We start from the raw sequence: 70,810 nt of genomic DNA, 5'->3' as shown, positions 1-70,810 counted from the left end.
GGCTTTTGATGGTAAGGTTTGGAATTCGAAGCAAATATTGGGCGTTTAATATATTCCAGATATAATATATGCCTTGATAAAGGATTTTCAATGTTAGCAGAAGCAAATCAATGTATTTTTATATACAATGGAAAGGTAGCACTGAGAGGAATCCGTAAGCAATCTAAGCTTTTCGAGTTATTAATAAAGTTGAAAATTCCAAACATTGGTCAAGCTAATGCTGGGGAAAAGATTAACAACTTGCAAGTTTGGCATGAAAGTTTGTGTCATTAAGGAAAGGATCACGTAAAGAAAATATTAAAGAAGTATGACATTGAATGTTCCGGAAATGATTTCTTTTGTGAAGGTTGTGTAATGGGTAAGCAACACCGAGAACCATTTAAAGAAAATTTTAAGAGAGCTAGTCAACCAGGTGAGCTGGTCCATACAGATATATGCGGACCAATGCAAGAACTATCTCTAGGAGGTTCACGATACATGCTATTGTTGAGAGATGATTATTCGAAATATCGTCACGTTTACTGCATCAAAGCAAAGTCTAAAGTTCCAGAAATCTTAAAAAAGTACTTGTCTAAGTGGAAGCAGAAACAGGAACAAAAGTTCGAACAATTCGTTCTGACAATGGGTGCGAATTCGTTAATAAGCAGGTATGTGAAATACTTCGTTTAAATAAAGTTAATCACCAAAGAACTATTCCATACAGTCCGGAACAAAATAGTCGGGCTGAAAGGGATATGCGAACAATTGTAGAAGCTGCTAGGTCCATGATTCATAGCAAAGGACTGTCTTTGAAATATTGGGGTGAGGCAGTTAATTACGTTGTATATACACTGAATAGAACAGGTCGTTGTCCTAATCAAAACAAGGTACCATATGAGTTATAGTTTGGCAACATCCCTAATATTAACAATCTGCACATATTTGGTTCTACTGCTTATATACATATTCCTAACGAAAAACAAAGTAAGCTTAACATGAAATCTAAAAAGGGCATTTTTGTTGGCTATGAACAAAACTGTAAAGGGTATCGCATATGGATTCCTGATGAAAAACGCATAGAAATATCAAAAAATATCATCCTTAGGGAAGAAGAAATTTATGTGCTCCCAAATCCCAACAGAAGGATGGAAGTAAAGGGCAAGTGGATCTGATTGAATTTCATGAGCATGATGAAATTGCTTCAGAGGATATTTTAGAAATTGAAACACGTTCTGAAGAAAATCGGCAACAATACCCTGACTCAAAGCGAGAAGTTTTAGAAGTACCGGAAGAACATGTCGCACTACCGGAAGAACATGTAGCAGTACCTGAAGAACATGTAGCAGTACCTGAAAGAGAAGTCGCCAAAACTAGCAAACGACATCCTTATAATCTTCGTTCAAAAATTGATGATATGTTTTACGCATTTATTGATGATAACGATGAGCCCAAAACTTATGAGGAAACAGTTTCATGTGAGCATAGTACGCAGTGGAAGCAAGCTATGGAGGAGGAATACAATTCTCTTATAAAGCCCAAAACTTGGCAGCTTCGGGAGACAGTATCAATGTTTCATAGGCCACTTGATTTTTTCTCCATCTATTCTCCAAATCTTCTAATTTTACCGCGAGGTCTATTTTTTCGAATGACTGACTGACTGTAATGAAAGGAAGGTCTATTTTTTCGAATGACTGACTGACTGTAATGATCGTATTCAAAAAGAAATGTTTCGTGAATAGGGCAGGGCCTTAGTATTCCACTGCTAGCAACTGCAGAAGAACTGCCCGGATTTGTTGGCTCTGTCATATCTCGACTTATTAGAAAAGGCTTATAAAAATTCTGTTCTGATATTAAACTATAGAACTCCCGTCTCAAAATAAAATAAACAGAGAATGGCTCGAAATCCGCCCATTTATATGGAGTTTGACAGCATTCCGCTTGAAAAGCTGAACAGAATACTCAGCTTAAGCTAGCGAATCCGCTGACTAGCTAATAAAACAACACACATTTGAACATCTCTGTCTTAAAACGCAGCAAACGATGACTTGGTTTCATAATCGATTATTCGATATTTAACACTGAAAGTCGAACAAACAATTAAAATCGACTTTTAGATCCCTATACCATGTCTGTTGGAAAGGAGAAATTTAGAGATTGAAAAGAAATATAAAACAATAAAAAGAAAAGTTTTTTTTCGGAAGCCAGGAAGCGATAGAATCATGTGAAGTGGGCACAAGTGGAAGATTTAGTTCGTATGATGTATAGTGACGTATTGATTGATGGGCGAAAGCCGTTTGCGAGCCAGACAACAGGGGGACGGAAAAGTGTAGCAACAAATTAACAAGAAAGTATAGAAACAAAGGCACAATTATAAAAAGTAAACAATTTTCCGCAGCACTCAAAAAGTAAATAAACAACTTTCGAAAGAACTGTTAAAATGTCCAACGATGTTCATTTGGCAAAAGTGAGTAAAATTCACAAAAGTATTGATACAGCACCAAACAAAAGCAAAGGTTCAATTCGGTGTCGAAACGATTTCCGTCTAAATGGCAAAGGCGGTGATGTGATGGACGATATACGCCCATCTATAGATGACGAGTACTTATTTGGCAGCATAAGTCCACGGGGAGGCGGATGTATCAACCCAATGGCACAGCTCTTTCCAGGAGATTTGGAATCTCCAGATCATACACACCGTGACACTACCACAGAAAGTGACAATAACATTAGTTCCTGTTCAACTTTGGATATTGTTAACAAGGTAAGTTGCTTCATAAATAAGAGGACACATGTGGCGGCGATTTTCGTTTGATTGCCGCTCTTAAGAGGATTGTTGGGGTCGGGACGGTTAGGTGCTGCACATTTCTTTGCGCAGCTGCGTAATGAAACGCATAATTACAACAAAAATGTACCAACAGTAGGTGCAAGCAAGTTGGAGAGAGAAGATGCCATTCAAACTACTGCGAATGTGTTTTGGCATAATCGAATAATTTTTGACATATAATAGAATCAAATGACAAAAACCCCAAATCGAAAACTCCACAACGACGTAATCAATTTGTTTTTCAATGTTCCTAAGAGGTCGGTTATCTTCTACGAAAAATGATCTCAGAACAGCTGTTGAGACGTAGTGTTAGTTGCATGTGTTGCTCGGAACAGCAACGTCAGGAGTCCATGTTCAAACGGCATGAAATACGTCGTAGTTGGGAATATACTTTAGTGGCCCAACCAATGCCTTTAAAGCCCATTAACGTAATGCGAAACTCAAACATCAATTATACCTACCAGAAAAGTTGAATTTAATCGATATTCCAGGTGGAGAATCTTTCGGTGCAGCAGTTGGAAACAAAAGTGCGTGAGCTAACGCAACGCCTTCAGCAAGCTGAGGAACAGCGATCTTCTGTACAACTGCAACTTGAAGAATGTTCTGCGGAAAAGGATTTGTGTTTGCGGAGGCTTGAAGTCCTTAGTGCAGCCCATGAATGTCGCATTACAGAAATGCACTGTGTCATAGCTGAACTAAGCAAAAAGCTACGCAACAAGCAAGAGTCAACAATATTGGAAGAACAAGAGCCCGAAGGTAGCGGTAAGTATTACAGGGATTTGCTTATGGCTTTATCTTTATTCTTCACTCGCCTTGAACGATTAATTTTTATAGAAATAAGTTACCAAGAAGCATCTGTCTACAATTCCGAACTTAACCTAACAAATCCTGATGCAGAATGTCAAACTGATCCTTTGGAAGAGGCTGATTATTCACATGCAGAAGTTGATCAAAATCTATGTAGTGAGGTTACTGATGAAATTAAAATTCCCGATATAAATTATAAGGCACAAGTTGAGGTAATCCGTCCATAGGTATGCAATTTTTAATGCTAAATACTAATTGTCAAATTCCTAGGCACTGCAAGAAGAGATTCTCCATTTGAAAGCCCAAGTAGCACTGCTACAATCCGAAGTTAATGCTAACTGTCCGGATGGTGGAATAGGTTTAGCAGTTGTAGAACCTCCTAATATTGAACTATTTGGTGCAGATGTTGGGACCCAAAGTTTAGATTCCCCCTCGCTTCAACTAACGCACAAAGACTTGGATGATCAAATGCTCAACGATTTCAATAACACATCGACGTTGACAGCAGATGACACTTATGTGACCAGTCCACACAAATCGCCTGCAATACCAAAAATGGCCGAAAGGGTACGCTTAAAATGTGCCAGCAAAACAGAGGGGGATAACATAACAGCCATTGATTTACGAAACATTGAAGTGAGTAATGATTATATTTCCTACTGACATGAATGCTTCAAATTCCATATATTAGCTCAAAAATGCAAATATTGCTGAACATTTGGTTTCTGATCTGAAGCAAAATAACAGCAGTCTTATGGAATCGTTCGATCCTTTACAATTGGACAACGAGCTGCAGCGATTACAACGTAAAGTGGACCATTTAAAAGTGCAAAACCGAGTATTGTCTCTGACATTGGACGAATCGAAAGAACATTGTGATCATCTGTATTTATTGTGTGGCAAATATGAATCGAATGCTGTAGCCCTACAGGTGGCTTTAAATTGTAGCGATCGTGCCATAGAAGCATATGATGTTATGTTGGCTTTATTAGAAAGCAAGTAAGTATTTGCCAAAAGTATAATATTCTTCTTAGGTAATAATTGAGCTCGAGGTCTTTAGTTATGTGTATATTTTATTCTTTTTTCCACATTTCGTCCTCTGGAAAAAAAGCATTTCTACATATGGCACGATGACATAGTTATTTTGTCCACAGCTTTTTTCAGAAATTCAGAGGTCTGAGCAATTACAAAAGATCAAAACCCAAAAATCGACAAAGTCGAACGCATAAATTTGTTCAAAATGATCGTCTAAATGGGTACGGATATTCGACCTTCGAATTTTCCCGCACTAGAAATAGTTGTTTACTTGAAAATAGATTTGCAGATCGTTGGCGGAATGCGCATTTAATACTATTTCCTTGCACAGAAATTGATTTTCTTTTGAACAAATAAATCAAATTCTCAATTTGTATTAGAATAAAAAGATAATTGAATCAATGAGTTTTTCAAAAAGTAAAAGCAAATTGTATTTGGGTTTGCCGAATCTTATCTACCTTTCACCAAGAATGACAGTTGTTACGTTCTTTGTACTAATATATTTCTAAGCTGAACTTAAAGCTCATTCCAAATTCTAGACAAGTCATATCTAGATATCGTTTTTTAGGCGAAGAAAGTCGTAACGGAAATTAGGGTCTTACACCTATATTTGGAGGTGTAATAAAAAAAATGCCGAAGTTCAAGCAATCCCATCCTCATCTCATGCAGGAGTTTTCAAATCCCATTGTTTAAGAATACACTTTACAAGTGTTGCTGTTGAGGCATATACAACAACACTGAAACGAAATTATCATTCCGAAAATTTGACTATCAAATCGCCCAATACAAGTAAGATTGCCAGATGGTCAGAATTTGTCGGGATTATCCCTACTTTCTGTGGGTATCCCGATACGCGACTATTCCTTATAAATATGGAAAAATATCGACGTTTGGAGCTTAATAATTATAGAACTAATCGGAAGTATAAATATAATGATACATTGCTATGAGGTGCCTTATTTTGTGCAATCATTTTTGTATTCTTGGAGCTCTTGAGTGACATTTGCAGCTGAGAGAATCGTTTGCTTTATGCAAACCACTGTTTTCACAAATAATGCTATCAGACTGAAATGTATTACAGTTAAATGCTTTCAAAGGTGCTTCATTTAGAAATACATATGAAAATACATAGGTGTTATCAGACGCCTTTATAATAGGAATAAATCTTAAATTATTCGTGAAATGTTGTCCACTTCTATTGACTATTTCTTAACAAATACAGTAGAGTCGGCATAGACTTCACTAATTATTAATTGGAGGAAAAATAGGTTTATAATGAATGAATTTTGGATCGATTCTGAAAAATTATTTTACACAAGAAGGGCCGACCAGTCATTTTGATCGGTTTTTAAATTTCATCAGAAATTTTCTTCGTAGTTAACTTCACATCGAAATATCCATTTCCGACCCTACAATGTTTATATATATATGCTTGATCGTCGTAAAATTCTAATACGATTAAACAATGTCCGTGTGCCTGTCTTATCTCTCCGTCCGTCCGGCCGTCTGCCAATTATGAACACGCCTTCAAAAATTGAAATATTAAGCTTAAATTTGGCACAGATTCGTTGTTGTTGTAGCAGTGTGTTATATAACTCCATCGGGTCAATTCGGTGCTTACAACCGGCTGCCATGGGATTTTGTTCAAACGCAGGTTAAGTTCTCAAACGGGCCAAAACAGACTATATTTGGATATACATATGTAGCTGTCATATAGGCCGATCTACCGATATAAGGTCTTATTTGCATTAGCGTCACCGATATACGCAAGATCGGTTCATTATTAAATATAGTTCCCATATATATCTATCATCCGATTTAGGGGCAAGGTCCGAAGCCCATAACAGGCATATTAAAAATCAGATTTCGCTCTCGATACCCGGAACGATACAATGTCGTATGTCTAAAAAAGGCAAATTTTTTAATCTTTTCTGCTTAAGTTTAACACAGTGACTGCATCAAGATCGTACCATATTTAAATATAGCCCTTTCATAGACCTATCTACCATTTGGGATTCTTGAACTCACAAGAGGATCATTTGAGATCAGATTTCGCTGAGATTGCGAGCAATGAGTTGTGCTCGATATCTTTTATTCTGTGCCGAGTACGGCTGGAATCAGGCATCTTTAGACACAGCTTTCTTCTTTGGGTTTATAAATGGTGCCTTTTCTCGAATTTCGACGGGTAATAGATAAGATATATATCCAAGGTTGTGGGTATCTGAAATTGGGCCCGGCCGAACTTTATGCGTTTTTACTTGTTTTTTATTTAATTTTTTATTTATTTTTACTTTTATTTGTTTTTTTGGCGGATATCGGCCAATTTTTGCTCTATATTGGTATACCTATATAGAGCAACCTGTCCCTACAAGGGGTTAAGTATAAAATAAAACCACTGTTCGCCAAATTTTGTCAAAATGTTACTAAAATCCAATTTGCAGAAGAATATCGCAACCCTGTAATTAAATGGAAGCGAATTTGTATTTCAAGTTACGGTATTTTATAAAGGAAATCAGCTTTGCTTGTAGTATTTCATTTCACCATAATAAATATGAAACCTTATGAATTCTCGTATGTATGTACTTTTACGTGATAAAATACTATTGGGTTGCCCAAAAAGTAATTGCGGATTTTTTAAAAGAAAGTAAATGCATTTTTAATAAAACTTGGAATGAACTTTAATCAAATATACTTTTTTTCTAAAGCAAGCTAAAATTAACAGCTGATAACTGACAGAAGAACGAATGTAATTACAGAGTCACAAGCTGTGAAAAAATTTGTCAACGCCGACTATATGAAAAATCCGCAATTACTTTTTGGGCAACCCAATAAAATGCCAATCCCAAGGCAGCCGGTGTACGTACCGGATTGACCCGATGGAGTTCTCCATCGGCAAGGTTTTCCGCCTCAGTGTACAGTGTACACTGCTACAACAAAAACAACTAAATGCTACGTTGTTTTCGGCAGCATAACGAAAACAGGAAACAAATAATTGTTGTAAGAATTACATATACATATCTACGGTTGGCCACCCTAGCTCAGAGGTTAGCATCAAATCGCGGGGAGAACTTTTATTTTATTTATAAATTTCAATATAATACAAAAAGCCTTACGGCGAAATAACTATATTACAAGGCAAGCTACCTGAGTAAAATTATCTATACGGTATGAAAACGGCAAACAATAATCTCTAAATAAAAAATTACAACAAAAAATGTAAAAATTTGTCTACAGTGGTTATCGTCAAGCTCCTGTAGGTGAGCAAGCTCGTTCCGGTTCAAAGGACCTATCGCTGTGGGAACAGTGTGGTCATTCAACTATCCACAACCTGCGGACGAGCCAAGTAGCTCGCAGCTTAGCTTCTCTCTTAGCAATGAACACCACGCAAATCGGACATCAATGTTCCAAACTTTGTGGTGTTCACAGCTATCCAGTGCCGGGTCTTCTTGATTCTACTGAATATTCAGATCGAGGAACTCTGCAACTAAGGTGCGTTCAGAGGGATCTGGGTCCATTAGGTCTGGCTGGGCAGTTAAACAGGTGACGTGTGTCGAGTGTTCTCTGGTCACAATCGGGGCACACATCGTGCACGTTGGCATCAATCCTAGCTCTGTGGGTGTTGAGTCGCCTCAACTGCATCTGAAGGAACGTAATTGAGCCATAACTTCTTTGGTTTGCCGAGGGAGGTCAATTTCTTCAAGGGACAATGGTTAGTGGTCGCATTCTTCGGGTAGCTATCCACCGCTACTGCTGCGTGTCTCTATGAAAGTTGTCCGTTTGATATGCGGTCGCAAATGCCATCAATGGGGTGGGGTCCGATGCCATGATCGTACAATCGTCCACATATCATATGATCTCAGTGCTGTCTGGAGGGGGTGGAATAGAGGATAGGTAGAAATTAAACAGTGCCGGAGATATCACCCCGTCTTGGGTAAGTACCTATTTGCATTCTACGAGGTATCCACTACTCATCTCTAAATTCCACAAAGGACTGGCGATCACCAAAATAATTCATGACTCAGCTTTTCAGGCCTGACTGGAGGGACATTTTGGCGATGTTCTCAAATAGTTTTGAATGACTGACCATGGTGACAAAGTGGTGTAACTCTAGGCCAAGCCGTGCTCAAACTTGTTTCGGGCAGCCTCATTGATAGAAGAGAAGTATCCCGCTGTTTCTTAATGTTATTTATTATTCAAAATTGTATTTATTCAAAATTCAAAATTGTATGTTAAAATGACGTATGGTTTTGAGGTGCATGCAAAAAATTATTATTCGCTTTACGTTAATATATATTTATATATATATATATATATATATTACAACCTTGAGTCCCGCTGACCTTCTTTGAGTCTTTAAGTTCTCAATCACGGTCATACGATTGGTGTTGGATCACTCACGAATCACGTGAGTCACGACACAACAACTTACAAACAAAGACCTAGAGCTCAACTATTACCAAAAACCCACAAATTCACATATACATACATATTTACATATATATGTTAGTCGATACAATTCCACAAAATAAATTTCGACTATAACATTACAGGCTGGGTATTATTAAGGAGAAATCTTCAGCTGCCGAAGAAAGCAGAAAAGCTGTTGAATCTGTTGCTAGACATTTATTAGATCGTTTGGAAAGTGAAAAAAATATTTGTGAAAATAGTTTAGGCCCTTGGCAAAATAGGTAAGATTTGGACAAATGACAAATTTTTTGCGCAATTTCTATTCTCAATTCAGTTTTAGCATACCCGACAAAGTGTCTTCAAAACCGTGGACATCCGAAGACGACAATCGTCTGCGTTACCATGTATCAAAATTGAAGGGAAGACGGGCTACAGTACAAAACACTATTGTACAACTCGAATCCCCATTCAGTGACTCATTTGAAAAGTCAAGAATGGCTCTTGAAAGCAAAAAGGAATTAAGTAATCACAAGGAAAAGACATCGGCCCTAGATTTAGAGGTGGCAGTGTTAATGCAAGAACTATTGAATCTACGAGAAGAGAATATCGCTTTAAAAATAAAAGCTGTACAAGCTGAACGCGATAAGCAATATGCCAATGACCGTATTGGGGTATTAAATGAAGCCCTGAAACAACTGCAGTTACAACTGCAATTTAACTCCGAATCAGCTGAGCTGTTTAATCATCCAAACCATGGGAAACCTATTGAGCAAAACCGCACTTCTTATTCGGAAGCTGAACATGCTGCATTAACAGAACAACAGTTGGTCGAGGCTCTGTCTCGGGAGACCGAACTTAAAGGGCGCATACAATGCCTAATAAATGCAATGTCTGATGAGAAATATGAACATCTACATACCAATGTGAGGGAGCTACAAAAAACGAATCAGTAAGTAAACATCAGAAGTAATCAATGCCACTATAGGTATTGATTGCTAATATTTAAGATAATGTTTGGTTTTTTTCTTGTTCTTACTTTTGAAGAGTCCGATCAGACGCCCTTTAGAGTGGTAATACATAGGTCCCCCTTTTGGTTTTTTTAATTAAGAAAAGTGTATATGCTTTTTGTTACAATATAAGAAAACCGAGATGAATGTGTGCATTTGGAACACTTGTTGGCCACGGTTTTAATTATCAAAACTTTTGATTTAACTCTTGCAAAACACCGTGTGCTTGAAATCCTTTAACTAATAATGTGTGGACTTCCATTCTCTAAATCAGTTCCCTTTTTTTCAGAAGCCTCACACAAATCATAGAACAGAACAAACGCAAATATCAGACACGAATACGAAGATTAGAACAAAAAATCATGGATATTACATTGGAAATGGGCCGTCAGCAAAATATTGCATCGAAACAACATCAACAGTTGGCGGATGATATGTCTCCTCTATCTTTCGGTGCAAACAAATACAAATACAGACAAAATGCCTCACCCCATGTCCATAGCTCGAACCTTACACCCCCACCATCATCTTCAGTTCATATGAGACATTCAGAAAATGTCCCTGAAACTACATTGTAGTAGAAGGGTCATTAAATCCCACCCGACCTATTGTTGTATGCATATCCTCATTTCATGATGTCACAAATCAACCGTATTTCTACTGCAATTACATAATATTATTTTATTGTGTTCATGTGTGTTTTCTTTTCTTACATTTCCGCTTCTCTTCCCAATCGCGGCTTTTGTTATATTAACCAATAAAAAAATACATGACCCATACTATGGTCTACTCAACTAATATTATATTACACTAATGTGCCATTTGTTATGACAACTTAGCTTTGTAAAAAATTAAAATCCAAAACGGACAGCATTGAAATTATATACGTTTTAAATATTATTTTATCACCATTATTAGAGTATTGTAATATTATTAAGAACGTGGATGTCATACACCTATTATCAATACATTCATACATAGCAAACATTCTTACAAATAAAACAGCAATGTTAGCCCTTTAGCAAAAAAAAAAAAATATGTTGAGAAATGATTGAACAAAAAATATATGTATTCAAACCGTAATTATGATGGAAAGTGCAGCTTCTTTTTGCTTTTTTGTAAAATATATACATACATATACACAAATAAATGAAAGAGAAAGTGAGTTTATTATGCTTTTGATTCTTATACGGACTTGACTTGATCCCCTTTTGTCTGGTTGTCGAAGGAGCGTCGAATTTTGACATTTTGCTTTATAGTTGTCGAAGTCGATCAATTATTTTTTTTAAAAATCCACATACATAATAAAGTCCTTTAGTTAATGGCACTCCAAAGTAAATCATTATTAATCCACCAATAAGGTAAACTCATATACCGAACTGAGTAACATTTTGTTTTTATATTGCAAAAACACTAAATGTCAACAAATTGTGAAAAGCTTAAAATGGTGACTTATTAGCTGGGAGCTGCCGGGCGCGTCCACAGGTTTAGGATGGTGGAATGCCCCATATATGGAGTAGCTGTAACTGCAAGCCGACACCGGCTGTTACTTAAATACTGAGTGATATGATAACCAATGCTCATAACGTTTACACGGCGATCGGTCTTGAGTACCGGAACATGCTTGTTCAGCTATGCCACAAAGTGTAAAATTCGAATTGAGGGTAAATATATAAGTTACTAAACTCGTTCATATATTGTTCCAGATAATAATTGTAGATTTATTGCAATACTAACTAATTTAATAATATTAGTCTTCTGAGGGTTCAAGTTGCTGTTCAATATCATCTTGTGGTTTATCCTCTGCAGTACTATTACTATTTTCGCTGTTTATTCCATTCTCTGGAAAATCTTGCTCCATTTTATCATCGTCGCCTTGCATTTCTTTGGTTTCCTGTTCGATCTTTTGTCGAATATCATATATTTGTTTCTCCAATTCGACACACTGCTGTTCGATTTCATAGTTTTTAGATACCAGCAATACCCAATTCGCCTCTAGAGACCTGAGTTTTTCTCCAGCTTTGGTTTGGGCTTGCTTCCTTTGCCAGTTAACATCCTGGATCTCTTTCTTGAGTTCTTGCAGCTGCACTTGAGCCTTTGCCTGTAGAGCGACAAATACTTCCAAATAGGCCTTCCAAGCTTCTATGCCATAGTCCAGCATAAGTTCAAGGTTCATGGCACGCACCCATTGGTGTTCCAGCTGTGCTTTAGAATTGTCAATGGATTCTTCCCAAGCAGATACTTCCGAAAGACGGCTGCCGGAGGGTGGAGGTAGTTCGTAACGTTTCATACTTAACGTCTCCATTGGTACTCTGTTTTGAATCCGTTCAAATTCCTGTGCCATTAATTTTGTCTCGAATGTTGAGGTCGAAAGTGGGGCTAAATGCTCTAGATAGTTTTTAGTGGGCCTATAGCGACGACATTCTTCTTCCACCATAGCCAGCGCCTGCACAACAAAAACAAAATAATATCAGTACGTAATATCTATACAAAAAATATCTACATACTGATTCTCGAACACCGGGATCATCATAACCTTGATCAATGTAAGGTAACGCATCCACTATAACTTCTCCGGCCATCTTCAAGTACTATATATCTCTTATATTTATTAAATCCTTGAAATCCTACGTAGATTTAATCCATTCACAGGAATTGATATCTTTGATATCAGTGTTGCCGTTTTAGCCTTTTTTCTAACAAAACTGGTCGGATTGGAAATATAGATTTTTTGATGAATATTTGCTGTTTTGCCAGTCTGGCGGATTCGGTAGCTTATTTTTTGGACTTTGAATCCACCTGATTTTTTATGCGTAATAATTGTTAAAGTTGTGGGAAAACTGCTTAACTGTCTGTGTACTTACTTTGTATAACTGAAAGTGAGCGATTTTCGTTCGCCCATCTGACAAAACCAGCTGATTACATAAAGGAAAAACAGATTTTGAAATGAGTGACTCGAATAACTTAAGTAAAAAAAAGTTAGTGAACCAGGAGAAAAACATAAATTTGTGAAAACAATTCAATTTGGAATTGCTTTCATTCGACTGACCACAAAACCAGCAGATTTCTTTATATTTTGTCAGAAAGAATAGAACATACTCTAATCGAAAAAAAATTAAGTGTGCTATATTGAAAAGTGATTTTCATATGTTAGTTTCGTTTGTATCGCAGGACATGTACAACTCAACATGTGATAAATTTGACATGTCATAAGATAGACTACATGCCGTGTAAGTTAGCTAAACGGAGATAGCATTTTTCTCCATACAAACTAAAGCCCATTACTGACTTTGACTTTTAGGCCGAACAGCCGTCAAAACGCATTATAAAAAATTATGACGAAGAAACTGCGAACACATTTCGTAGCAGTGGTATTGAGATCTATGAGTAAAATAGTAGCGACATTTCGCTTCGCCAATACAAATAATGTCCAATGTAATTAAATGCTCACGACATGGGCACCAATCAACTCTGTTTTTATAATGTTGTCTTTGTTGTATGTTGTTGTTTGTCTTAGAGCTCCTTGGATTTTGCAATAATTTAATACATGACATAATTATCAGGTAGTGTGCCATAAACAGCAGATTAAAATATTTTCTTACTAAGTGCACTATATATCAACGAGTTTTGGTTGTGTGTGTGTTTGCATTATAGCTAAGAACCATAACACAACAAACAACGAAAATGGCAGTTGCCCAACAGCAAAATATTGAGTGCACTATTTGTCAAAATCAGTGATTAGTGCAACTCTTATTTTGTGTATGTTATTCGCGACATTTTTCATTGTTTGTGTGTGTTATAGTTCTTAACTATAATACACACAGAAAACCAAAATTCGTTGACAGATAGTGCACTTTGCGAGAAAAAATTGTACTCAGCTGTTTACGTTACCTGGTAGTTATGAGTTCACTATCTCTCAAAATCATCGATTAGTGCAACTCTGATTTGTGTATGTTACTAGTTCGCGTCATTTTTCGTTGTTTGTGTTTTATAGTCCTTAAATATAATATACATACGCAACCTAGGCAAATTTATACAAGGTAAAGTCATTAGCCCAACGACAACGAAATCAACTATACATCCCTGTGGAAATGGGATGTATAAATTGACAACCTACTAGACTGTCAAATTTCTTGGCTCTCCTAATTGACATTCTAGTTTTTAATTGCATTATAATGTGTATCTCCCATTAGATCAAAAAACGTATGATTATAAACGTGTAAATTATAAATTCAAACGATAATAATGTTAAAAAGAAATTATTTATTCATTCATTCATTTTTTTATTAATCAAACATAGCCCACCCGGGCTTTACGATGATAGTAACATTAGTTGTAACATTTTCAGGTTTTTATAATACAAAAATCAATATTAAATTCTATTGGGTTGCCCAAAAAGTAATTGCGTATTTTTTAAAAGAAATTAAATGCATTTTTAATAAAACTTAGAATGAACTTTAATCAAATATACTTTTTTTACACTTTTTTTCTAAAGCAAGCTAAAAGTAACAGCTGATAACTGACAGAAGAAAGAATGTAATTACAGAGTCACAAGCTGCGAAAAAAATTGTCAACGCCGACTATATGAAAAATCCGAATTACTTTTTGGGCAACCCAATAATGTAATATATTTGATTGAAGTTCATTCTAAGTTTTATTAAAAATGCATTTACTTTCTTTTAAAAAATCCGCAATTACTTTTTGGGCAACCCAATACTATCACTAAAATAAATAACTAACAAATATATTGAATGTAAATGTAAATGTTTTTTTTTTTTTTAAATTAGTAACATAGTCTAACGCATCAAACACCAAGAAAAAGCAGCAAATGTGAGATAATATCAGTGATGAAAATGAATTCAATTGAGTTGCTTATAAGAAATATTGGATTAACTTAGACTTAAAAGTTTGTTGACATACTGAGATGTTTTTAAGACTAGTAGAAGGAGTATTCCATAACAAATGATCTTATAAATACAACATGATTAAAACTTTCAATACGAATTTGAGAGTTCCGGGTTGAATAAAAAAAATGAAAGTAAGGAAGAAGGTAATTGGGTTCACGGTACTTAAGGATATTGAAAAAAGCAGAGGCATATAATATTGAAAAAGTGCTCAAAAGAACATCCCAGTAATTGTTTCGTAAAGAATTCGTAGTCTCGTCTACAACGACGACCGTAAATAAAATGTAAAAAACTATTCAAATTCAAACGAAGCATTTGACGTTTTAGTGAGATCTGCATGCAACTCTGGAATTCGAAAATTTCATCAGCTGGGCTAATGACTTTACCTTCTATATATTTGCCTAGCACGCAACCTATGGCGAAACAATTAAATGTGGTCTCATTTGTGTTTGAATGGTTAATAAAAACAAAAAGAACGTGCAAAAGAAACAGCGTCATTTTTCTTTGGTTGTGTGTGCTGTGGTCTTAACTATAAAGCACACACAACCGATCGTTATCAGCTGTTTGATTTACGATACCTGGGTAAATTAGTCTTGATATCAACCCATGGCGAAACAATTAATGGTGGTCTCATTTGTACAACAACCACAAAAGATATTCATACGGGAGAAAAAAGATAGCAACAAAAAGAATTCAAACCAAAATCTGATATGATAATACCGTCAAACATGGCCGTATGTTTGCGTGAGACCTCCTTTTGAAATCCGCCATGGTACCAACCCTTACTTGGCACCATGCAACTCTGTTTCGTTCAGTTTCAACGCTGATTTTCTTACGGCCATGTTGTTTCGTTATTCCGCATTGTTTCCTCTTCTTCTCTTCCTTTTTCTTTTCGGTCTTCTATTGGTTAATGGAGGACGTTTCTGCTATTGCAGAATAAATATTTTCGTAATTTTGAGAAAAATTGCCAATAAAAAATGGTAAGCAGTGCGGTGAAATTTCAAGCACTAAACAGGCTTTGTACAAGACCCAAAATTTCGGAATAGTGGGCGAATATATTGACCAAAAACGAATTGAAATATTTCGAGGTGTTGTTACACGTGTTTTTCTTTTGGCCCGAAATGGCTTGTGGTCGTTTGTACATTGTAAAATTAAAAAACCTGTGGTGTGAATCTAAAGTTTTTAAATGGATAATTTCGTTTTGCTAACGCATATTCTTGCAGAGTTTAGCCAACGCAAGACCTCTGGTCTCCGTCTACTCGGAAAAAAATGAGCAAATCAAAGATAAGAACATTTGCTTACCAGCTGTATTTAAGGCACCTATTCGCCCTGATGTTGTCAACGACATCCATCAATTGATGCGTCGCAACAAGCGTCAACCTTATGCTGTTAGCGAACAGGCCGGTAAGTATGGGTGGAATAAAGGATCGTCTGCACTGTTGATAATCGTATGTGTATACGTGTGTGAATCTTGCAGGTCATCAAACCTCTGCTGAATCCTGGGGTACTGGTCGTGCTGTGGCCCGTATTCCTCGTGTCCGTGGTGGTGGTACTCACCGTTCCGGCCAGGGCGCTTTCGGTAACATGTGTCGTGGTGGCCGCATGTTCGCCCCAACCAAGACCTACCGTCGCTGGCACCGTAAGGTCAATGTAAACCAACGTCGTTATGCTTTGGTTTCCGCCATCGCTGCTTCTGGCGTACCAGCCCTTGTACAATCTAAGGGTCATATAATTGATGGTGTCTCTGAATTCCCCTTGGTCGTTTCTGACGAAGTCCAAAAGTTGCAAAAGACCAAGCAAGCTGTTGTGTTCCTTCGACGCATGAAAATTTGGGCCGACATCCAAAAGGTAAATAAATAGTAATGAGTAAATAAATGTGTCATCTTAAGTTTTGGAACGCAGGAAGAATATTTTCGGGGTTTGCACTATTTTCATTCAACAAATTTTAAATGTTGTTTATTTTTTCGGAGACTACAAAAATATTTTAATAGCCTATATAACCTATTTCGGTAGGCCACTGTAGCCCAGATGTTCGCATGTCCGCCTATGACGCCGAAGTTCTGGATCTGGAAAGAAGATTATTAAAAAAATTTCAGCGGCACCCCAAAGAGGTGTCGCACTGCGGCACGCCGTTCAGACATAGTTATTAAAACGAGGTCTCTTATAATTGAGCTTGAACTTGAATCATTGATATGTGGGAATTTTGTCCCGGATCCTTAATGGAATGTTCATGGGCAAAATTGTATTTGCATATAACCTATATCGACAATGTCTTAAAACATATTTTTTTATGGTAAATATTTTTTCATCCTTTGGAACCGTTCGCTTCAGTTAATCAATGCAAAGGGTGGTCTTTAGTATAACTTATATTTGCAGTTACAGCTTTTTGGCAGATCTAAATTTGAATGATTTTGTTTAAAAAGTGTTGATTAAAAATAACTGCTAGAAAAATTTTGGTTTCGGTAGGCGTTCCGTTTTTAAGCCATTGATGCTTTTTAAACGGGGTAACTTAAATCAACAACTTTTCTGTCTAGAATTGAAGTGATTAATCGAAATGGATTGAAGTTATGAACTTAATTTTCCACATTTACTTTCAGGTGTACAAATCGCAACGTTTCCGTGCTGGTCGTGGTACCATGCGCGACCGTCGTCGCATTGCCCGTCGTGGTCCTCTCATCGTTTACTATAAGGATGAAGGTTTGCGTCGTGCTTTCCGCAATATCCCCGGCATTGAAACCATGTCTGTCGATAAGATGAATTTGCTGAAGTTGGCTCCTGGAGGCCATGTCGGTCGCTTCGTCATATGGACTGAATCAGCCTTTGCTCGTCTCAATGAATTGTTTGGCACCTGGAAATCTGGTTCCACCTTAAAGAAGGGATACAACCTTCCCCAACCCAAGATGGCCAACACTGACTTGTCGCGCCTTCTAAAGTCTGAAGAAATCCGCAAGGTTCTTCGTGATCCACGCAAGAAGGTCTTCCGTCGTGTACGTCGTCTCAATCCATTGTCAAATGTTCGTCAGCTCATTAAGTTGAACCCATATGCTGAGGTTCTTCGTCGTCGTGCTGCTTTGGCTGCTGAACAACGTACCATTGCCAAGACCTTGGCCAAGGCAAAGAAGAACAACGTTGAATTGGCTAAGAATCACTTTGCTGTGGTTGCTACCAAAGCCGCTGCCAATCGCGCTGCTATGTTGAAGAAGGCCTTTGAAGCTAGAAAGAAGAAAGTCGCTGCTGCCCCCAAGAAGAAGTAAACTTTAAAAAAGTTTATCTTATCTAAATAAGTAGTGGGAGTGTATCTGTAAATTCTTTTAAAGCTAACAAATATATGAATTTTTCATAAAACATAAAAAAGAAACAAAATCTATAAAACCCCAACGTACAGTTTAAGTTTATTATTAATAAATTGTTTACAATTCTTTATACATAAGGACAAATTTAAATTATGTATAGGAATGATGAATAGACACCGTCTCGCGAGTAGTGCGCTTTCGCGATAGCTCTTATATCTGCATTTAGTAACCAAATTTCACTTAAGTCATACAACTCTTATAAGAAGAAATATGGAACAGTCGCACAATCCGTTTTTCACAAGGAATTATTCGTGATTGTAAATGTAAATTTTGCCCATGAACATTCCACTAAGGAACAGGGGCAAACTTCTCACATATCAATGAGTGCAGTCCGATTCAAGTTTTACATGGCATAGTACCTCACAAATGTTGCCAGCATTAGGAGGGGAAAACCACCGTTGAAAATTTTTTCTAATGGTCTCGCCAGGATTCGAACCCAGGCGTTCAGCGTCATAGGCGGACATGCTAACCTGTGCGGTGGAATTATTCGTGATTAGCACGTGATAACTAGAGAAAATACGGTAGTATCTTGCAAAGCATTTAATTTGAAAACATATAATGACTTAAAAATTTCGATTCCGCAAGTACTTATGCAATATATCAACATATTTGCCAAATAATAGATGACATAATTTCGATTTTGCATATAAATCTGGACTTAAATGACAACAAATTTGGTTTGTAATTCGCTTATATCGCCAAAGAGCTTATATCGCTGTCCCAACAACTACTGAAGCAAAGAGAAAAAGAATGCGTGTGACTTGCCATCAACGCTACCGTAAGGGGCTGGACATCGCTGCTTTAGACGTTTTATAGTATATAATCACCTTTATTCCCGTTGTCGAAGGCGAAAATATACTGCAGTCGTAGTCGAAGGCGAGTTTCAAAATTCGTGGTATACGGTAACTTATGCACCTTCGATAGGTTGATAATAGAAAAATATTGTGGTTAATAAAAAATAGTATAAGAGTAGGTCCCATACGCTTTCAACAAACATCGATAGTTTTCGTCAAATTTGGCAGTCGAATTCGATTTACGTGATACCAAAAATGTAAACGAATTTTCGTCTTCCGACAACCATAATACCATTTTGTAAAAATTTCGACATTCGACTACGCCATCGCCAACAGGAATATGGGGGTATGGGTAATAACACCTGTAACTACAATGGCTGCAGCCAGAACATCGTAGGTTATGAGAGAATAATACGAGATTTTTTGGCATTACCTATATCCAAAAGATTAGGGTCTGACGCATGTCTTACGCAATGGTGGGACACTTTCAAACTTTTGATTCCAGAATTTCTTTTTTATTTTTTATTCTTGGCTGAGGTTTGTTTTTTCTTGAATTGGTAGTAGTAAGTGCAAACTATAACTGTACTTAATTTTCAAAATTACTAAAGTCCTAAGGAGATATGTTAACTCCAAGAATGCATTGCTAGTAAAAAAGGCATGATTCCAAAAAGAATTTGAAGAATCGTAAAGGCAAATAAACAATTTAAATTCACCCTTATGGTTATGTAGCTACAACAACAAAAGCTAGTTTTCTAGAGAAAAAACACATTTATTGGACTGGCTCGCTCAACGCCCAACTTAAATTCCATTAAACGAAAATGAAAAGAAATCGAGAGAGCTTTGGGGAGAAAATCAAGTTGAAATGCAGATGAGTTATTCCACAATGTATAAGGAATACGGCTGAATATCTCCGAGGTTCGCAGCAGAAAGTTCCCCGAAGTTGCAGAGCAGGAACTATGCACCCAACTAAATACTAGATTTAACTCAGCCAAAAGAACCTTTTGAACAACCCGAAGAACCATGTTAAATTACACAAATGGTACCCTTATTTACTTAATAATCGTACAAATAAATTAATAATTTGTTTTTTTAAAAAATAACTTATTTACCTAGATATACATATTTGTATATGTATGTACATGTTCCTAACTATACTATACATATATTTTTTATCTTTTAAAAATGAAAACGGTGTACCTAAATTTATAAAATACTTCATGGCGCGCTTTATTCCTTTAAAATTTTTCTGATATATTTTTTTTCTCGTTTTCTAAGCAAACATATGGTTGTTATTATTGGGAGTTGGTTGGTTTTCACAAATATTTGTGTTCCTTTATACTGCAATGCATTTACACTCCCGATTTAAATACTGCTCCATTCATTAACAACAATGCACGACCTCCAAAACAATCAAGTGTGAATGAGATCTTCGGCCTTAAGGGAAATGATGTAGTTTAAGTAAGAGAATAGAAATATAACAGCACAGTGAACAATTTTTGCTGAGTTCGGTAGGAATCTCTGCACAAGTTGCCGATTCTGATTGCGAATTCATAGGCAAACCCGCAACGAAAGTTGTATGGGGACTTATGTTTTATGAGCAGAAATTCGGAATGAGCATCAGGGTTGTGTATCGAATTCTTTTAGAATTCGTACGAAAAATCTTGGAAAACTTTAAGGGAACTTTTGAAATTAGTCGGATATATCTGACGTTCTGAAAGATTTTCGCAAGAATTTCGGACAAAACTCTAAAAGAACATTCGAAAATTATCAAAATAACGTGAAACTCCTTCGATGCTTAATTCAAAACGCCGAACATTTTCGGATGTTTTTTAGAAACATATCCGATAGTCTCTTAATTTTCGAACAATTTGTACGAATAATTTTTTAAGTTTTTATTATAATCAAGCAAGCCGGATTAAAAAAGGTGATCTCACACGAACAGCTGTTAACAGCCGGCTAGGTTTGACGGTATTAAGATGTCAGATTTATGTTTGCATTCTCTTTGTTGTTATTTTCCTTCTGTGCCTCTCTGTACGCACACATATACACACACGTACAGAAAATATTTTGTGTGTGTTGGGAAAACGTCGATCAGCTTGATGACGAGATGGCGGATTGTTCCATATGATTTGTGGTTGTTGTACAAATGAGACCACCTTTTATTGTTTCGCCATGACAATCAAGAAAAAAATTCTAGGATATTCTGAGTATTTTCGGATATATATATATAGAAAATAATCCGAAAATCTCAAAAATTTCCTTAAAAAGAATTATTAAAAATACGTAAATTTTGAAATAAATTTCACTTCAGTACTTTTACTTGATTTCACAAGAAAATTGGCAACTTTACTGCTCAAATGCTTCTAAACGACTAAAAAGAAAGCAAGAATGAAGTGCCAAATTTGCGACGTACAAACCGTTGCAAGAAATAAAGCAAACAATATCGGTATACATACCAAAATCAACTAATTGCGAAAATTTGCAGAAATTTTAAAACAAATCTCGGCTGATGCTCGGGAATACGAGAAATAAATTCCCCTTCGAGTATGTACAGAATTTTTGCAGATTTTCGATCATAAACACAATAAAATGTGCAGAAATGATCGAAAGAAATCTAACCGAAAATCTGTTAAATTTCTAAGGGAAATTTTGAGAATTAGCAAATTTTCTTATAAAACATCAGAAATATTCGGAGAATATTCTAACAACAGAGCGCTCGGCAAAAATTGCTCACTGAGAAGAAAAAACATGCTTTGTTCGGCCGGGGCGAATCTTCCAATCTTACAATACATAAACTTACTTAAAGGGCATAATTTTACTTTACGGAACAAATTTCTGCTACACCATTCAGGAATTGAAGCTTCTTGCGGCCTAGAAGACTAATTTGGGAGCTAATGCAAATTAAAGCCCGATGTGTTTCGTACTTGAAACGGTTGTTGGAAATCACAACAGAACAAAATTAAAATTTTTTTTTTGAATTGCGAAGTGAGATCCCAAATCGGTTTATATGGGAACTTTATCCAAATCAGAATCGAAATTCCTATTTGTAATCTCTTGGGACTTACATCAATGAGAAGTATATGTGCAAAATTTCAGGCGGATAATCTTTGTTCGTTCTACCGGTATGGCTAGAACGACTTAGAATGCCAAGATTATCAAGAATATAAATACGGTATAGGGTCGCAGGCCAGTATTTCGTGGTGCTACAAACGGAATGACTAGATTAGTATATGTATGTGGAAGCCGTTTGGGCAGAATTGTTAGCAGCATTTATTTTTGCAAATTACACTGACCGCTGTTTCATGAATGGACTCTACAAAATTAAAGTCTCAGCATATTTAACATTTCTGATAGTTAATTTTTTCTCATCGAAAAATAAACGAAGAGCGTATTTTGAAGAAAACTAAAATGCTCTTGACATTTTTCTATTCTATAGCACTTCAAGGTATGGGTCGGATCAAATTTTCTCTACAGAGCGATAAGTGGATTGATGAATGTTTCCTTTTTGTTATTTACGATTTAATCTCTTAACTCACTAAAATCTTGAAGAAATCACAAAATGCTCTTGACATTTTTCTAATCTATAGCACTCCAAGGCATGGGTCGGATCAAATTTTCCCTACAGAACGATTAATGGATTAATGATTGAGTTGATGGATGTTTTTTTCTTTTTTTTATTTATGATTAAATTTGCCAAATAAAGTTTGGTTTTTTCATTAAAAAAATTTTTCTTAACTTTTTACATAAAAAAATCTTAAAATTTTATGAACTTAATTTACGACAATAAGTAAACAAATTCGCAGAAAAACTTTTTGTAAAATGTTTAAAATTTTGAAGGGTACTTCCCTTAAATGTTTGTGTGTGCCGCACTAGCAGTCAGAAGGAGTTCCACTTTAGGTACTAATTTCTCTGAGAACCTGTTTGATTTAGCGAATGTGAATAAACATTCGCAAGTTATTGGGATTTTTAAAGCGATCTGGATGGTTCAACGGTAGGAACTAGAAGGCATCTTCGTTCTTCTATTCCTGTGGTATCACAATGGACGAAAACGTCTAAGTGAGTCTGATGGCAGACTGCCACTTAAACCTAACCTAACCTAAGGGTACTTCCAAGCCGAATGATAGGCCATGATCTTGTGACTATAATCGAATTTTTCTGTATGCCTAAGCATCATTGGATTCTCAATAATTGAAATTTTGCCATCTATTATTTGGCAAATGCGATGGCATTCGCAATACAATTCAATTTTGTTAACCTACAATGTCATGAGAACTTCGATTCCGCGAGTATATATAGTTTTCTAATGCTGAGCTTTATTGTATTGTTTTGTAAAAAATCTGAACCCTGCATATGAGAGAGAACAACACTGCATGACGTAGGGCATGTGTACTATATCTGAAGAAATAATTGTGAGTGTTAAGAGAACAGTAAATATAGAAAGTTAAACTCATTTCTCCATTTCTCTTTTATTAGCGTGTTCTACGGGATAGATCTCTTCTTGTCGTGAGTTTGTTGTACGCGGCCATAATTGAATCACTTTGATACGACGGTCTGCGCGACAACAATGAAAACACACAAGAACAACCCGGGATAGTCGAACAAAAAACTAATTGAAAAGTAATTTATAAACGACCGTCTTTGAGGTAGAGCTCCGCATTCAACGTCAAACCCTGAGGAAACAAAAGTAACGTGTTCCCAGCGTAACCTTACAAATTCAAATTCGGGGTTTTAACGAAAATGCATAAGCCATAAACACGGCTTGCTTATTATCTACGCATCTATATCCACAATTGAAATTTTTGGATAGTATGAAGTGCAAGAAAATGAATTAAGACGCGAATACCGGCCAATGGATTGAAAGATAAGTGGTTCGCTTGTACATCGTCGCATGTGATAAAAGTCAGTGTTTCTCCTCGAAAGAACATCAAATTGAAAACAAGTGTGTGGTATAAATAAAACACCAAAACATTAAGCGTGAAAATATATTGAACAAATAAACGAGTGCACCAAAACAAGCACTTCATGCAAATCGGATCGCCAAAATTACATAAAAGCTTTTCTAGCCTGACAATTCTGTGATTTGAAAGAGTTCAAGAAAAAAAAAAACAACAAGCATCCCCACATACAAAGTAAGGCAGCAACCGACCGAATAGCAACAAACAGTGAAACACAAGAGCAAAACAAACTGCGGCACAAAATAAGAACTGAACGATCGATCATACGATTCTCTGTTTTTTGCTATAAGTAATAATCCAAATAATAAAAGCGTCGCGTCGTCTGATGTCAATATTCGACGTTGAAAATCGTTCAGAGTTCGAGAGAGTTAAAGGGACTAAATTGAAATCAGAAAATATATATTTCAACAGATCTTTTCTGGTGATAAGTGCAAAGGGGCAATCGCGCGATACCAGCGACAGCAGCATGGACTGGTTTTGATTATAATAATAAAAACTCACGAGTAAAATAAAAACAAAGACCAACATAAAATTGCTGAGCGCGTAAATGCAAGCTGTGCTTAATTACAAATTTCAGTGTTGACCTTAACATTAGTTTTATTATCAATTGAACGAAAACTGCAAACAAACCTACTTTTACTCGTGTGCAACGACCTATACAAACATACATATCTATAAGTTTCGAAGAAGAAACCCACCAACGGCGTACTCAACCGTTTAACTACAATAATGAGTGCAATCGTGGTACAAAGTCGAAGATTGTAATTCAAAGCATAAGCAACATAACCAAACGGTTACAGCTTTCAGCTGTACCAATAAAACAAAAACCACAACAACATCATACGCGTCCATCCACCCCAAAACAAGAACAGTAGAGAAACTAGAAGCTTAACAATTGCAATTGCTCCTGTATTTCAGTCACTCTTGCCAACTTCTTTTCGCTGAAAATATTGCTGGTCTCTACACCCTATTTCAGTTTTTCGGTTATATCTTTAAAAAAACAACTTTGCCGGAATGCTGGCTTCTGCGATTGGCTTCCTGCAGGGAGCACTTGAATTCTCCTTCTTAGGCTGTGTTGAAATTGCATCAGTGGCGTTCTTTGTCTATTATATTTATGCTAAAACCAGGTATGTATTTTTCATCCGTAATATTAGCTCATTTATCACACTGTCCCAGCAGGCCGCGTAACCTTGTTAAATCGTTTGAGACATATAGTCGACAGCCCACACAAATCGTTGATGACATTTTCATATAGTTGTCGCGAAAATCATGCATGACATTTTAAGCGACATTTTGAACGAACATGTCATCAATGACATGAATCTCTCATCTATTCGTTAATGACAATATTCCAAAATTTCTGCAAGTTTGTCTTATTATTATTCAAACACATTTATACACAAAAAAATAATTTAATTTGTATAAGATCTTATTTAATTTTGTTTTTTATCTTGTTTCCGGGAATTTTGTTTATGGCTGGTGTTAGTTATACGAATTAGTAAATGCAGTTTTCGCATCATCCAACGGCTCGTCTTTTACTACTTCTAATAAAAAAAATACATTTATGAATATTGACCTACGCGTAATTAAAAAGTATACTTACCAACAATTTAAATATGCCTATATGTTTCAAATTTTTTTGTTTTTTTTCACTTTTGTAAAATAATATAAAGTTGTGGTCTAGTCAGACGTTGATATTCAAATGACTTGATCATGTTCCATATTTCTTCTTTGTTTTGTTATTCGGTACAGTTAGATATCTGACAAAATATTTTGTCAGATGGCGGTTTATGAGAAGTAAATTGTCTAAATTTTGTATGAGAGAGAGGTAATGAAAAAATGCTTTGCTAACTTTTTTTGTGGACACAGTTAGTGAATTTGTCGACTATAAAGTTTCATAATAGATATTCTGCAAGACATGTCAGCAAAAATTTCATATCGGTGACAAAATTCGAATTGTCTCAAAGACGACAATGTCATGATAGAAGTTTGGACTGCAGCAGCTTGGGTGTTAGCAGCTCTGAAGTATAAACATTGTACTAGGGCCGAATTACCGCATAACGAGTGCACGACGAGTAAAACCTTTCGAAATCCATCTATTGTGAATTATGCATTTCTTTGTTGAACCAAAATTTTTTGAAATTTAGGAACACAAATATTTAAATGGTTATAATTTATGAAAAATTTTAAATTAAAATGTGTATAAAAGTAGTATAACTTTCATTAAATACGAGATGCGGTAATTCGGTCCCTGGTCTTTTAGATATCCATTTTCTTTAATTTGAGGTGAATTCATAAAGTTGGATTTTTGTTACTTATATCTTTTTGGCAGTATAACGAAATAACAACTTATATTAAAGATGATACCTGTACAGTTTTAATAGTGAGTTAACGCCGTTTTTTATTATAAAGGGTGATTTTTTTGAGGTTAGGAGGTTAGGAAAGATGCTCAGTATGCTTTGACATTTCATCATGAATAGACTTACTAACGAGCAACGCTTGCAAATCATTGAATTTTATTACCAAAATCAGTGTTCGGTTCGAAATGTGTTCAAATTTTGACAAATTTTGTTCAGCGATGAGGCTCATTTCTGGTTGAATGGCTACGTAAATAAGCAAAATTGCCGCATTTGGAGTGAAGAGCAACCAGAAGCCGTTCAAGAACTGCCCATGCATCCCGAAAAATGCACTGTTTGGTGTGGTTTGTACGCTGGTGGAATCATTGGACCGTATTTTTCAAAGATGCTGTTGGACGCAACGTTACGGTGAATGAACACATTTCGAACCGAACACTGATTTTGGTAATAAAATTCAATGATTTGCAAGCGTTGCTCGTTAGTAAGTCTATTCATGATGAAATGTCAAAGCATACTGAGCATCTTTCTCTTTGACACCATGTCTGAAATCCCACGTGATCTGTCAAATACTAATGCATGAAAATCCTAACCTCAAAAAAATCACCCTTTATTAATACTGTATGGTGTTGATGAATAATGACACCGATAGCTACTAATTACATAGCGCTCTTTTCTTCTATCAATGTGAGCGGACGAAACATTAAAACTCAGTTAATCAATAATTCTATAAGAAAACTCAAATAATTCGGTTAATAAATCTGATATTATGTTGGTTGATAAAATATTTGGTCTATGTGTACTTTTCCAGTAAAAATTTGCAGGAGGGTAAGAACAGCATTTATTCTCTTCTGCTTTTTTTTTTTTAACAAAAGAGATAATGCATAACCACGTTGAGGAGCGTCGCTTGAAAAATGCAACTCCGCAAACAAATCTCAAAAAATCAACTCGCAAAAGTTAAACAGTTTTTACTTTGACTACTAAAAACACTACTTACGTATGGCAGCACAGAATGACGATCGCTTTCAAGCGTAAAAGTTGAAAAATTTTTAACTTTTCTGCGTTGCTTCTGTGAGATTTGTGTGCAGAGCTGCATTTTTGCAATGCGATACTTATACAAATTACAAATTTTGCCCATGAACATTCCACTAAGGAACAGGGCAAACTTCTCACATATCAATGAGTGCAGTCCGATTCAAGTTTAAGCTCAATGATAAGGGGTCTCCTTTTTAAAGCCAAGTCCGAACGGCGTGCCGCAGTGCGACACCTCTTTGAAGAGAAGTTTTACATGGCATAGTACCTCACGAATGTTGCCAGCATTAGGAGGGGAAAACCACCGCTGAAATTTTTTTTCTGATGGTCTCGCCAGGAGTCGAACCCAGGTGTTCAGCGTCATAGGGGGAGATGCTAACCTCTGCGCTAGGGTGGCCTCATATACACCCAGAGAAAAGTTGATACCAAACGTGCTGATTTCAGTACTGTTTGGTACTAGCCTTATTACCGAACTGGTATTGGTTTTAATACCAATCGATTAATGCTTTTAGCACCAGACCGTTATTAATTATTCCACCCCCTAATGAACCAAAAAAAAACATCGAAAATAATTTTAACCGAATTTTATTTCTATTATTTACGTGATCAACCTTAATTCTTTGTATTCAGCAATTGATTCTATATCTATTGATTCTCAGAAGAGGTTTTCTTATGAATACACCAACACAGCTCCGTTTTCCACATAAGAGACTGCCATTTTTTTTTTGATGTAGAATGTCTTTGGAATTTGTATTGTTTCCATTTTCACAGCTTCCGAGTATTTGAACAAGTTTTTACCCACTCAAAACATTAAATAAAACATTTTATTAAGTTGTTTAACAAATATTTTATAATGGTGTCAATATTTTAAGTACAAAGCTCAACAACACTTCTGGCGCGATGACAAAAATACAAATGTGACGCCGTCAATTCTTAATAGCCTCCTTTGTCTGGTATGGAATTGTTACCAAATAGTTTTAAAAATGTTTGCCAATGACGCGAAAAAAAAATACCAGGCTGTATTGGCAAAGTACCGTAATTTTTCTATCATTGTAGTTTTCAAAAAACTACTGTTCGAAACTGCTGCCGGGAAAAACCTCCAGCAGTAATTTGAAAGCTTTCAAATTGAGAGCTTTTAATTGAGTATCAATTACCAAATTTTGCTTGCTCCTTCTAATAAATTTTTTTGAAAATTTGACCAAATTTTTGAGTACATGAATACCCTTTTTATTTGTAAACAAGAAATCATGAATGATAACGATTGTACTACTTTGCCAATACCTGCTGGCATAATTTTATTCACATTATTGACAAATTTTTTAATACCATTTGGAAATTATTTAATACCAGACCGAGGAGACTATTAGAAAAGGACGGCGCACAGTGCGATGGACAAAAAATTTGTAGATACAAGTGGGACATTTTTTAACGGATAAAAATATCTTCACGAAATAGTTATAGCTAAGGTGATGTGCAAAATCTCAGGGTCCTAGAAGGCTGGGGTTCTATTGGTGGGCCTTCAAAGTTGGTCACTTATAAAATGTTGTTCGCACTGCTAAAAATGCAATTATGGAATGTCTTAAAAAAACACTACAAAAAACTTGCTTTTGTGTTCGGGATATCTTTTATATTTTCCAAGAAATTCGAAGAAAAAATTTTCTTTTAAATTTTCAAAGAAAATGGTCCCTAATTTTGTCTTTATGAAGACATTTTTAAACCGAGTTCCAAAAATGTGAAGAAAGACAATTTTTGGCAATTTAACGTCAAAAAGGTGATTTAATTGTTTTGTGTCTATACAGAAAATTTGACCTGAAGCTTTCAATTTAGCCTATTATATGTAAAGGGGACTTCACGTAGATGCATTATAAATTTTTATGTACATATATATGTGGAGTACAATTATGGCATTTTTTTACGAAAAAAACTGGAAATCCTTTCGAGTTCTCAAAAGGCAAAACTGAAACCGCCAACTATATAACTAGATATTTTTGTTATATTTGGTGGAATTTAAATAAGGGCAAATAATTGCTTGCGCCATCCAAGGATTGAGGTCTCTATAGTATAGTATAGTAGTAGTAATATAGTATACTGCCGTTTTACTGGAAAATGCCGATTTTGTAAGCATTTTGTGTTTTACGTTAATAAGCCGGCCAAAACTTAATATTTTAATTTCAGCTTGGATATTTGGTTGTAAAGCAAGTCCTGGCCATCCCAAAAATATATATTTTATATATGAGCTATTTTAAAATATGGGCAAAAATGTTGACCCAATGTGGACTACTTGGCTTTTTTGTACATTCTCGACTAAACACGCATTCGGAAGATTGAAAGAAGTGAAATTCTTTATGAACGTTGAAATCTATAGATCGGAGGTGTTTGTTAGACGACATGCAAACTTTCAGGGCCCTAGAGTCTAGACCCTCTGATTAATTCATCTTACACCAATTTTTGTTTGCGCTGCGAAATGTTCATTTGCGGTTCGATTTCCTAGATATCTGCATTCGTTGGAAAGTGCTTCTCAAGCCATTTTTGTGCCAAATATCTTAAATTATTATGGAATACAAATTTGTGAAAATTTGCACTATAAAGAAAACAAGGAAATTAACAAAAGAAGCTAATAAGAAAGTTTAAAAGTGTTTTGTAAATTTAATTTAAAGTTTAAGAGCAAAAAATGACCACAATTGATTGAAAACAAGCTAAATCATTTACATTGTTTATACACAGTTCTCGTGAAATTCTCTCTTCTCTTAATTTTCTTCGTTTATTTCTAATCTTTGCACTTTGTGCCTCTTTAAAGAGTCGCATGGTTTATCTATCTATAGGGGTGTTTTATTTCCCCATTAAACAGATTTTCTCGCTTCGTTTGTTTCAAAAAAAATCTATCCTAATTGGGGCTAGGCTAATCTTATCGTCGTTTATTAAAACATATGGTGTCATCATGCAATTTGTATGACAAAACTAAATCGCAAAAATGGCTTAGGATTTTAATATAATAACATTCATGAACCCCAAGAAACATTTATTTAAAATTAAAATGGCTTGTTTTGTTGAAATTTTATTATTTCGGATGTGTGTCAGTGCTGCCAACGTTAAAGTTTAAAGCATTTAGCAGGAAGAGCGTTTTATCTATCCATAAGCAAGCGATATCCGCTAGACTGGTAATAAAACAACCCATATTTGAAAATCTATGCTATAGATATAGAAGAAGCTGATACTTGTCATTCCACATTTCAATAAACTACGTCAAGACATAGCCCGGGATAAAGCTGGCATCACAACATATGTGGTTGTCAAATGACATGTCAATTTTGCAATTCATCATGTATGGGTTGGTGCTCTATTCGGCTTTTCACATTAACAACTGTCATACTCCATTTAAAAAATGTATCAGCTAAAAACATGTGAAATAAAATAATGTTTTTTAATGCTAAGGGCTTAAAAGGAGCACTTTCAATTGCTAGTTTCATTCGTATCACACTATGTGTGCTACTATTACAAATGCAAAATTTTGTGTTGTAAGACAAGCACATATAGTGTGATAACACCTTCAGATCTAACATGAAAGCTTACTCAGAAAAACCAAAATTTGACCGATAAATATGTTGTTGTTGTTAAAGTCATATTTCTGTATTTGAAGGTAGCGATCCTCGTCCTGGTCGTTCCGGTCGATAGGACCGATTGCGGGGGAACGTTATGGCCAATGCTTATTTTAAGGCGACAAAAACTCGCCTAGTCATATTAAGTATCATGGGCACTCAGTATTTAGGCGAGACCCGTGCCGTCCGACCTCTCACTAAGACTCTTCACCCGACATCGCTGATTGACCGCGATTGCAATTGCAGCTACTCCAATTCCAATCAAGTGACAGCGTGTGACCGTGATTGATTAAAAATTCTTCTGGCGTAAATGAGTGAAACCATGCTCACGATATTAATGACGCCTCAAGAGAAAATCGCAACTCACGAGAAACTGACGAGGCACTCAGGACTCGCGAGATACTCATGAAACACAAAAAAACGCGACTTCCGTTTAAAAAATAACAAGGTTTTGAATGTGGTATTTAAATCTACGATGAATGCGGTGTTAAATTACTTTTTAAGACTAATGACCTTAAAGTAGCAATTTGGCACAATTAATCCCAGTGTAATATGATGGCAGCATTGTGTTGGTTTCTCACAATTTAAAACAGAGTTACCTCTTAAGTAGGTTACATACGTTAAAATACCATATGATATGAGATGCATGAAAAAAATTATTATTCGCTTCATGGGCAAAATATCTTTTCAAGCGTGAGTCGTGAGCGTCTCGTGTGTCATGAGCGTCTCGTGAGTTGTGAGTGTCTCGTAAGCATCTAAAATTTTTGTCTCGTAAGCGTGTGTAAACTTGAGTCGACATATCAAAGTCGTGCGTGAATACAATTTTTTCTCGTGAACGTGGGTGAAAAATCAATCAAGTCCACCTCTCCATTTTATATGTCAATACCGCGTTTAATTGGTAAAATTGAGTACATCGAAAATTTATCGTAAAGTAAAAATAGCACCTATTGAAGATTTGTTTGTCGCAAAGATATGCCAAACGTTTTATTTCTTTGAGTGTACATTTGGTAAGGTTTGCTAGTTAGTTGTTCATTTTCAAAATGGAAGTTAAGTTTTTATTATAAAACTCCATAAAACAATTGGTAAATACATAAAATAAATTAATATTTGCTATAAAAATAAAAACACTTGTTGCTAACCATGGTACATTAGTTAAAATGGTCATTTGTTGTGCCGAACTCCTTTATATATCCTATATATGCCGTACTCCTGTACATATCCTACCAGAGAATTAGTTTTATTCCTGCAAGCCTATTAAAATTTCATCGTTGATGGTGATTATACATTTTAAATTAAACTGCAATGCGGATGGTAAATTGTTTTTAAAATTAATTCAGCATAGCTTTGCCTATAAATATTCAATATAAGTTAATGAATTTGCCATTAGGCAAACTTGCACATATACACAGGAAAAAACAGAACTCAGCAATTTATTTGTTATGTGAAACAAGTAATGACCTGCAGTCATTACTTGTGCAGTAGTAGCTACTGCGATATGTCACCAATAGCAAAATGATGGTTGTAGCCTAATTAAACCGAAGAATTCAAGATATATTAATTTACAGGTAGTGGCAGTATATTGAGTGACTAGTGCAACTCTGATTTTGTGTATAGAATTAATTCGCGCCATTTTTCGTTGTTTGTGTGTGCTATGGTTCTTAACTTAATACACACACACAACCAAAACTCGTTGACACATAGTGCACTTCCCGAGAAAAAATTGTACGCAGCTGTTTACGGCACACTACCTGGTAATTATGTCATGGAAGTAGTGGCAGAGTAAAAGAGAACAAGTAAACCCGCGTTAAGTTCGGCATACTCGTACTTATATCTTCTCTTATGTATCATCCGGCATGGATTGCATTTGACACATTGTTTGATAGAGTTTTGCAAATATATAGAATCAAGTTATGGACCGATATGGATCGCACTTGCCATGACTCTTAGAAGTCATAAACAAAAGCACAATTTCAGCCAAATCGGATAAGAATTGCGCCCTTTCAAATCAAAATCCGAGATCAGTTTGTAAAGCAGCTGCACCAAAACATGGATCGATATGTCCTATTTGCAACCACAACCAACCTACATTAATAGGTAACATTTGTACAAAATTTCAAACGACACCCAGAAAGAAAGTTTTTCTGCACTCAATAAAATGCTTTTCGTAAATAGGAGTTAATTATATAATACACGTTAGAAAATTAACTTCGTACAAACAAAATTAACTTATCATGAGTATAGATGAAATAGTTTACAACTCAGTTAGCAGAGTTAGTAATTTTCCTTCAACGAGTTTCTTTGGAATAAGCAAAAACTTTGTTAAACGCAGGTAAAAGCATATCATCTTCGTCAGCGATTAACCTTTTCTAAAATTTTCTAAATAAACCACTTTAAGAAATGTGTACTTTTGGTTCAATTTAACTAAAATGTTTGTTGCCATTTCCATTTCTTGAGTTCATAAATACATGTCCGAAATTGAGAACAATTTAATAAACTAACTTCCATTGTGTCTATGAATTAAAACAATAGTGATGTGAATGAATGCGTAAAAAGAATATTCACAGTTACGTTACGATTCGCATCATCTTTGAAGAAGTACGGTCCAATAGAGCCACCAGCCCATAAACCGCACCAAACTGTGTCTTTTTCCGGATGCATTTTTAGCTCTTGCAATGCTTCTGGCTGATCTTCACTCCAAAATCCACAATTCTGTTTATTTACGTGCCCATTGAGTCAAAAATGAGAATGAGAAGCGCACGAAAAACTTTATTAATAGAACACTCATTTTAATAATAAAATTCATTTTATTAATAAAATTCATTTTAATAATAAAATTCATTTTAATAATAAAATTCATTTTAATAACAAAAATAATTTGCAAGCGTTGTTCGTTTGTAAGACGACTTATGGTTAAATTATAGACCGATCCAAGATATATTTATTATTAATTAATTAATACATTAATATGTCATGGACCGAACTGAAGATGTTTGATAGTGAAACAAAACACGAAACGTGCGTTAGCTGTTTAAACCAGTGTTGTCAAAAAAGAAAAATAGCAATTAATGCATAAAGAGAATCTTTAAGGTACATTTAAGCATATAAAACTTTTGTTGCAACTTACCAACACCAACAATCTGATGCTTACAGTTAGGCTTACAATTCCCTTAACTCAGCTATAATAGGAAATTGCAAAGAGTTTGCCAACCTAGAGAACATGTACAAGCATACATATTATATGATATTCCGAAAATTTAAAGTAAACTTCCTGCTTTGTTTATTTTACAGTCTTTACTTTCATAATGATTTTATGTTTATCTAGGAAAACTTTTTGTAATCAGTACCTTTGTTCGACTATAATGAATGACTACGTTCTTTGTTCCAGTTATTTTTTTTTTTTTTGTATTTCTATTTCTTAATGCTAGCATTTGTTGACCGTTGCATATGTGCCTATATTATTTATTACATGCATATTAGGAAATAATCGTTTAATGACAGGCTTATTTTAAATCGCTAATAAATGTTGAAATGAAAATTGATACTTTATCAATTTTGCACTCTATCGAGTTAAGATTTAATCTCACTCCACTAAATATAGGGTACTAAAAATCCTCTGACGGAAACATGAATATACACACACACATACACTCGTATAATAAGTTTAACTTATTTTCAATTAAGTGCAAAGTTTACGCCAGACCAGAAGATTAGAAAACCAACACGACCAACAAAAACAATCCAGAGTCTATAAGACAAAATGAAATCAATAACATACAAGAGCGGAAAAGTTTACATACATCCGAATATGCAATACACGTTCTTGTACATGTGAATTGATTATATTCGTACTAATTTTACTGTCTCTTGGCCCCATATAACACAATTAGAATACAACGCTTGGCCTGGTGAAAAATAATCCCGGTTTCGAGTTCTGTTATCACTTTTGGTTGTTTTTTTTTTTGGTTTTTGCCCGTTCATTCGCGAATTTCGTAGAGCAGTTCTTCGCACATTACACTTGAAGAGGACATTTACTAAATCTGGGTGAAGGCATGTCTATAACCATTATCAGAAATGGCCCATATCGGTATGTTTAATCATTTTCAAATCCTTCTATAACCCCATACTTTTGAAGAGATGAAGAACATTTTGCTTTGTTCATTGAAAAAATTGCTCAGATTAAGGACTAACACCTATTTGACATTATTAAAGATTAGCTAATGTGTTGCATGACGTATTGAATGAGTTTCATGTATATCGGTTTTTATTCCTGAAACAGTATCTAAGGGCAGTAACTATTTACGATCCGTTGCCGTTGACGTTATCGCGGTAGCATTTCAATTGATACAAAGCGATAATAAATATTTTATTTCCTTTAATTGGCTACTCTATTTGGAAATTGTTGGTTGTTATAAATGCAGATTAAGCGTTTGCCATCGTTGAAAAGTTTAATCTTCATGGAATTATCGATGGGCAATTAGTTGACCCCCTGAAGCAGTTGGAAGCTCGATTAAATTCATCGGATTAATTGATCAAATAAAAACAAAAACAAAAACGATTGATAGCCCTGTATTTATTGTGAGACATTTAAAGAAAAACTCCACTCATGTTAGTCCCACTCTTAATATCCTTAGCAAACTAAACAGTTTTTTCGATTTTACACCCACCACCGAAGGACAGGGGTATATTCATTTTATCATATAAAGTATTCACATTCTTGATGCTCATAATATTAAATGTGTTAACATATCGGGGAAAGCCCTATTGAAAAAAATCCTCGACCAAGAAAGATTTAAAGTGCGGAGAGTAGACTTAGGGAAAACGGGCAAAGCCGCATGAAACTTCATGCCACCAGCAAGATGTCGGTCTCTGGTTGAGTTCAATGTTGCTGTTTTTGATAGGTTCATACCAAAATTTGAAGGTTTTTCCAACATATAAATATCAAGGCAATTACTGAAAAATTCGCAGAGATAACTCTAAATTAGTTCACTTATTGTCGTTTGCGTATTCGTTAAGAGTGGGGCCTAATACAAATGGCGAAAATGGGTAGTAAGCGGGAGATCGTTTTATCCAAACTCGGCACCGCTTTTCATTGAAATTGGAGCAAAAATATAAAGGATGCTATATAATATACATATGTATATAGGCCACCTTTGAAATAGACGGGCGGATTGTCTATGAATATTATTATGGTCTACTGTGTATATTTTGTAGGGTTGAAAATGTTTGACGTGTTCCAAATGAAATAACAAAATGGCCAACTCTTCGGTAGCAGGTATATACAGCGGTCAAAAAAAGTATTCATCATTAGCAAAATTGATAATAAATTCACTTATTTTGGATAATTGAAGAAAATTTAAAGTAAACAAATAATGCAGTTTTATGCAATAGTTTATTTTTCGTAATATGTTTTAAAATAAATTCAAAAAATAAATTTAATTAGCGCAAAAAATGCAATTTTATATAATAACACCAAAAACAGAACAAAAAAAGTATTCATCATTGATGTGCTATCATCAAAGTCAAATTCAAATATTATTTGGGAATCCCCCTTTTCTGTTTTATTTAGTAAAGGAGGCTTTGCCCTTGACAGCAAATATTTAATTTCATTGAAAATATAGTTTTTGTCAAAATGGGTCGTAAGCAAAACGAGGTTTCTGATGAGGTAAAAGTTTTGATAATAAAACACCACAGGAATGGTTTAACTCAAAAAACTATCAGTGAAATATTAAATAGACCACGATCTACTATACAATCCATCATCAGAAAGTGGACAGAAACGAAAACTGTTGACAATAAACCAAGATCTGGTCGACCAAAAGCACTTTCAGTTGGAGATGTGCGTTGGCTAGTGCGGCAAGTTCAGAAAACTCCGAAGACAAATGCGACCATTCTTCGTAAAAACACTATGGAATATTTAGGGAAGGAAGTTACTACACAAACAATTCGAAATACACTCAAAAGGCATAGTTACAGAGGAAGAACTGCACGTAAGAAGCCCTTTATAAATAAAATAAACCGAGTGAAAAGGCTAAACTTCGCAAAAATGTATGTAAAACAGCCCGAATCATTTTGGAAAACAGTCATTTTTGCAGACGAGAGCAAGTTTAATCTTTTTGGGTGCGATGGAAAGGTCATAGTGTACAGAAAACCAAATACAGAGCTTGAAGAACGAAACACAGTTGCTACTGTAAAACATGGTGGAGGTGGTTTAATGGTTTGGGGGTGTATGGCGGCTTCAGGAGCGGGAAATCTTGAAATTATTAATGGAGTAATGGATCATAAGTATTACATTGACATTTTAAAGAGGAATTTAAAAGATAGTACTGTAAAACTTGGGCTTGGTAATAACTTTCAATATTATCAAGATAATGACCCCAAACATTCTGCTTTAAATACCAAGATGTGGATGCTGTATAACTGCCCCAAAGTCATTAAAACTCCTCCTCAAAGTCCCGACTTGAACCCAATTGAACATCTTTGGGAACATCTCGAACGCAAATTGAGAACGCGCAATTTTTCGAGCAAGGGTCAAATGCAACAGGTGATAATGGAGGAATGGACTAATATAGACCAAAATATAACCGCTAAATTAGTCCAATCGATGTCAAACCGTTTAAAAGAAGTTATAAGACGCGGTGGTCGAATAACAAAGTATTAATTTTTTTAAATTATGTTATTTATTTTTTTGTTTTTTTGCAATGATGAATACTTTTTTGTTTAATTTTTTGTGTTCAGCTGTAAAATGGCCCTTTTTGTTCCAATAAATACTATTTTTTTCTTTAAAAACAATGAAATTGTGTACATATATATCACACAAGCACTACTGCATCATTAGTTTAATATGTTTTTATTCCAATTGTCTTTTGTAGACTTATTAAAAAAAAACATTGAATGATGAATACTTTTTTTGACCGCTGTAGGTATATATGCTGAATTTTTGGCTTGAAAAACATTTTAAAATTTTTTGATGCTATTCCAATCGTATTTATGATCAAAATATCCATATTAATGACATCGATTAGCATTCTTTAGCATGAGATCTAATTAAAACTTACTCTAGATAAATGTTTTTGTATTGGGTTTATTTCCGCAATGCCTTCTCTTTTATAATTTGGGAAACAATATAATTCGGGAAACAAAACCCCCGAAGGCGTTTTGTGATCATAGACCCAAACATAAACCTAAAATTTGTGTTCCAAGAGATTTACAAATGTGAACCATGTTGCATCGAAATTAAGTCTGCGCTTTATACAGCGTGCTTTTCGAAAAAAATTTAATATTACATTTGCATATTTTCAATAAAATTTTTTCGAAACAATTAAAAAATTAATTGGTTATTCGAAAATTGCAATAATTTTTTAAATGGATCAATTAAAAATTTAATTGGAAATTTCAAAAATTTTCTATCATTATTTAGTTTGAACATGCTATTTGTATACCCTCCCCTATAGGATGGGGGTATACTAATTTCGTCATTCTGTTAGTAACACCCCAAAATATGCGTAAAAAACCCCATAAAGTTTATATATATATATATATGTTCTTGATCTTCATGACATTTTAAGTCGATGTAGCTATGTCCGTCCGTCTGTCTGTCGAAAGAACGCCAACTTTCGAAGGAGTAAAGATATATATGTACAGCGGTCAAAAAAAGTATTCATCATTAGCAAAATTGATAATAAATTCACGTATTTTGGGTAATTGAAGAAAATTTAAAGTAAACAAATAATGCAGTTTTATGCAATAGTTTATTTTTCGTAATATGTTTTAAAATAAATTCAAAAAATAAATTTAATTAGCGCAAAAAATGCAATTTTATATAATAACACCAAAAACAGAAAAAGTATTCATCATTGATGTGCTATCATCAAAGTCAAATTCAAATATTATTTGGGAATGTGTATATATATATGTGTACATATATATCACACAAGCACTACTGCATCATTAGTTTAATATGTTTTTATTCCAATTGTCTTTTGTAGACTTATTAAAAAAAAAACATTGAATGATGAATACTTTTTTTGACCGCTGTATATACATACGACTTTATATATATATATATATATATATATATATATATATATATATATATATATATATATATATATATATATATATATATATATATATATATATATATATATATATATATATATCAAATAAATGACACAACTAAAATGCTGATGACGTTCAATTTTTTAATACGACTTTTCTACTTTGCTGAATCGCATATTCAATACATATAACTAAGGTTCAAATCGCTCTTATTTGCGCCCAAATATATATATGAAAAAGTAAAAAGCTGGACAAATAAATCAAAAAGACTGCATTCGCAACCCATATCTCCACTCGTTTTTCCTCTTTTCCGCTATGTTTCAGGCACTTTACATAGCCCGTAAATCTTATAGTACATGTTAGGACAATTCCAAACGTTTTCTTCACAAATTCAATTCCTAATTCCAAGGTCTGCCTCAAAATATGTCAAGGTCCAGAATTTTCTTTGGAAATGCGAAAATTTATTATTGTAATATATTTTTACAATATGTTCGCACGAGAAATTCTAAAAAAAATTGTCGGAAAACCACATCCATATGTTCAGGGAGTCAATAAGCTTTGAGTCCTAAAGCCGACATCAAGAAGACCATATATGTTACGGTCTTCTTGATGCACTTTCAAATCAGTCAACGTTTACGTTTAGGTAAACTGTGGTCATATTGACTAAAAGTGAATGGATTCTGAAATTCTGATTATTTCTACAGTTTTTGTCCGTTGAAATAATAAACAAGATTTACGCCTTGTAAATCTTAATTACACGCGTTGGTTATTAAAAATGTAAATTTGTTTATTTAGATCATTTATGAAAGCATTATTCGTCAAGGATATTGGATCACTTTGTCTATCATTCCTCTGCGAAAAATCATTTACAAATGTGCATTTTGTTGCAATTTTTTGAAACAAAGGTAAATTTATAAATAAAATATTATAGTTACATTCCTTGGAAAGGGCGTTTTGTAAAAGACAATAACCCCATGCGCATTCGTAGTGAAATGATAGATAAAAGTGATGCCATTTTATGTTATTAATAGCAAATGTGTGTTATTTAGATTTACAGCCAGCTACCACGAAGCAAGGCTGCCATATTATTTTGGAGTAAAATCGGCACTCCAAGTTTAAAAAATCGAAAAATGTTTTAAACGATAAAACGCATAGTTCAAACACTGAAAATAGAAACGCCCTAAATAGGGCCGAATATTATATACCGACCACCATGAAAATTCATGGAACCAGGGTAAAAAATACATCTTAAATGAGCAGCAACTTAGCCTAGGATCTTTATATACATATACATAAGACATAATCTTATATAGCCCTCCGTCGACCTTAAACTGTTTTTGTGAAAGCATAATCTGCGTCAAATTTAAGCTAAATACATTAAGTTTTCGATACGGTAATAGGATTTCAACAGGCATAATATATACAGAATGTACATACATACAGACTAGACTTACGTATTTATACAGACAGCATTTTAAAAATTTTTTTTAAATTATGTTCTTTGTTAAATCTAAAAGAAAAAGAAGAATTTTTGAAAATTTAGAAAAATCGGCATTTAATCGGCATTCTGCTACTTTTGAAGCAAAAAATCGGAAAATCTGGCAGCCCTGCCACGAAGAGTTAATTCGTTCTTTGACCGACTCAGAGCAACAGTCAAGGAAAAACGTTGTCATATGGAGCAAAAATAAATGAATTCTTAAATTGAGATTACTTCCACAAATTGTGATTTGAATCAATAGTTGGTAACACTCTGGCTTTGAAGGAAAGCGATTAATTTTAGCTAAACCTCAAAGGGTTCATGTATGTATACCGCGGAATCACCAAAGTTGCAATTGGCTGTTACTTTGCTTACAATCTTCCAAGATTTGGCGACCCATAGCATTATTCGCCCCATAGCCTTTTAGATATTGCCTTCCCTTGGATACAATTTAGCAACACATTTTCACCATATTCGGCTGGTCATGAATTAAGCCATCGCATCCTTTTGTCGCTCATTTGTTTTTTGTGCAAACTAGTCCTAAATATGAAAAAAGTGTTTATTGCCTTTTTTTCATGCCCACCCAAATACTTAAATTTTAACTTTTATTTAAACTATAGTCAAGTAAAAATTGTATTCGATTGCTCCTGAGCTGAGTGCAGCTCGAATGCTATCATCTCGAATGTCGATAGAGCTTATTTGAGAAACAAAATCTTTCGGACAATTTTACTCGTGCGCATATGCAGTAATTTAGCCCCAGGTTTTAGTGACCAGTGTAAACAGCTTTAAGCCATACTTTGCGATTCGGGGCCCGGTTGGACGAACGGACGGATTGAACTACTAAATGTATAAAGAATGTTAAAACGAGTAAGAACATGGAAATATTCGCAATTAAAGTGAGGCAGAGTATAAAAAAGGACTTTGCTAGAATTCTTTCATTTAATCCATGAATGTATATTTTTGAGATAAGACTATCACGATCAATATTTTATGACGCGGTCTGTTGTTTCCAAAGAATAATGTTTACCAAATTTTCCATTAATCATTCAAAAATGTTGTAACATATTTTATTTTTTGTCTCTTCCAGAGCTCCTTCAATTATCGGTAGTTTATTTCCACATCTACATATCAATGTAAACTATCGATCGTCTTTATTGAAATTCAATAACATGGTTAATTCGAAAATGGTAAGTTGTTGATTGGATTGATATATATGTACATAGAACAAAACCCGAAAAACAAACGTTCTTAAAGAACCGAGTCTGTTCCGGTTTTAACTTTTGCCTTCAAAGCAATTTGTTATTGTCACGTCAACAAAAAAATTAATTCTTTCTGGTGAAAGACTTTCTTGGATTTATTTAAGAAAGCTTGTAATGAAAAATCATAAAATTTCAAAACATCTTTTCTGCGGTAGGCGCTGATTTTCGTCTAATTTTAAGTAGAATACTAAACAGCACTTTTGCCGCTGGCATTAAATTTATACCTTGTTGTTTTGGTATTACAAATATTTGCCAATAACGTGAATAAAATAATACCAGCCGGTATTAGCCAAGTATTGTCATTTTTCAATGGACGTAGGACACATTCCATTCTTTCGCCATCAATTCTTAATAGTCTCCTTCGTCTGGTATTAAATTTTGGTTTAGTATTACAAATATTTGCCAATAACGTGAATAAAATAATACCAGCCGGTATTAGCCAAGTATCGTCCTTTTTCAATGGATGTCGGACACATTCCATTCTTTCGTTGTGGATTAAATACACTGAAAAAATTTGTCCTTATTTTAAAGATTCGAGCCAAGATAAGCAAACTTAATTTAAAGATATTTTTCTTGATATTAAGGATTTTATATTTTAAATTGTAGGTTAATACATCCTTAACTTTGCGTCCTGTAATAAAAGACAAAAATCTAAAATGAAGGTTAAAATATCGCTGAATGTTAAGAAATTGACTTTGGGACAAGACTACCGTGTAAAAGACTCAAAATAACTTTGCAAATAGGAGCGCCTTTAAATGTAAAATTTTTTTAGGTTAAGATGCTAATTTAAAAAAAAGAATTTTTCAAAAAATAATAATTGTGAGGCAAAATAAGAACCAATCAGCGATCGAATTTTCAAATGTATGTCCACTAGTAAATAGGAAATTAAATTTAAAGAAATCATCTTAATTTTTAAGTTTTGGGTCTTTGGCTCGTTGTCATTGCTAAAATACTACAAATAAGGAAACATCTTAAATTTTCGGCCAACTTTTTTTTCAGTGTAATAGTACCAGTGGTCTATCTATCCGGCTTTCGACCTTTTTCTCATGATGGCGAAGTCCTCTTAATTCTCTAAAGGGGCATATTTTTTGCTATTATCTTTTTGTCAACACTGTTTTAAACAGCTTAAAAAATGCGTGCGGCAACAAGACTGTGCCACATGCCAGACAACACCCGTAACAAGGGACTTTTTAAGAAACGAGTTCGGTGAACATTTTATTTCACGTTCGGGACCGGTCAATTGGCCACCTAGATCGTGCGATGTAACGCCTTTAGACTATTTTTTGTGGAGTTATGTTAAAGCTCATGTATATAGAGACAAGCCAGCTTCAATTGAAGCATTGGAAGACAATATTGAATCAGTTGGAACATTTGAGGCGCGGTCACGGTCGACATTTGCATGAAATAATCTGCAAACATTGAATTATATGTACCGTACTATCGATACAAATAAAGTACTCCTGCATTATTCTGAATTGAATGTGTTTATTTTTTTGGAAAACTTTCCTATAGCTCTTAAAAAATTACCCTTTAAATTGGAACCCAATACTTAATCTACAGGAAATTTAACTCACTTCCAAATTAATTCTTTGCCTGTGTCTGAGATGTGGAATAGCTTATTGGGAATGGTCCAGCCATATCTCGCGGCGATCGTGCGTATAGACAGGTACGAGCTTGTCTTGCCTATAAGAGCTTGACGAGTATCGCCACCCTAACATAAGTGGCTACAAGAACAACTTGGACTTGGTTCTATAGCACCACAATTATATCAACTTTTTAGCCAGAGGAACACTTCTTTGGGCCAGTTTTATCAGTCTTGCTTTTGTAGTATTTATTTCGTATTTAACTACCAATGTTCTTCCTCGATTTCCAATCGCAAAGTCGGGAGTAGAGACGTGTTCACAAGATAATTGTTTGGTCTTATTCTTTTCAGTAGTCGAAAAGGCATTTGCTATTAAGATGTTGTTATTCTTTGTTCCTGCAGTTGATCCACCCGTTGATCTGATTAACCACAAGTGTTCATTAATCAATGACAGTTTCTGTGAACGAAACGTCCACAGACCTCGTTTGGTATTGCATGGTTCGGAGAGATTCTTTCCTATTCTTACTGAGAAACATGTTTCAGCAAGTTTCATCCCGAAGAGTCTTATTAATTTTGCAGGGATACCAAACTCAGACATGGCTTGAAATACCTTTGAACGTATAGGGGTATCGAAAGCGGTTTTGAAGTCATACGTAAAGTGTACGGGACATAGTAGGCTGAGGTTCCTATCATTGGGTATGACAGTTTGCGCAGATAAGCTAATGCATACGCCTTACCAGCGTGTAGCCTCCGGTCTTAAATAGTTCAGCGGGTAACCGGTCGGCACTTGCTGCCTTGTTGTTTTTTCAGTCGAGTCTCAACTACCTGGACCTCATTCTGACTAGGAGGTAAACATTCTATACAATCATCAGGGATTGGTTTTGCGGTATCCTCTTCGACGCCATCGTCAGATACAAGCAGTTGGGTAAAATGTTCTTTCCATATACCCAGCACACTATCTGTGTCAGCTACCGTATTTCCATCTTTGCAGGAGGATGTGCTAGCACCAAAGTCATCGGTTTGATGATAAATTCTTTGGTAGAATTTCCGGACTTCATTCTGACTCCTGTACATCTCAATTCAATCACACTCACGCCTTTCCATTTTCTTTCTGCGGAATAGACGTTTCTCCTCCCTCCTTTTCTCCATATACCTCCCCTTCATCTGGCGCGTTACTACTGATTGCAGGGTCGCTCTGTATATCACATTCTTGGCTTCAGTAGATTTCGAAACTCTTGGTCGTACTATGGGTTCTTTTGGAGAGGCTTCATGAACCGAAGTACGGATTTCGTGGGGTGGGCAATGGATTGCCACTGCGCCGTTACATAATCGGGAGAAGGAGTGCTTCCATCAAGCAGTTGGTTTAGTCGAGTGGAGTATGCAGATACCGTCTTTTGTGTTTGCAGCTTTTCAATGTGCAGCTTCCGCGCAGTTTCAGATCGTACGTTACTCGCCACAATAAGGCGGTTGCGAACATTTGCTGCAACAAGGTAATGATCGGTTGAATACCTTCAATCTATCTCAGCATAATCTATTTGGTTTTCGTGTTTTGATCGGATGACAGCCATGTGACCGCGTGAATTTTTCCATGTTGGAATCTGGTGCTGCTAACTACCATGTTCCTTGCCACTGAGAAGTCTATAAGCCTCAATCCATTATCTGAAGTTTCTTCGTGTAGGCTAAATTTTCCGACTTCTTTGGTCCAACGATATTTTCCTTTCCTATTTTCGCATTAAAATCTCCGAGAATGATTTTAATATCATGGACGGAACAGCGGCATTTTTTCTTTCTAGGCGCTCGTAGAAAATATCCTCTGTCTGTTCGTCCTTGTCTTGTGTTGCTGTGGAGCCCTTCCCGAGCTATCACACTTCCTGAATGGCTGTAATGCCTGCCTTGTACTTCTCCAATATATCCGACAGTGCGTACACTGCACCCACTCTATAAAGAGAGCGGACATTTCAGATGCAGATAGGCAAATCATGGTTCTGAAAACGTTTGCAGGGGCTGTCAACATGTGTGATCCGTTTTTTTTTTCTTCGTTTTTTTTCGGAGTAATTCCTTCAGGTTTTCGGGGTGGTGGTGGGCTACAAACCCGACGCCCCAACCTATCTTTTATTGTTCTATAGGCGAACTCGTGGCACATTTTAGCTCACTACCTTTAACTAGGCTTGCCAGGTCCGCAAAGCTACAAGTCGGGAAACGCAAAACTCATCGTCGAGATTTTCGAAAAAAAAAAACAAAATTTAAGTCGAATTTCAGTTTTTATTACAAAGGAAAAAACAAATTATTACAAACAAACGAATCATGTAACGTTGCGGCTTTCAAAATATTTCTCCGATAGCAAGTCGCATTTTCTTTGGCGACAGGCTCTATGAAAACGATTGGAGAGCGACCATCGACGATCACAGCTGTCCATCCATTTCTTGAGATGGAAAATTACTGGCCTTTCGTAGACTCAAATTCATGAATGTGCGCTCGGTTAATTACATAATATAATTTTGAGAGTATACGAACTGCTCAGTTGTTAACGTTTTCTTTTGAGAGAACATCATGTTCAGAAAGTCATCACTTTCGTGCAACTTTCATTTGTTTGTAACACCCAGAAGGAAGATAGATAGACCCATTGATAAGCATACCGATCGAGTCAGAATCACTTTCTGATTCGATTTAGCTATGTCCGTCAGTGTGTCTGTCTGTCCATGTTAAATTGTGTGCAAACTACACGTCGCAATCATCCCATTGCCGTGAAATTTGGTACATGCATGTTTTTCGGCTTAGAAAGCCTATTGAAATTGGAAAAGCCTATTGAATATGGCTACAATACGAAATTTAAGGTGTTGATCTTTCCTTTAATTTGATGTACGCGCCTTTTTGAACGAAGTCCATTTATAGCTTTCAGACTGGATTTTGTGTCCTGCCCTCCAGTTTCAAAATAAAAATCTGAAAGGATTGTTCTACGAAAAACAATTCTAGGGTATTCGTGGTACAACAGTTTAAGGGGGTTTATCTTCCCTTTAATTTGGTGTACGCGCCTTTTTGAACGAAGTCCATTTATGACTTCCCGCATGGATTTTGTGTCCTGCCCTCCAGTTTCAAAATAGAAAACTAGAAGGATTGTTCTGGGGCACTAATTAAAGGTGCTGATTGTCCCTTTAATTTCGTATACGTATTTTTTTGAAGGAAGTCCATTTAGAGCTTCACCCACCCTCCAGTTTCAAAACTAAAATCTGGAAGATTTGTTCAACAAAAAAAGTTCTGGGGTAAGTGTGATGCAACAAATTAAAGGTGTTGATCTCCCTTCTAAATTGGTATGTATACTTTTTTGAACGAAGTCCGGTTCTGGCCTCCAGACCGGAAGTAGATAACTCGCAGCTCATTTTCTGGCGACCGAAGCTAAAAACGGTTGATAATTTCCGTACTTTATGATTTCTTTTTTACTTTGTGTCACCCTGTGATTTTATAAATTTTGTGTTATCGAAAGTTAGGGACTTCGTTAAGTTCACGGAGGAAAAAATTATTTAACTTTTGCTGGATGCATTTGTGGGGTTTGTTTGCAGAGTTGTAATTTTCAGGGCAACGCTCAAAAATAAAGCTCAAAGCGCTCAATCTGTTTTGGTCTTAACAAACACATTCAACGAAAAAAAGCGCGAACTGGTAACACACTCAAAATCTAAATATTGCTTTTGACAGATAGTACACTCAATTTTTTGTTGTTTAGCAACTGCTGCTATTAAAGTTATCTTGAATTTGTGTGCAGAGTTGCATTTTCGCAACGCGGCGCTCGAAAACAGATAAACACGCTCATTCTGTTACGGCATTAATATTCTCCTGCATATTTTTACTGGAAAAGTATTCGAACAAACTTACTATTATCTTTGCTGTTGATTTTCCCTCCTACGCTTTCGTTTGTAAACAAAACTTTATTCCATTGTGGCTACATTCATAAGGCCAGCTTTATATATTACGATATGCAACAATTATTTGGCTTTCGTTTGAATAGCGGCGAATGCAATACATGTACATTAATTCGCTTAAAATTTTGTTTTTTGAGTTATGATATATGGCTCTCAACACTCGTAAGCGGACAAATATAAAAAAATTGAAAAATATGTTGCTATCATAAAACGCAAGTGAAAATCAACGTGCAGAAATAGACTTGTCGTGTAGTTTAAACATACCTTTGTAATCTAAGCCTAAGCGGTAAATGCACATTGCAATTATTCGTTCGTTCGTTCGTTGCATCGTGTTCCATTTCATAATTTCTGTGGAATTTTTTTTAGATATTTTATTTTGCTTATGAATGAAGAGGAAGAGTTTGGTGGTATCTAGTAAATAGTCCGCGAGCTTCTGGACGATATTTTATAGAAAAAAATCTAGGTTGCTGATATATCTAAAAATGGGTGAATTCGTTATACGAACGCGTGGATGGTTCGAGGTGGGTTTTCCATAAATAATCATTGTGCATTGAAAATGACAAGTATTGGTCCTATATAAAATGAAACACGTAGTGGTTACATCATGAATATTAAACAATGTAATTTTTTTAAAATATGTATATATATATGTATACCCATACTTTTTTTAATAGGAGCCGAAACGGGAGAACTCACTTGCCCATGGGATAGGCACTAAAAACATGTTAGAGCTTACTCCACATGCTGGAAGAAAACCATATAACTCAATTTTTGATTGGGGCGTATACTTTCCATATATTGCCCAAGCGACCCGAAGCAAGCAGTACCATTTTCCGCGGGTAAGCAATTCTTGCATTTGCATAACGAAAATGTTTAAAATACTTCTTTTTAACATGCAAATTCAAGGTGACGAATATGGTGCAAAATGACCCCGTTCTTCAGAGAGCCATTAAACAGGCCGCGGAGCAAATTTTGAGGGAAAAACAGATGTCGATGGACTTTAGTAAAGAAGACCTTAACAAAAACAATGACAAAGAAAACAATGCTAGAGATTCACCTTCTGGTTATCAGAATATTTTGAATAAACAAGAACACCGTGCTATAACCATACTCAAGGACATGCGTTCCACACTCAACAACTTTCTTTTGGCTTTAACTTCTTGGATCTTATACAAGTTATTACCATGTTTCCTTAGCGGTGTTGTTACCCACACCCAGCAAATTGAAATGCTTAAGGCAGCCTCAGAGAAGGCGCCTGGGATACCCTTGATTTTCTTGCCATTGCATCGGAGCCATTTGGATTACATTATGGTCACTTTTATACTATACAATAACGATATTCGAAGCCCACTGGTAGCCGCCGGAAATAATTTGCAGATTCCTGTTTTTGGAGAATTGTTGCGTGGCTTAGGCGCTTTTTTTATAAAACGGAAGATAGATCCGGTAGTGGGAAAGAAAGACATTGTGTACAGAGCTGTTCTCCATTTATATTTGCAACACGCTTTGAAAGTGGGCCACAATGTTGAATTCTTTATTGAAGGTGGCCGAACACGTACCGGAAAGCCCTGTCTGCCCAAGGGTGGAATTCTCTCAGTTATTGTAAACGCATTTATGGACCGCAGCATCCCGGACGCCCTTATTGTTCCAGTATCGGTAAATTATGAGAAACTTGTCGATGGCAATTTCGTACGGGAACAAAGGGGCGAGAAAAAGGATCCCGAGAGTTTTATAAAAGCTATATCGGGCATATGGAAGGTAACCCTCGTTTTTTTAAGTTTGTAATTTCCATGTACATACACATCCCATGTTTTTTTATTTTTAATTAACGTCTTGAACTTTCTTATCCGTTAGCCTCATTAATGAAAAAATATTTTCAGGCCCTTAATTCGAACTATGGTCTTATGCGTATAGATTTTAACGAGCCATACTCAATCAAAGAACTGGTCCAGTCCTACAACAAAATAGCAAATGAAGACGGTACGATGAAAGTTTATAAACCATCAGTAAGGACCTTACAACACAATCAATCAACATCATCGCTGTACGGCACTGACGTGGTTTGCGAAGAACATCGTAGTCTAATTGACAGCATTTCCCGACAAGTTGTCTTTGATTGTGCTGTCGCTACATCTGTAATGTCGACCAATGCTTTGGCTTTTTTGTTACTCACAAGATATCGAAAAGGTGCTGCAGAGCATGAAATAGCCAAAGGGTTGGACGAACTACGGACAACATTGAAGGGACGCAAGGATATTGGATTTTCAGGAGATTCATCCCATATTATCAACTATGCTGTGGATCTTTTGGGTGAAAATTTGGTAGTACGCCAAGAGGGTGATGATGGTGTAACAACCATACAGCCAAAGGGCACTATTGAAAGCTGGATCGAATTGGCTTATTATTCCAATACTCTGACACCGCATTTTGCCCTACAATCAATTTGCCTAAATACTTTCCATAAGCTACTGCCAAAGTCCGATGTGTTAAGTGAAAAACAAGAGCCAGGTGTTTCTCGTAAACGTCTTATAGAAGTTGCTCTGGAAAACTGTGAAGTTTTCCGGTATGAATATATCCTAAACAAACCCACTCAAGTTTTGGGAAATATGCTTGAAATCGCTCTGGATGAGTTGATAATGCAGGGTTTTATCAAAACCGCCCAGGTAAATATTCTGCTCATTTGCTTTTCCTTATATCTTAATACATTACTTTTTCAACGTCTCGTAGTCCGACAATCAGGCCGATGCCCCTGTGGAAACAATGCGGATGGCTCGAGCCATAGCCTCTTACATAGAAAGCAATGACTTGGATCAGGATGATGACGATGACGATGACGATGTGAATGACTATGTGAACGTAGATCAAATAGAAGAACCAGATATGTTTTTAGTGCCAGAAACCATAACACAACAAAAAGCACTATGCGAAGTGTTAGCGCCATTTGCCCAGACATATTTGATCGTAGCAGAGTCATTATTTATATTATATAAGAATCCCATGCTCGAAAGCGAATTTATGAAGTTTGTGATGAAGGAGTTACATGCCAAAGTGGCCAATAAGCAATGTCCATACCGTAAGTATTATTTGCCGACACAGCTAATTCGACTTATTTCTCATTACATGATTTTACTTTTCTGCTACAGCTGAAAGCATATCAACCGACTCTGTAAGAAATTGCTTGAAAGTCTTAGAGAAATGGTTTGTGGTCGAGATTAGCAATCAGAGTGGCTTACGTCTATTGGCCCTGGGTACTCTTTACGAAACATCGCGCGATTCATTGAAAAATATTCTGCAGCGTATGTACAACATATTGCCACAATATAACAATGGTTATTTTTGAGGTTTAGCTGTAAGAGTTGGTTCCTGTATATGTTTCCTCATTACTACTTGATATACATATTTCACCAATAGTTTTTATCATCATTGCATTTTCCTTTTTTTGCTTTATTTATAATTTAAAATTTATTATAAGCATCCAAGTGTTGTTTTGAAAACGACATGTAACCTATAGATCACTTAGTAGTAAACTACATAAGGATATAAGGAATAAATTAAGCTGAAAATGCCAAAGCTTAATAGAAAATTACAAATCATAAACTTAGTCAAGTATATTTAAAAAAGACCAACAATATATTGTATGAATGTTGATTTTTACGTCCATAACAAGATTTTCAACAACATTCTTCGACTGAATAAATTTTACATGTATAAATATTACGATCTTTGCATTGTATTTGCAAATTTCATAAAGAACAAAAATATGAAATATGTATGATTATGTATAAATAAAAATAAACAAATATTATTTTCTACACCATCGTCAAGTCTTTATACGTAGTAGAAATAGTAAATAAATAAATTAAAATCGAAAAGAAAGCCAGAGAAAGTAACGCACACCAACCACTATGGGACGCGTTTTGTCTTTGGTTAGAAGACTTTTCAACCACACTAAGTATGATGGCTTCACGGGCCGTGCGTTGGTATGTTGTATTTGAATCGTATTAATTACCACATTAACCACGCTCGACAACACTGTCTAAAGCTGTACTTTTTCCTAATGCATGTGTTTTTGTGTAATGACGGACTTTTTTCTGCTACATTTACACTACTTCCATGGTACACATGGAATTTTTATTGATGGCTTCGAATGCTAGTCATTTCTTTGCGATCAGACCACCTCCCCATAATTCTCACCATCGACCGACAACCCGACTTCATAAACTCTGAGCGCCGGACGTTTATTAATCAGAAGAAGGCCGATTGTGCTAGTTGCCGAGAGGAAATTCGGAGACATCATTAAGGCAGCAGCCGCTTGCTTTATATCAACCGTTCGAATACCCCAGGTGCAGCCCAATTTCCCGGCGCATGCAGTGGTACTCGCAAGCGAGCGTGCTGGGATTAGTTGTACGGACCCCACTAACCCCAGAATCAGCGAGCAGAATCTGGAAATAAACAGGGTAATCAACGAACATAGGCGGAATTTCTAGTTGGAACACTGGGAGCAATGTAACTTGGGCGCCGGTTTAGGCAAGCTATGGTCTACTGTTAAGTAACTCTCGAACCCCGATAGACGGGATGACAGGACCTCAGTCACTTTTGGCGAAGTAACTCTGACTGATCCGAAGAGATGCGCCAGGTTGTTCTACCGTCAATTTATTGTGCATCCCGACAGCGACAGGGCAAGGAGGAAGGAATGTCATCCGTGACACCAAATCATCCAAGGCGTTGGGCCCCGACGGAATCTTTACATTGATGCTGAAAAACCTGGATTTACCTGGAGTTGACTACGTTCCTCAACCTCCCTTTGAACACTCTTTTAGCTCCCGATGTCTGAAAAATGGGCAGAGTGATCCCGCTACTGATGCCTGGAAAGGACCCCAGTTTGGGGGAGTCGTACAGACCGATCTCCCTTATCTCACCAGTAGTCAAGAGGCTTTAGGCATTACTCCTCCCGAGCCTCGTAGGAGAATTTCCATTCGCCAAGCATGAGCATGGATTTCCAAGACTGCATAGCACAACAACTGCTTTGCATGCCATCACCGCACACATTTGCCTTGTCCTTAATTAGCCCAGACCATGTGATAGGACGGTCCTCGTGGCACTGGACCTATCGAAGGCACGATCAGCCATGCCAACACGTCCCCCAAGTCGCGAATCATCTGTGTGGTCGCCAGTCATTTGTGGAATTTAGGGATAAGAAATCGAAGCACCGTATCATATGCGGACGATTGTACGATGATGGCATCACGCCCTCGACCAAATGATGACATCTGCGATAGGTTGAAAGTATACCTCAACGAACTTGCCTCATATTTCGATGCAAGAGATCTTAAGATATCTGCCATAAAGTAACCTCTAAAAAGAAAATTTTTAGTTAGGAATTCTGTGCTACTTGCAAAAACCTTAATTATTTTCAATACCACTTTCCTAAGTTGGTTCATGTCTGGTATTGTGTCTCCACCTAAGTGCCGGTATCTGTTAGACGCGAAAGCCGGGCAATGACAAAGGAAATGCTCCAACGTCTCATCATCTTCCCCGCATGCCCTACACATGCTATCACTTGCCGCACCGATTTTACATAAGTGAGCTCCTAGTCCTATGTGTCCCGTTATGATACCAATAGCTATACTGACCTCCTTCTTGCTTCCTTTCAGTAATAGCCTCGTCTTCTCACGATCTGGATCCCCCCATAGGATTTTCGCCGTCCTACCGACCGTTTCGCTGTTCCACAATGTTGCATGCACATTCGTTGCTCCCTTCCTTTAAATCGGACTGCGTCGACCGGGTTAACGTTCGGGTTAACCAAGTTTATTGACGGCAGTCCTTTGGCCTTCACCGCCAAATCGTCTGCCCTTTCATTTCCGTTTACTCCGTTATGGCCCGGCACCCAAACGATGCGCATTTTGCCATCCTCAGAGAAGACGTTAATCTCTTTCTTATTATATTATATTGGGGTAAATAAAAAAATTATATAAAGTAGGTTCCATAATCTTTCGACAAGCAGGAGTGATATAGTTTAGAATGCATTTAAATTAACTTATATATCGATCGTTTTCGTCAAATTTGACAGTGGAATTCAACCAAAAATCTAAACGAATTTTCTTCTTCGACAACCATAATACCATTTTGTACAAATTTCGAAATTCGACTACGCTATCGCCAACCGGAATATGGTTCTTCGTATAATCTCCGGAGATATGTCGTTTTACGGAAAACTATTGTTGAGACCACAGTTTACTGATTGGCTTCTTTATTACATTAATAAAAATGGAATGCAATGAAAATATGAAGGTTCCTATATTCGAATGGTGCATGTGTTGTATTATATTCGTTTATTTTCCGGATTTCACTTTAACTTTTCCCTTCCAATAAATTTGTTATTATCAAAATTGCGAATTTCCCATTGAACATTATATTATGGAACCGGGGCAAACATATTTCCGGCCGCAAATCTATTATTTTAATACATTTTTTATCCATATATACAAGCGTCGCGGTAGCTGAGTTGGTAGCAAGCTCAGTCTGCCACTGCCACTTTAACCTAATTTTACCTAATGTTTATCCCTGCCAAAAGTTTGGTTATGATTACGAAAACATAGGAAAACTATTATGTAGTTATTTTTGTTTTATTTAACCAAAAAAAAAAATTATATATTTCCTTAAAGAATAAATGAATGTATAACAGCAGCTAACCGACGTGAAATATAATAATAATAATAATAATAATAATAATTACGTACAGTGATTGTATGAACCCTCCTATACGATTATTTATGCTTATATTGTATGTGGATATATGTAGGTATTGGATAAATGAACAAACGCAAGTTGATGACCTCGGTATCTTAATGTAATAGTTGAATTATATAAATATATATTTATGGTTTGTTCGTGCAAAACCTATTACGTTAACGATATATGTGAGGTTAAATTAATTCTAAATGTAAACCTGGTTGTATAATACCTAATTAAAAAGCAATAACTCCATGAAAAGTCTAACAAATCTCGTCAGAGGGGTAACAAAATCAACTTTTAAAATGCTTGAAGAAATCATGTGAAAAACGTACACAGCTCGCCTTAGTGGTTGCAAATGGGAAACTGAAGAGAAAAATATAAGTCGAAGGCTTAGGTAGGTACGTGCTGGGAAATTTACGTATATGCAAAAAATAAAAAAAAAAAACAAATATAAAAATAAAAATAAAAGTATTGTACATGTTAGTTAAGAAGTAAGATCACTAACAAATTGCATCTTCTGGAGATGGCGAAATATTGGTGGAAGTAGTCTCCCTGTCAGTTTCATCATCATCCTTGTCTGCGATTGCTTCCGGCACATTTGATGTGACTGCTAGGGCAGCAGCTGAAGCCAATTTGTTTGATTTGTGCATGACGCCATTTACCTTAATTTTCGACGTTGATTTACGCTTTCCGATGGTTGCTTTATTGGGTAACCGTTTTATTGGCTTCATTTTTGATTTCTTAGATTTTCCTTTAGCCACCTTTGGGTTAGAATCGTCAACGCCAGGAGTTGACTCCTGCAATATGTCAATGCAGAAAAAAAAACAATAAAAATGTCAAGCATGATTTACACCAAAAACTACCTTTGATTCACTCTCTTTTAATTTTCCACCAATTTCTCCGGAACAATTTTTGGAACCACAGTAGCAAGTTTTTCTTTCATTGCCCAACAAATCATCCCAGTGATAGTTGAATGTTAGCTCGGTGTTCTGAAGTTCGTAAAAAATTATTTTAAAAATGTTTATGCGTTCTATATACAAATCGTACCTCAGGTATGTCTTTTATGGCAAATAGGCCTACACGATTCAACGAATTCACCGACCATTTCTGTGTCTCACAATTAGGGTCACATGAGTGGTTCATAAAACGTGCCAAATTGCCCTTTGGCCCCGCGTCAATGATGTAATCCTTCTCCACGGAAAGGAAATAAAAGTTTTCATCGCGATCCAATGATTTTTGGGCCATTCGGGAACGAAATTCATTATCGTTGATTATTTCTCCTACGTACTCGATTACAAAAGAGCCAGCTTTAATAGGCTCCAGACATATTAAGCCGAAACCACGTTCCTTCATGTATACAACATCAAGTCGAGGGGACTTGCGAGATTCAAACAATTGATTCTGGCACCGATCACGAGCCGGACATACTTTTGGATTGCATTCGTGATAGAGTACACGATTGAGGCAATTGGTGTCCGGACCACAAGGATTCTCATCATTTGGATCACAATCGCACTTACTGACGCTGTCCATGTCCACATGCAACTTTACTGGCGGAACTGGTCGATTCGCCTTAATTCGTACATATGGCTGGGGGTGCAGCTTCTCCTTGTTTTCGTTTAAAGTGCGTTGTTGAAGCTTTTTCGCTTTGATAATCTCATAAACTTGTTTCGCTTCCTCAACACCACGATTATAGCTAATGTCCAAACCTATTAATTGGAAAATTGACAATAGCAAACACACACACACATACAAACTCAAACTTACTTGACGTTTTCGACTTTGGTGGTTCTGAACTATCTCCTTCCAAATACAAGTACACTCTGCGTCGTGAAATCCATCCATGATCGTGAGTACCAAAAAATCGGACAACAAAATCTGATGGATTGTGTGGCTTTCTCGCAATATTTTGCGGTATTTCCGTTGGCGGTAAAATAATGGCTGGCCACCATCTAAATTGTGTAAATTTCGCCCACACCATTTCACCGTAAAGTGGCATGCGACCAGACTCACATTCTTCACATATATAGCCCTCATTGGGATCTATTGGAATTTTCAGACACTGTGCATGCACTGCTGTAGGACACGTCTCACAGCATACAACTTGACCTCCACGCACACAGAAAAAACACCAATTAACATTGATAGTCATGTCATGCTTAAGACTGGCATGCCGTGGACAAATAATATGAGCAGCTGTTAGGATCTGTGAGCCTGCCGGAATGCAAGTTGAGTCTGTGTGGAAAGTGGCCGGACATTTAATGCATTTCGTTAATCGCGCATTGCTTAACTGTTGGAATTTTCCTTTTGGGTCGTCAGAAACACACGTATGACAAACATGAGATGGACAACGAAATGATTGTATGTGGTTTTTAGAAATGGTAATTTTTGATTGAGGCCAATATTTACAACAGGCAGGATGGAAGGAGCGGTCACACTGGCCCATGGTACATTTTACTAGAGGGTCCTCTAATTTACCAGAGTCGGTTTGATTACACACCATGCACTTTATAGGCTCATTGTTGGCACACTCTCTGCATATAACTTCAGCCTCAGTTTCCGAAGTGACATGAGATGTTGCCGTCAATGTCGTTTCGATATTTTCTGTAGTCGACAAATCTTGTGTAGATGATGAGTGTCTGCTGCTAATCTCCTCACTTGCAGAATCTGTGGCGGGCTTTGGAGTGGCAAGTGAACGTTTTTGCGATTTCCTTATTTTACCATTTTGAGAAAAGTCCTTAGTAATGCATTCCATGTGCATCCAGGAATGACAATTCTTCGAGCATCTCCTCAAATTCCCACCGGGTTTGTAACAATATTTACATACTGGATCACGACCCATGCCTTTAAAAAGATATCTTCTGTCCAATTCGAAAATATCATCCACAACTTCTAAAATAGGACGATTCACCACCTTTTTTGGCTTTTCTATTATAGCGCCCGAATCCTTGGTTTGTTTTGAAGTTGCTGGAGTGTCGGTTGTTAGATCCAGAGACGATCGTTGGGATTGAAGGGACTTACGTAGCATAATATCTCTCAAGCGATTCGAAAGACGTTTAACATTATCATTTGCCACAGAATCTAACTCTGCTGTTAAAGCTGCAGGCGAAACACTCAATTGCGTAAGCATTTGCTGGCGACTTAACTGCTTAAGAGCCCAGATATTACGCACTGCCACAACTAAACTTTTGTCCAGTTCTTCGTTTGTATTATCCTCTAACACATAATCTTTCATTGCTATGTAAAACCTTTGGAACTCAATTCCATTAAACATCTCCAAGTCTTGCAGAGATTTCCTTGCTTTTACGATTTGAGAAGAATTGGAGGTTTGCATACTACCTGCCGCATGATCGTCTCTGTGTGAGGTATATTCATCGGATGTACTAATAACTTCAGAATCGGTCACCATTACAATGTCTGCGCTCAGTTTACGCTTTTTAGCTGTCATGTTTTTGATAGGCGAATAGGCCGGACTAAATGGAGACGTGGACCGCTCACGTTTCATGGCATTTGTTGGGATAGATAGATTATTTACATTTTCTTGTGATCCATAGAAGCTTTCTCCATCCGACGCAGATAAATGTCGTGCCGTTGGTATATACATAGATTTACGACGTTGTTGCTTATTTTTTTGTGTAATTCTGGAAGGAACCCAATGAGAAAACCAATCACGAATTGTTACCAAAAATATTGCGATTGCAAATGGCGTAAATCAATTATTAATATGTAAATCATTGGGAAACTAAACAAATATTTTAGTTAGACGTGTATTTGTTGTTACTTACTTGGATTTGTCAAATATTTCATAAAATTTTTCTAAGCGTTCTTCGTACGGAACTTCAGCAACTGCATTAGCCTCATTTACTGCTTCGTACCAAACCGATTCCTGTTTCTTTTTTGGAACAAACATTTTGAATTTTGAACTTTTGGTTCCATACTTTTCGCGGCATTCTTCCAACCGTTCCTGATACTGTTGTAACGTTGTAAAAGGCATTAGATTTTCCCGTCTTACCCAATTGCGGCGGGCATTGTCGGCGAAGAAACGGACATGGACCATGACGTGATGATCGCCAGACATGTTGTTTTCTTTGGTCGTTATGGACTTGCCGTCCGGATCGGGGCAAACCATACATGGCCAATAGCAGTAGTTATATATTTGACCCCAAAATAAGTCCCCTGTTGAAAACGTCATCCAGGAACCATCATTTATTATAGAGGATCCTTTAGCGCTATCCATGCTGACAGCGGATGGTGACTTGGCCGCAACTGTTTCGACAAAATCTGCATTGCTTTCCGAGTCGACACTTTCTAAATCAACTTTGCTATGGTTTGTTTGTTGCACTATTTCATCGACTTCTTTGTCTTTTTCATCGATTTGTAGGGATTCCTTAGATTTCTTATTGCCATCAAGTGAAAGATCTTTTGTCTCTAGTGCGGATTTTCCTTCAATACTTTCGTAGGCATACTTTTCTATTTTGTCGTCACTTTCAACAATGTTTTTCATGTGATCATCTACTATATTGTTATCACTAATCATGACAATGGCATCAGCATTATTTTTATGTTCTCCCGTTGGCTCCGTGCCAGAAACAGCACCAATATTAGAGTTGATATTCACTATATTGTTCGAATCAGAAGAAACTTTACACAGTTGCTCTGAAACTGAAGTTTGAATATCGAGAGATGATTCTTTTGCAGAAATATTCGTAGGGCTTTGAGATTCGACCATGATGGCGCAAGTTAATGTCTCATTATTTTCAATAGTATTCGAATATTGTGGGACCAATAGTTCAGTTGAATTACTTGCATCTGTAAACGTCGACAGGTTTGAATCTTTATCGCTCCCCAATGATTGTTTAACAGAAGAATCTTTGTCGTCATTTAGCCTTTGGTTAACATTTTCAAAGCACCCAAAATGCCCATCCTCATTCGTCGTAACAGCATCATTTGTTTCTAATTGTTGTTCTACATTCTCATAGTCTACTGAGGGTGTTTCTTCGACCAGTTTGGGATCTAATTCTATTAGTTCAAAGTCTTCCTTGGATGATTTGTTGTTATTTTTGGCATTTACATCATCAGGTAGCATTTCGCCGTCAACAATTGAACCATTCTTTTTCAACAGTTTCTCTATTGGACTGACAAATTCTTTTCGTCTGCTATTCCTCACCTCTGGCGAGTCGTTTCCATCTTTGGGTACACGTCGAACATAACCCAGTGAAGTGTCATGAGTTCCGAATAATTGGGCAGCCATATTGTCGCCTGTGTCTGAGTTGTTCTTCGTTAAAGACGTGTCTGCGCTACTACTTATATTATTTCGTCGTCGCGTCTTTCGTGTTCCTCCCTCTTCGCAACTGTTATCCAAACTAGTTGTAGTAGTTACAAATCCTATATACTTTGGACTAAGGTTGGAATGAAGATGTGCTAGTGGGTCCTTTCTTCCTAAGAGTGATAAAAACATGTATAAGAAAAAAAAAACAGTAAACCTTTTGTATACAGAGTATTTTTATGATTGAAATAGTTTTAATATGTATTTACTTCTAGGTGTCGATGAGTTAACAGTAGTTGGTGTGCTTGATCTAGATGTTTGCTTTTCTTCGACTTTAGTCGAACTTTTGGCTTCCTCTTCCAAATTTGACTCTGACAACGAAATTTTTGACTCTTTGAACGACTCATCAATATTCTCCTGATTTCTGTCTCTTTCGTTCTGGTGCAATACTCTTATTCGACGTTGTCGTCCTTTGACTACCGTCGCCGTAGAATCATTTAAAGCGTTATCGCCTTCGTTTTCCATCTTGAGCGTGGATGTTTTGTTTCTCTTCTGGCTACTTCAGCGCGTGCTTTCGATCACCGAAATATTTGCACTCTTCAAAACTATGGTTTATTTTTCAGTGAGTTCGATACACATAATTCTCCAAAACACAATGCTTTTCAGAATGTCTTTGAAGCAACAAGTAAAATTTATAAATTTATTAATCACAAATAAATCTCCAAATCGAAAAAATTGCGTTCAACGCCACTTTTTTTGTTATAATTGTTGTTGGTAGTGATGGGTGCTGGCAACAATACCGCGCCAAAATTGGTGCACACTGATTTCACGGTTGTAATTTTTTGAAAAAGTTTAGCAACCCTGACAACCAATTCCTAATACAGCGCGTACAGGCAAGTACAGGGTGCGCCAGAGAAACTTACTTAAAAACAAACGGAAAATTTTGCCGAAATGTGTTCGTTTCATCATAACATGTTTTTTCATTTAAGGCTGGTACTACGTTCTTTTCTACGGAAAAAATTCCGAAAATCGTTCTTTCGGTGGATTGACAAGGTTACCGCATTCGATTTTTTTGGTTTCTTTGGCCAAAATGTTGCCATTTACATATAGAAATTAGTACGGCATCAAACATTTTATCAGCAGCTTACGAGCAAGGGTACACATAAATGGGAGTGTGTGGGTCGTACTGAAATTCATATATGTTTTGGCAATTTAAACCAAAACCCAACCCTTCGTAATTATTTATTTATTTCTTATTTATTTCTTAATAGTAATACATAAGCCTCCTCGGCCAAGAAACTTATTACAACAATATATATTCCTAAATAAACATTAAAAAATTAAATACTTCACAGATTAATTGGCTCCCCAGCCATAACAAGATTATGCAAAAATGTAAACTGTTGGATTTTTTAACAAGTCTCATGTTAGCGATACAAAAAGATTCAAGCAACAACACTAAGTTTGATCTGTAGAATAGAAGTTAGTAAAGTTTTAAGCGAAATACATTATTCGTGTGTGAAAAGATTCTTAACACACGTATCATTCTGTATTCATGGTCACATGAATACAGAATGATCTTTCGAAAACAGACCTAAATATACGGGGCAAGTAATTAATATATTGGATTTTTCATATAGTCGGCGTTGACAAATTTTTTCAACGGCTTGTGACTCTGTAATTGCATTCTTTCTTTTGTCAGTTATCAGCTGTTACTTTTAGCTTGCTTTAGAAAAAGTGTAAAAAAAGTATATTTGATTAAAGTTCATTCTAAATTTTATTAAAAATGCATTTACTTTCTTTTAAAAAATCCGCAATTACTTTTTGGGCAACCCAATATAATGAAGCACAAAACAATTTAAAAAGAGACAAATGCAGAATTTATTTGTAAAAATAATTAGAAAATGTAGTATTTTCACAGTTATAACTTAAATAAGCACAATTTTCCAAAAGCCTTTGTCAGCATCCTCCACTTTTATTCAACTATTGTTGTTGTAAATGCAAGACCAAAATCACAACACATTCTTTCACAAACCTTATTATTTCGTACAGATTGATTGAGTTGAAGTGATATTTATTTTTCTTTCCAGTATTTTTATTTTTATTTTTATTTAAAAAATACTTTTTTATTTATAAAACATCCACAAACACTTTTTTTGTGCTTTTGGTCTGCAATTACAACAACAATATTTGGATAAAAGGGGAAGATGCCGATAAAGGCTTTTGGAAAATTGCGCTTATATAACTTATAACAGTGAGAATAATAAAAAAACGAATCATTTACGGCCATTCGAGGTAGTTTCGTTGGGGGTAGATTTTTGTTGTTGTACTAATGACTTTACCTCATAATTGCACATTTAAAGGGTAAATAAAACACCTCTAATGAAAATAAAAGTAGAATGCCAATTTGAGTGTGTTCAAAAGCTTTACAGCCTAGTGGGAATTTACATTACCATTCGCACAGGGTTGTATATCTGATTTCATTGTTGTTTTTGTTTACCTATTCTGTTAAAACATCTCTGTGGTATGTTGGTATGTTTGGTTTTTTTTTCACCAACATTTTCGTGGTAATTTAGTAGTTGGAAAACTTCAACTTTTTGCTCGTTTTGCCAGAAACTTATTTTTATAAAAATTCTAATTTGGTTTTTTGCTGCAGGAGCGTGCTTAATCTGCAACATTAAATATTGCTTTGAAGATTAAAAATTAAAAAGTGATGGATAACCTTGTGGAGAAAATTGTCCACGAAGTTAAGTCGCAGGGGGTGTTCGATGAATTCCGTAAAGATTCGATGGCGGATGTGGATACAAAGCCCGCCTATCAAAATCTCAGACAGCGTGTTGACACATCAGTGAAGAAGTTTCTGTCGGGGATTTTGTGGACTCCAGACTTGAATAAAAATCAACTAAGAGAAAAGCTCAGGCGCCATATCACCGAGTAAGCTGTACATTGTTTATGCTAAAGTCAGTTTTCATAAATTTTCAATTTGTAGATCAGGATTTCTAGATGTGGGTGTGGAACGAATAGTTGATCAGGTGGTGAATCCCAAAATTGGCAGTGTTTTTCAACCCCGTATAGAAGAAATAGCATACAAATTTCTGGGTCTACCCCCGCCACAGAAAATATATGATCCTCCACCGCCTCCGTTGATGCATCCCTTAACTGCCCCTCCGTTACCATTGGCAGCTCCACCACCACCCTTGAAAATAGAAACATGTAGTTTATTACCAAACGATCTGGAACAAGTAAGTCCTGATTCGGATAAAGCTACAGTTAAATCCGAAATCGAAGGCGATGACAAAACAGAAGTTGACATGGAAATGGACGACAAAGTGGTAGATGACGACGAATCGCCGCCCTTTGAACCACTGGTAAACGACAATCCCGACATTGAGCTAAAGATGGAAGCCGTTGAAATGAAATGTGAAATCGAAAGTGTAACTATGCAACGAAAGTTTAAGGAGGAAGATTACAGTGCTGCTACAATCAAGACGGAAGCAAAAGACTATATTAATAATCAGCATTTAAATGACTATATTGCATCAAATATAGATAAAGACACCAGTCGATCAATGGACTGCAGAAATTCTCAAGATTCGCAATATTCAAGCGTATCTAGCGATACACACTTATCTCCTGTGACAAAAAATGACCCGCCGCGAAGCTCTCAGGAAGATGCTGTGACAGCAAATATATCTGAAGAAGCTCAAATGCCCAAATTTAATGAAAGTTCTAGTGAACCGAATGGTACTAACGGCAACAAGGATATTGTAGACGCTGAGTTGCATTTTGATATAAAAAAAGATGAGATAAAGTTTGAAGGAACGGAGCGTAAAAATTTGTCCGGGTCCCAAGATTATTCTGTACTTGATGAGAATAAGCGCTCCGAATCCGTATGCGTCAAAACAGAAAATAAAAACGATACTTTTGAATTTACGGGCAACAATAACTCCAGTTTGGAACAAAAGGAAGATGACATGGAAAGGACACCTAACGCTCAGGAACTAAGTTTTGGTTCAAGTGTTGAGGACTCAACATCAACTCCTACAATAAACTCAAAACAGGTGGTTCCCAACGACAAGGGAAAAGATTTTGGGGTTGAAGAGAAGTCGCTGCAGCTTACAACGCCGAAATACCCATCAACTTCTACACCTACCGAAACACCCACTGCAACTCCTACACCGACTTTTTCACAAAGTTCTGCGGCTACGCCATCCCCTGTGACAACCCAAAAGAACGAAAGAGATTATTCCGTGAAGCACTCCTCTTCTTCAAAGCACAAGAAACATTCGAAAGAGCGCCGAAGATCTCAAGAACGTGAAAGGGAGAGGGATCGTTATAGAAGCAAGGACAGTAGACACCATACAGGTGGTAGCGGTAAACATTCATCATCGTCATCAAGCAAGTATTCTTCGTCGTCCTCACATAATAAATCATCAAATGAAAAGGAAGCAGACAAGTTATATTCTTCACATTCCTCGTCTAAATATGGAAAACATTCCTCATACTCTTCATCCGAGAAACGCCACACATCTTCGAGTTCCCACAGAGACCACTCTTCATCATCCTCAGCATCGAAGCGCAGCAAGGAGGACGATCATCAGGAGGCTAAACAGAAACTACAGCGACGAAAGTCCACCGACTCAAATGATGAAGGAGACAGAGGCGACGGCGGCGGCGGCGGTGGAGGCGGCGGAAGATCTGGTTCACAAAACAATAAATCAAGTATTTCTAATTCAAAATCTAAATCAAAATCTAATTATGTTGGAGAGGCGCCTTCTAAAAATAATGGTAAAAACAGTCATTCTTATAGTTCATTTCCCTCTTAAAGTTAATCAATTTTTTCACTATAGATGTTCAGAAAGATCAGGTGTCCTCACGGAATGGCAATAAAGAATGTAAACGAAACCATAATGTTGTAATATTGAGTAACCTTTTGGAGAATCCGGAGACACAATGTATCGACCTGAACACACAAGGCCATTTGGCAGGCTTAACACTGGCTCAAGCAAATCAATCTGCGGACCTTGATGAAATAGATAAATGTTCCGATCTTTTGTACTTTGAAGACATGCAGAAGTCATTTCTAGATAAATTAAGCTTTCTCAACCACACAATGGATTTGTGTCGACGTGCAGTGAATAGCTTACGTTTTGATTCACCTGTAGATGAGGGGATCGAAGTGTTATCAAGTGAAGATGACTATAATCACAATATTACCTGTTCCTTGAAAAGGAAATCAAGTTCGAATTATGAAGAATTCGAGAAGACCCCGGAAAAACGTTGTCTAATTGCCAAAGGCGAGAATATTGTGTTAAAAACGTCACCTTCACCATCAGATATTAGTGTTAGCTCAAAGGAGAACGAAGAAATTGACAAAAATTCGGGTATGTTAAGTCTTAAATACGTTGTACCTCTTTATTTGCCTAATTTCCTTCGATTTTTTTGATGGGTTGATTATCATACTGAGTTAACTTTGATTTAATTCTTGTCCACTTATTCATATCAGAATTCAGTTGGATATGAAAGCAGTGCAAGCTGTAAAGTTTAGAGTCACATTATCAACATGTACCATTTCTTGTCTACAAATTATGTACATACGTCCAAAAAATGTTCGCTTTTACATATGCAGTCATTTAACTTCATATGTAGTATGCTCATTTGTTCACTTTTATACGAAGATTAGGAATCGGCATTTTTAAAAAATACGAGTTGATACCAATTGTTCATGCTTATCGTGTATTTTGTTCCCTAGCACTGTCTAAAAAATCGGATCGACATAAGGCGGCAGTGGAAAAGCTTTCGCAACAGCAACGATATTCGAGTGATGATTTATATAAACCACGTCCGATATTGGGTCAACGTTCTAGGCGTCGAGGCATGGATTCTCTCATTTAACCAGTTTTTTTCTTTGTTTCATAATATGTTGTATATATTGTTTACATTTTAATTTATTTTGAACAATTTATACTTTGAATAAATGCTTGAGTTCACAACCGACTTGTACCTATTATCATTCACATACCTCACTGAGAATAAATCTTTGAATTTTCAGAAATGAGTCAAAACTTCAAGATGGATGTATCAACATTTGTTTCGTGCAATTCCTGATCACTGTTGGGCGGTGCCCTCTGTATATCGAACCGTATGCCAAAACTGTGTCACCCGATCGAACGTGTTTCGATCGCGTAGAATAGCTGATTTGTAGGACAACCGTTTGTTGGGATGATACAGTCTTTGTGGGCCTGACAGCTGCTCTATAACCTTGAAGCAAGATGAAAACGCTGCAAACGTTTCCAAAAAGTATGAAGTAATATTTTTGTATGCATATTTCTAGCTTTTACCTAATACAACTTAAAATGTTTGAAATAATACAACAGAAAAAGAAGCAATTGCGAGTCTTAGTGATTTGTTGCATCAAATTTGGATAGTTTAAGATAATTTTTTATTTCATTTTATTCATAGAGGTACCAAATACAAAATAGATTTTTTTCACTTGCAACGATTCAGTTTAACTTTTTCCTTATATACATACGTATCTAGATGTACAAATCAAATATTTCGTTAAATGTCTTTCCTTTGGTTTTGGAACGATCTTGGTCATAGCCCCATGTACTTTAAATCAAAATGTACATTTTAAAAATGTTTAAAGTAATAATTACGTAATTTGTTATTGAACCAATTCCTTCCTATGAACACGGCACATACAACAGTTTTAAGTTGCCCTAGGGCGTAATGTTGAGCTGCTATACCTACTTAATCAAATAAGCTTTCAAAAAACTGACACCATAAAAACTATCTGATGTGTTCTAGGATTCATACAAAGTGTGTTTGTGTACTAAAAAATCTGTGCAAATTTGCACAAATTTTTACTGGAAGTCGTTCGCATACTTTATTAGCCAGAAGAAGAGAGCGGGAGAGTGCGTGAGAGGAAGCAGTAACAACAGAGGCATTGTTATAACATAGATATATTTAGCTAAAGTTGACCAATTAAACATGGTATTAATTTATAAAAATTTTTTAAACAAGGAATGATTTGTTTTGTATTGTGATTGGTTAAAATACTATTGTTTATGCACGAATTAAAATTGTTTTTTAATAACATAAAAAACAATTCGCCAAATATATATTTCTTGCTTCTCTCCCACACAATCATTTTTTCATTTTGTCCATTCCTGATGTAATTCAAAAGAACACAACCATTAGCGTGGCTACGCAGAAAAATGAAAAACTATGTTCAATTAAGAAATTTTTACATTCAATTAAAAAATTTCCTGAAATCGGATCTATCATTGAATAACAATTTTGCAATTTGGATTTATGAAAAGCTCGAAAATTCAATTAAAGTGGGTATTAATTCAATAAACCATTCATTTGAAATTGCAATTTTTTTTTTAAAACGTTGTTACTAATAATATATAATAATAAAAAAAAAATAATTGTCATTATTTACAAGAAAAATGGTCGATTCCATATTGAGCCTCTTTCGTTGTCGGCGGCAACCTGTGTAAAGAGTATTATAAACAATATAATTTGTATATATACGTATTTAACATAAATCGAATAAATGCCAATCTTAGCATTTTGCATGGAATACCACGAAATTAGACCCACATGTGTCATCTTCATACTCAGCGCCCAAGTCAATATAATCTACATATGGTAAATAAAATATTAAAATAAGAATATATTAACATTCTGCAATGCCCTCCAATTTATTGCGTTCGGCATTTATCCATTCTACATCTTCACATACGGCATTTTTCTGCGTTACACTATTTCAGCGCAAACATTTTCACAATAAATTTGTTTAACTTTAAAATTATTGTAAAACAAAAAATACATGTTATGTAGAGATAAGAGCCACACTTAAAATTTTCTTGATTTTGTTGCCTAGCCACTCCAATTTGTGCCTATATGTGATAGGAACTGGTCATATATTCGACTCATTCGCACTTCCTTTCGCATTACATATGTATGAAAGGAAACACAATATAATCTTCGTCACAAATACACCATTTATACTATTAAATAACAATTTAATTCGTACAATTAAAAATATGTGCAACGTATGCCTTATTTACCAATCACTGGCCGTGATACAAGACTATCGAATGCCTATACCAAAAATAATTAAAGCAATTAACACCGTGTTTGAAAAATTTTTTATTAATCAATACCATGTTTAATCGCTCAAATTTAGATATATATTTTTTCTGTGAATATTCCATCTTCCTGTCCATATTGCTCCTTTAATGACTTTTGTTTGAAGTCTCATTGACAGCAGAAAAATTGAATCACGGTTGAAACAGTTGACTTGGATTTTTCACCTACATTTACGTCATCTACAGTAAGATTTAGGTAAGATTTATGAAGAAATTGACCTCCCGCGGCAAACCATAGTAGTTCTGGCTCAATTACGTTGGCAGATGCAGCCGCCTCAACTCCTGCAGAGCAAGGATTGTGGATGTATGTCCCTATTGTAACCAAGAACCGCACGATACACGTCACCTGTTTAACTGTCCGGCCAGACCCACTCGACTCAGAACCAGATCCCTGTGGACGCACCCCATCTTAGTCGCAGATTCCTGGTTCTTTACACTCAACAGAATCAAGCAGACAAAGATAGAACACAATAAACTGATATAACAACAACAACAACCTAAAAGATTTTGTTAACCAATGAAATCGATATAGTTGTACTATTAAGACCCTCTCTAATTAATGCCTTTGGTTCAAACAAACATTCAAATCATAGTTGGTAAACTCATTCTGTCAGGTGGGTGCGTTCGTTTGTTGTGTAACTCACACAATACAAACCAACCTGTTTTAATTTTTTCTGACATGCACGCGTAAGCATGCATAAGTGCAGTGCGAGGTATATAACTCCACATACTATGCGCAAAATATAACTCTGCAAACAAATCCCACAAAAGCAACGCGCAAAAGTTAAAAAATTTTTAACCTTCACATTTGAACTCGAGCGTCATTCTATGTTGCCATACGTGAAGTAGTGTTTTAGGCGTCATAGTTTAACAATTTGTAACCTTGACTATTGAACTCGAGCGTTATTTTGTGTTGCCATAGGTAGTTTTTAGGCATCAAAATTAAAAATTGTTTAAATTTTGAGCGTTGCTTTTGTGGTATATGTTTGTTGAGTTGCTTTTTTAATGCGCGCGCATAGTATGGAACTCTACCTTTATTCGAAGTTCCCCTGAAATGTTACACAAAAATGTGACTACTGAAGCAGAGCAGAATGCAGATGAATCGTAAGTAACTCATTTCTTCTTTACAAGACTGGACTAGACAGCTTTGAGGCTTTTTTCCAATCACAATACGAAAATGAAGATGTTCCAGATCAACACGACGTGTGTTAGGAACAAAAACCACAAATTGTGAAATTTTTGAAAGACTAGAATATTGACGTAATTTGTATTACGATGTACCTTTTAAGAACGTAATGCAATTTTAAGAACGTAACATTGCACATGTTTCTTTCCTTTAACCATACCAATAGACAGATTGAGATTGTGGCCGAAGATGTTTATTATCCAATAGGAGCGATGACTATACTGACATTGTCCATTCCACCTAACGCCAATTTTACTACACAGAAAAAATATATCATCAACATTTTTTTAATTAAAAATTTTATTGAAAATAAAAATGTTTTCATTTAAAAAAGTAATTGAACCAATCATTTTTTAATTGAACACGGATTTATTTTTCAATTACATTGTGATTGACATTTAAGCAATTTTCAATTAAAAAATTAATTGATTCAATTATTTTTTTAATTGAATCTGAACTTTTTTCAATTTCGATCTTGATTGAATTTTTTGTTGTTTTCAATTAAAAAATTAATTGATTCAATAATTTTTTTATTGAATCTTAAAAAATTTTAAGTATAAAATGTGATTGAAAATTTTATCTTTTTCAAGAAAAAAATAACGGCGTTTTTTCTCAGTTGAGCCCCACATTGACGTGGTGTCCCGATTTAGGGTTGTTTTGAGGAGTGGGGTGGTCCCCCAAACACTTAGCCCTGAAAATATATCAGCATCATGCTCTACTCTCAAATATCATTTATTTGAACCCCATATTGCCATTGGGATCAAAATTGGATATCAAATTCGTTTTCTAATCTCAAACACTTTTCATTTAAACCCCTTATTGCAATAGTCAGCAAATATGTCCGGTTTAGAGTATGGGCTCTAAAAACTATCAATATCGAGACCCAAGACCCAAAATTGCTATAGTAAGCAAATACGTTATTTTTGAGCGTTGTTATGGGGGTGGGACGTCCCCTAGAGAGTTGGTTCCGAATGTTGATATCAGATTCGTGGTCTTCTCCCAAATACCTTTCATTTGAGCCCCATATTTCCATGGTCGGCAAAAATGACCGGTTTCGGGGGTGTTTTGGGGGATGGGGCGGCCGTTCAGTGACTTGACCCTGAAAATATATATCAGATTCGTGTTCTACTCTAAAATACTTCTACTATTACAGCCCCATATTTGAATGGTCAGCTATACGTTCTATATGGGAGGTGTTATGGGGTCGGGGTGGTCCCATACACAAATTTTCCCAAATATTGATATCAGATTCGTGCTTTACTCCCAAAGACCTTTCATTTGAGCCCCATATTGCTATTGTAGTAAATTTGTCCTCTTTGGGGGTTGTTTTTGGAGGGGCCGGCGCCCATACAATTGGTCCCACATTTGTATATCAGAGTCGTATTCTACACTTAAATACCTTTTATTTGATCCCCCTATTGCCATGATCATTAAATAAGTCCTGTTTAGCGAAAGGGGTGCACCCCCAGAAACTTGCCCCCACAAATTCGTATTCTACTCGCAAATACCTCTCATTTGAGTCCCATATTCCCAAGGTCGGTAAATATGTCCGATTTAGGGTTGTTATGGGGTTGGGTTTCAGAAAATTTGGGTAAGGGGGAGGGTCCATTCATATTTATATATGTCAAAGAGAATTTTTTGTTAAATATTCGTCTTTCGGAACAAATTTTTTGGAAAAAATTCCATAAAGATTTTGCCTAAAGGAAAATTTTAATAGTTTTTTGTTTAAAACAAAGAGTTCATCTTCTGAAAAAATAACATGGCAGTTTGGTCTTTAAAAAAAAAAAATCATTAAAACATTGTCTTTAAAAACAAAAAATGTGTCTTTAGAAAAAGTGAGAGGAAAATGTTTGAAAATATGTTGTGAAATCTTACTTTTAGAAAAAATCATTTCGAGGGGGCCCGGGTATGAGTAATATTTTGTCCAAGGCGTATTTAAAAATATATATACGCCTTGATGATATTGCTATTTACTTCATTTTAATTTTATTTGCTCATTTATTAGCAATTCATAAAATTTTTCTTAAATGTAAATCAGGAATTAAATAAATACTACTCAAAAAAAGCAAAACATTAGCAAAAATAATTTATAATACATACAATAAGAAGTTAACATGACAATAAAAT

General features: G+C 35.9%; 6 protein-coding genes across 17 annotated transcripts; 4 read left to right on the top strand and 2 right to left on the bottom strand.

Moving 5' to 3' along the window:
• The first annotated feature begins 2,089 nt into the window (after positions 1–2,089).
• On the top strand, positions 2,090–11,224 carry LOC106091925 (colorectal mutant cancer protein). Of its 5 annotated transcripts, none has more exons than XM_059362639.1 (8): positions 2,090–2,740; positions 3,295–3,565; positions 3,638–3,822; positions 3,881–4,246; positions 4,347–4,609; positions 9,196–9,333; positions 9,387–10,001; positions 10,349–11,224. In XM_059362639.1, exons 1-8 carry the CDS (start codon positions 2,417–2,419, stop codon positions 10,635–10,637), a joined length of 2,451 nt encoding a protein of 816 aa, XP_059218622.1. In that variant the 5' UTR covers positions 2,090–2,416; the 3' UTR covers positions 10,638–11,224. The 5 variants fall into 5 exon arrangements, with proteins under 5 accessions (XP_059218622.1, XP_059218621.1, XP_059218620.1 ...); XM_059362638.1 differs by having other exon boundaries at positions 4,302–4,609; positions 10,352–11,224; XM_059362637.1 differs by having other exon boundaries at positions 4,302–4,609.
• A 530-nt stretch (positions 11,225–11,754) lies between these two features.
• LOC106095014 (pre-mRNA-splicing factor SPF27) lies at positions 11,755–12,733 on the bottom strand. The gene is made up of 2 exons (XM_013262260.2): positions 12,567–12,733; positions 11,755–12,505 (listed from the first exon to the last, which is right to left on the bottom strand). The coding sequence occupies exons 1-2, from the start codon at positions 12,639–12,641 to the stop codon at positions 11,810–11,812; spliced, it is 771 nt and encodes a 256-aa protein (XP_013117714.1). The 5' UTR covers positions 12,642–12,733; the 3' UTR covers positions 11,755–11,809.
• Positions 12,734–15,832: 3,099 nt separating this feature from the next.
• LOC106095016 (large ribosomal subunit protein uL4) lies at positions 15,833–18,341 on the top strand. Its single transcript, XM_013262261.2, has 4 exons — positions 15,833–15,943; positions 16,187–16,367; positions 16,441–16,811; positions 17,561–18,341. The coding sequence occupies exons 1-4, from the start codon at positions 15,941–15,943 to the stop codon at positions 18,215–18,217; spliced, it is 1,212 nt and encodes a 403-aa protein (XP_013117715.1). The 5' UTR covers positions 15,833–15,940; the 3' UTR covers positions 18,218–18,341.
• Positions 18,342–23,660: 5,319 nt separating this feature from the next.
• LOC106084369 (glycerol-3-phosphate acyltransferase 1, mitochondrial) lies at positions 23,661–50,972 on the top strand. Of its 4 annotated transcripts, none has more exons than XM_059362676.1 (7): positions 23,661–25,192; positions 41,670–41,769; positions 48,012–48,176; positions 48,244–49,092; positions 49,215–49,997; positions 50,062–50,407; positions 50,478–50,972. In XM_059362676.1, exons 1-7 carry the CDS (start codon positions 25,080–25,082, stop codon positions 50,672–50,674), a joined length of 2,553 nt encoding a protein of 850 aa, XP_059218659.1. In that variant the 5' UTR covers positions 23,661–25,079; the 3' UTR covers positions 50,675–50,972. The 4 variants fall into 4 exon arrangements, with proteins under 4 accessions (XP_059218659.1, XP_013103454.2, XP_013103456.2 ...); XM_013248000.2 differs by lacking the exon at positions 23,661–25,192 and adding an exon at positions 35,025–35,131; XM_013248002.2 differs by lacking the exons at positions 23,661–25,192; positions 41,670–41,769 and adding exons at positions 47,488–47,623; positions 47,704–47,858.
• A 3,023-nt stretch (positions 50,973–53,995) lies between these two features.
• On the bottom strand, positions 53,996–60,112 carry LOC106084366 (nuclear receptor binding SET domain protein). 3 transcript variants are annotated; one of them, XM_013247994.2, is made up of 7 exons: positions 59,605–60,112; positions 57,855–59,508; positions 55,837–57,710; positions 55,117–55,778; positions 54,933–55,058; positions 54,575–54,866; positions 53,996–54,474 (listed from the first exon to the last, which is right to left on the bottom strand). In XM_013247994.2, the coding sequence occupies exons 1-7, from the start codon at positions 59,858–59,860 to the stop codon at positions 54,299–54,301; spliced, it is 5,040 nt and encodes a 1,679-aa protein (XP_013103448.1). In that variant the 5' UTR covers positions 59,861–60,112; the 3' UTR covers positions 53,996–54,298. The 3 variants fall into 3 exon arrangements, with proteins under 3 accessions (XP_013103448.1, XP_013103449.1, XP_013103450.1); XM_013247995.2 differs by having other exon boundaries at positions 53,996–54,432; XM_013247996.2 differs by having other exon boundaries at positions 54,460–54,866.
• A 1,719-nt stretch (positions 60,113–61,831) lies between these two features.
• On the top strand, positions 61,832–65,724 carry LOC106084370 (biorientation of chromosomes in cell division protein 1-like 1). Of its 3 annotated transcripts, none has more exons than XM_013248004.2 (5): positions 61,832–61,867; positions 61,992–62,269; positions 62,325–64,123; positions 64,186–64,719; positions 65,088–65,332. In XM_013248004.2, the coding sequence occupies exons 2-5, from the start codon at positions 62,049–62,051 to the stop codon at positions 65,228–65,230; spliced, it is 2,697 nt and encodes an 898-aa protein (XP_013103458.1). In that variant the 5' UTR covers positions 61,832–61,867; positions 61,992–62,048; the 3' UTR covers positions 65,231–65,332. The 3 variants fall into 3 exon arrangements, with proteins under 3 accessions (XP_013103458.1, XP_013103459.1, XP_013103460.1); XM_013248005.2 differs by lacking the exon at positions 61,832–61,867 and adding an exon at positions 61,884–61,902; XM_013248006.2 differs by lacking the exons at positions 61,832–61,867; positions 65,088–65,332 and adding an exon at positions 65,388–65,724 and having other exon boundaries at positions 61,912–62,269.
• Positions 65,725–70,810: the final 5,086 nt, after the last annotated feature.

Source organism: Stomoxys calcitrans, chromosome 2 (assembly GCF_963082655.1).
Source record: "Stomoxys calcitrans chromosome 2, idStoCalc2.1, whole genome shotgun sequence".
NCBI lineage: Eukaryota > Metazoa > Arthropoda > Insecta > Diptera > Muscidae > Stomoxys > Stomoxys calcitrans.
The sequence above is the reverse complement of the archived record's forward strand: the minus strand, read 5'-3'. Positions and strand labels throughout refer to the sequence as shown.

What these genes read in the sequence shown, in the direction of transcription:
- LOC106091925 (XM_059362637.1), top strand. Translation starts at nt 2,417, where the DNA reads ATGTCCAACGATGTTCATTTGGCAAAAGTGAGTAAAATTCACAAAAGT. An exon ending in ATTATAAGGCACAAGTTGAG is followed by an intron (nt 3,823 to 3,880) that starts GTAATCCGTCCA and finishes TCAAATTCCTAG; the next exon opens with GCACTGCAAGAAGAGATTCT. An exon ending in TTGATTTACGAAACATTGAA is followed by an intron (nt 4,247 to 4,301) that starts GTGAGTAATGAT and finishes TCCATATATTAG; the next exon opens with CTCAAAAATGCAAATATTGC.
- LOC106095014 (XM_013262260.2), bottom strand. Translation starts at nt 12,641, where the DNA reads ATGGCCGGAGAAGTTATAGTGGATGCGTTACCTTACATTGATCAAGGT. An exon ending in ATCCCGGTGTTCGAGAATCA is followed by an intron (nt 12,506 to 12,566) that starts GTATGTAGATAT and finishes TTTGTTGTGCAG; the next exon opens with GCGCTGGCTATGGTGGAAGA.
- LOC106095016 (XM_013262261.2), top strand. An exon ending in TGCTGTTAGCGAACAGGCCG is followed by an intron (nt 16,368 to 16,440) that starts GTAAGTATGGGT and finishes TGAATCTTGCAG; the next exon opens with GTCATCAAACCTCTGCTGAA. An exon ending in TTTGGGCCGACATCCAAAAG is followed by an intron (nt 16,812 to 17,560) that starts GTAAATAAATAG and finishes ATTTACTTTCAG; the next exon opens with GTGTACAAATCGCAACGTTT.
- LOC106084369 (XM_059362676.1), top strand. Translation starts at nt 25,080, where the DNA reads ATGCTGGCTTCTGCGATTGGCTTCCTGCAGGGAGCACTTGAATTCTCC. An exon ending in AGCAGTACCATTTTCCGCGG is followed by an intron (nt 48,177 to 48,243) that starts GTAAGCAATTCT and finishes TGCAAATTCAAG; the next exon opens with GTGACGAATATGGTGCAAAA. An exon ending in CAATAAGCAATGTCCATACC is followed by an intron (nt 50,408 to 50,477) that starts GTAAGTATTATT and finishes TTTCTGCTACAG; the next exon opens with CTGAAAGCATATCAACCGAC.
- LOC106084366 (XM_013247994.2), bottom strand. Translation starts at nt 59,860, where the DNA reads ATGGAAAACGAAGGCGATAACGCTTTAAATGATTCTACGGCGACGGTA. An exon ending in TAAAAGAGAGTGAATCAAAG is followed by an intron (nt 54,867 to 54,932) that starts GTAGTTTTTGGT and finishes GACATATTGCAG; the next exon opens with GAGTCAACTCCTGGCGTTGA. An exon ending in ATCTCCAGAAGATGCAATTT is followed by an intron (nt 54,475 to 54,574) that starts GTTAGTGATCTT and finishes TAAATTTCCCAG; the next exon opens with CACGTACCTACCTAAGCCTT.
- LOC106084370 (XM_013248004.2), top strand. Translation starts at nt 62,049, where the DNA reads ATGGATAACCTTGTGGAGAAAATTGTCCACGAAGTTAAGTCGCAGGGG. An exon ending in CTCAGGCGCCATATCACCGA is followed by an intron (nt 62,270 to 62,324) that starts GTAAGCTGTACA and finishes TTCAATTTGTAG; the next exon opens with ATCAGGATTTCTAGATGTGG. An exon ending in AGAAATTGACAAAAATTCGG is followed by an intron (nt 64,720 to 65,087) that starts GTATGTTAAGTC and finishes TTTGTTCCCTAG; the next exon opens with CACTGTCTAAAAAATCGGAT.